The following is a 72,089-nucleotide window of genomic DNA, read 5'->3' on the forward strand; positions in this document are numbered from 1 at the left end:
AAAAACTAGTGGTTTTAGGGAAATGTGTCATTCCTTAAAATGGATTTCATGTTGCAATATCCTTTTAACGGTCTGATCGCAGGTGCGACTAGTCTGGAAAATCCTTTTTCGTGGCTAGTCTTATATAATATAAAGATACGTGTATTTCGCCCCCACCAGAGAGAATTATATGGTGCTATACGGAACATCAACCCAAATTGTTTAATTCGGTATTAGATGATACACCCACAGTTGAATTTCACGAAGGATTATTAGACGTTAAAATTTTAGACCCAAATGTCAAGAATTTTGTTATTCTTGATGATTTACTTTGCGAAATATCAAATGACAAGGATGTGACGAATTTGTTTATAAGAGGTTCTCATCATAAAAACACGTCGGTTTTTGTACTTATGCAAAATTTGTATTATCCTGGGAAGGAAATTAGAACATTAAAATTAAACGCGCACTATCTGATAATTTTCAAGACACCACGCGACAAATCGGCGATATTTCATTTAGCTAGACAGATTTCTCCAACTAACAGTAAATTCGCCATCGACGCCTTTCATCAAGCAATTGCTAGAGACTTTGGGTATTTATGGGTGGATTTGAAACCAACTACGTCAGAAGATCACAGACTACGAACCGGACTTATAACCAGGAGAAGAAGCTGCTGTTTTTATACCAAAATGAAGAGAATTCATAATCATAAGGAGTTTTTAAAATACCTGTCTAAGTGTAATTCGTGCCAAAGAAATGCCGCCATCAAATATGCTAATAACGACGCGATTAAAGCTATTGTGGAATGTTGTATAAATGTTCCGCGTGGTAATGTAAAACTGCCAGATGATCATAAGAAGCGATTGAAACGACATTTTCAAATTTTGCGGAAGATATCAAAACCGAATACAATCGCAAAACGAAAAAAGATTCTAATACAGAAGGGCGGGTTTTTACCGTTACTCTTAGCACCTCTTCTTTCAATTGTGAGAAGGGTAGCTGGTGCGGCTATAAGTAGAGCTTTTAAACATGGCTAGAAAGATGATTCTAGTTCCCGAGGAAATTGTATAACAACGTTTTGCAACGAAACAAAAGGACTAAGAAGGCGAAACTCGTTGAAGAACCGAAAAGAAAGGAAGACTGGTATTCGGAAATAGCAATCGCGATACCAGATTCTCATCTTAAACCCGTCATTGCTTTGTACAAGTGGATTGAAAGAAACAGTAAAATTGAATGGTCTTCTAGCGGCGAACTTATTTATAAAGGATGTCCTATAGTTAGATCGAATATCATGGACATTTTACACAAATCTGTTAAAGGACATAGAACCAAACCATAATACAACGCTATTGGGAAAGATGAGTTTTACGAATTGCTTAAAAATGAAAATGTACCCAAAACTCTTGTTAAAAATAAATTTCCATTTTCCATCTCCATTGGTAATGGTGTCCCTACTGATAAACTAAATGAATCGGGAAGGGTTCCCCAAACTGAGAAACCGAATGACTCGGAAGGCGAATATTATTTTGATTTACCGCAAAGTCCCGAGTCTATGGATGGAAACGGGTTATTGAATTGGATAAAATTGAAATAAAGAATATAAACTTATATTGCGTATCATTTTATTTCACTTACGTTTTCGACTTCAACATGGAAGGAAGCATGGACCCCACTCCTGTTAGAGAGTGATATAAACTTATGGCGATAATGTTTCCAAGCGGGATTCTATTAGCTAATCACGTGTCTCTTTGTTTCTAGTTCTAGAAAAATATCTGTATCAGTCGACTTTTGTACGTCATCATAATAAACCGTATTATTTTATTTAGCTCTGTATTTTCGATTTATTCCGTAAAAATCTAACAGGTTATGGGTCCACAAACGCTACGAAGTGCGCGGATGTAATCACCGATTTGATTTGAAGAAGACATTTACGTGAGTTATCGAACAATAAGCTTATTAGAAAGAAAATATTCGGCTTGCATGCAGAGGCCTATGAAGAAGCCTAAGCCTTGTTTAGAAGAAAACAAAACAAAAACACCGTTTCGAAAGCAAAGGTACACGGGAATACGAGACGTTCAAATTTCACTCTTTCGCCCGAGAAGCCGGAGTGAAATAGGAGACAGCTATAGAAGAGAGGACTGTTTTTACTAATAAAGCAAAAATATTGACATGGCTACGCAAAGTGATGAGTTTAAAATTACAAGACTGTCAGCTGAAAATGCGAACTACCACTCATGGTCTATTCGTACAAAAGCCGCGCTAATAAGCAAAGGTATATGGGAAGCCATAGACCCTGGATTCGCTCCCGTAATGACTGCTCCAGAGAGAACAAGTTGGCCCAGGCCGTAATATTAGTTCCACATCAGTGTATTCGAGTGGGCAAACCCATACACCCTTAGTAGACACAGGTAGAGTGGGTGCCGCCCACCCTCAGGATACCCGGGTGGGCAAACCAATTTAAAATCTGTTGAGGCCATGTGATTTCCTATCGTTTGATATATAATTTACTACCCTATGTTAAAGAGTGGCCACCACCCACCCTCAGGATACTCGGATGGGCAAACCAATACCAAAGCTGTTGAGGCCATATGATTTCCTAGCGTTTGATATATAATTTACCATCCTATGTTAAAGAGTGGCCACCGCCCACCCTCAGGATACCCGGATGGGCAAACCAATACAAAAGCTGTTCAGGCCATGTGATTTTATATTATCTCGGTGATTAAATTAGTATTTTCGTAGAGCAGATATTTAATATGGATTATTAACAACTGCATAAATCATATTATTGCAAGAATGTATTTATGTAGTACTAAGAATATGGCAAGACGGAGATTCTGTTCCCATGGTCGCATACTTTTCAGCTTAAGGGCCTATGGCCAAAGCCCTAGCCAAAGTGCTAGCCCATTGAATTTAACATGTTTGGTTCTAGCAAAGCAGACTTTTGCAACACGCCCTAAGTTCGACTGCTTTGGATTTTTTGGTCTCACTCTTTCAAGTAGACGCTAGCGTAGACGATTCCAATCTTTTACTTTTATTGTTCTATGAGACCAAATTGTTTTTTTCGATAACTCTCCCTTTAAGGGGGTTGGTCGGAGGGGGCGGAAATTAACGGCACTGCGTGCGCGTCAAAGCTATCGAATGAGACCAACTTGTTTTTTTCGTTCACTTTCCCTTTAAGGGGGTTGGTCGGAGGGGGCGGAAATTAACGGCACTGCGTGCGCGTCAAAGAGGTCTATCGAATGAGACCAACTTGTTTTTTTCGATCACTTTCCCTTCAAGGGGGTTGTTCGGAGGGGGCGGAGATGATCGGCACTGCGTGCGCGTCAAAGAGTTCTATCGAATGAGACCAAATCTCTGGACCAACTATACAAACTATACAAGTTTGCCAAGAAGGCGATAATATTATTTTGTGCCACACATAAACGACTTCGATAAGAAAGTGCCACACTTATTGATTACTTCTGTCCATACACGGTTTCGATAAGAAAGTGCCACACTTATTTATTTCTTCTGACCATACACGGTTTCGATAAGAAAGTGCCACACTCATTTATTACTTCTGACCATACACGGTTTCGATAAGAAAGTGCCACACTTATTTATTACTTCTGACCATACACGGTTTCGATAAGAAAGTGCCACACTTATTTAATATTTCTGACCATACACGGTTTCGATAAGGGGGTTGAAATTGGGGCGGGGGGAGGCGAAGTTTGAGGTTAACTTGACCAGAAAACGCTGTAAATATACGAAAAATAACGCGGATAAACGAACGGGAATTGCGACAACTTAACTTGACAAATCCCCACTCGTTGCAAAGAAAGATTAGAAGTTCCGAAAAAATTTGTACAGAGCGGTGTGGCTCGGTTGGTAGAGGCGTCAGTTTTTGGAGATTACGCGGCCCGCAGCTATCTGTGTTCGAGTCCCGGCGCCGGCGTTAATATAAGTTATATTAATAAATTATTTTTCGCAGATCCATCTACCGTGTCGTCGCTTTTCCACGCCAAACAACATACAACACTTAACGACAATCCGTCCAGAGCGAAAGTCCCACTTCGATATATATATCTCGATGTGGAACTAAAAACGAATGAGAAGGCATTATCGTTTTTATTTCTCGTAGTTGAAGACAACTTTCTTGATGATATTGGATCTCACCAGAGAGCGAAAGAAGCGTGGCAAACATTGAGCGATATGCACACGAAATATGGCCTGCTTCACATTTTACAACTATTAAGAGATTTATTTAATGTCAACAAGAGAAGAGACGAGAAGATGCAGACTTATTTGGGAAGAATAATAGATCTTCACAGGAAGCTCGACGCGTGTGGTTACGGGTTCCAAGACAGAGAGTTGGCACTGATCATGTTGATGGGATTGCCGAAAGCTTACGAGCATATCATATTAAATCTCGAGCAAGATATTCACGCATTAACTACCCAACAAGTAAAAGCACGACTATCAGTAGAAGAAAAACGACCAGATCGTAGAGAACAAGAAGAAGACGGTAAAGATTTTGGTCTAGGCAAGGCATTAGCTATACGAAATAGGGGTAACGACGAAACGAAGAATCATTCTAAAAGAAGAAAGCCTAAGGTTGATTCGAAGCATGACCAAAAGGGCAAATATGACGTAAAGAGTACCCTATCGAATATACACCACGTTAAATGTTTTTGCTGTGGGAATTTCGGGCATATTCCAATTGACTGTCCAGAAAAGGAGGACGCTCTGAAATTTCAGGACAAATCAAAGAAGAGTACCGCGAAGAGAACGCTCTGAAATTTCAGGACAAATCAAAGAAGAGTACCGCGAAGAGAACGCTCTGAAATTTCAGGACAAATCAAAGAAGAGTACCGCGAAGAGAACGCTCTGAAATTTCAGGACAAATCAAAGAAGAGTACCGCGAAGAGAACGCTCTGAAATTTCAGGACAAATCAAAGAAGAGTACCGCGAAGAGAACGCTCTGAAATTTCAGGACAAATCAAAGAAGAGTACCGCGAAGAGAACGCTCTGAAATTTCAGGACAAATCAAAGAAGAGTACCGCGAAGAGAACGCTCTGAAATTTCAGGACAAATCAAAGAAGAGTACCGCGAAGAGAACGCTCTGAAATTTCAGGACAAATCAAAGAAGAGTACCGCGAAGAGAACGCTCTGAAATTTCAGGACAAATCAAAGAAGAGTACCGCGAAGAGAACGCTCTGAAATTTCAGGACAAATCAAAGAAGAGTACCGCGAAGAGAACGCTCTGAAATTTCAGGACAAATCAAAGAAGAGTACCGCGAAGAGAACGCTCTGAAATTTCAGGACAAATCAAAGAAGAGTACCGCGAAGAGAACGCTCTGAAATTTCAGGACAAATCAAAGAAGAGTACCGCGAAGAGAACGCTCTGAAATTTCAGGACAAATCAAAGAAGAGTACCGCGAAGAGAACGCTCTGAAATTTCAGGACAAATCAAAGAAGAGTACCGCGAAGAGAACGCTCTGAAATTTCAGGACAAATCAAAGAAGAGTACCGCGAAGAGAACGCTCTGAAATTTCAGGACAAATCAAAGAAGAGTACCGCGAAGAGAACGCTCTGAAATTTCAGGACAAATCAAAGAAGAGTACCGCGAAGAGAACGCTCTGAAATTTCAGGACAAATCAAAGAAGAGTACCGCGAAGAGAACGCTCTGAAATTTCAGGACAAATCAAAGAAGAGTACCGCGAAGAGAACGCTCTGAAATTTCAGGACAAATCAAAGAAGAGTACCGCGAAGAGAACGCTCTGAAATTTCAGGACAAATCAAAGAAGAGTACCGCGAAGAGAACGCTCTGAAATTTCAGGACAAATCAAAGAAGAGTACCGCGAAGAGAACGCTCTGAAATTTCAGGACAAATCAAAGAAGAGTACCGCGAAGAGAACGCTCTGAAATTTCAGGACAAATCAAAGAAGAGTACCGCGAAGAGAACGCTCTGAAATTTCAGGACAAATCAAAGAAGAGTACCGCGAAGAGAACGCTCTGAAATTTCAGGACAAATCAAAGAAGAGTACCGCGAAGAGAACGCTCTGAAATTTCAGGACAAATCAAAGAAGAGTACTGCGAAGAGAACGCTCTGAAATTTCAGGACAAATCAAAGAAGAGTACTGCGAAGAGAACGCTCTGAAATTTCAGGACAAATCAAAGAAGAGTACCGCGAAAAAAGCTCAATTATGCGAAGAAGAAGACGTCTCCCACAAAGCCCTTTATTTAGGCATAAAGAAGAAAGCCGGACGAAGCAACGTTCCTGAGCCAATTTAACGAGCGCCCAACTAAGGAACACTGGCGTTGTGTCAAACACGTACTCCGATATATAAAACAGACGAAAGATTATAAATTGACCTACAGAAAGAATTCTGGTGACGTATCAGCTTTCTCGGACGCCGATTGGGCAAGAGACCACGTGGATCGAAAATCTTACAGCGGTTACGTATTCCTAATGGGAAATACAGCGATATCATGGAGTAGTAAGAAGCAGAGAACAACAGCACTATCAACGGTAGAAGCCGAATACTTAGCAATGTGTGCTGCAGCTAAAGAAGCGATGTGACTTCGAAATCTGTTGACAGAAATTGGAGAGAAGACTCAAATAGTGTTAAATCTCGATTGTATAGAATGGTTTTTGATTTTAATTAATTAATTAAATGTAAACTTATAATTTTAATGTATATAGGTAAATTAGTGTATTGTTATGTTGAATTTAATTTTGTAATATTTATAATTTCGGTAGTGTATTGTATGTATTTTTGTCATTTAGTTATCGGTATTTCCCCACGTATTTTGTAGGCGCCATTTGGGCCAATACCTTTTGTCAAGGAAGTAGCTAATAGCCCCCCTATGAAGGGAAGCGAAAAAAGTGAAGTTTGGAAATTCCCCAAGTAGCTCGAGGAAGTTGTTTCCTCATGTTGAGAAATAAAAGGGAATGTAGACAAAGTGTCGACCATCCGCGGGATGGCCACGGGTTGGAAAAACCCCAAAAAAGAGAGATTACTGGCCGTTAGGGCCAGTCTTTAAAAAGAAAAAGGTTTTCGAAAGAAAACCGTTAGAAAGCAGAAGAGTTTTAGACTTAGTCCATAAAGGAGCAACTGCGGCCGTCTCCTAGTTAAGCGCCCCTTGTGTCAGGGCATTTAGTAAAATAATTTTGTTATATCAGTTTAAATAAAGTAGTTGTTTTGTTTTAAAGAAGTTTGGTTTAAATTCATTTAATTCTCACGTAACCCATCGCGTCAGGTCATGAAGTCAGCGATTGGAGTGTTTCAGTCCGCTTTAATCGCCAGTTAATTTAAGCTCTCCCTATAAGTGCGTTTTGGTTTTAGTTTTCAACAAATAGGACAATTCTTGATAAACGTGGATAATCAAGGGGCAATGTGCTTAGGCAAAAATCAAATGACTTCTGATCGCAGCAAGCATATTGACTTAAGGTATTACTTTCTACGTGAAATGGTTGACGAGGGGAAGATTTCTTTTCAGTATGTGCGTTCCGACAAGAACCTGGCAGATATGTTGACCAAGCCTATAGGCGCGCAACACATTAAAGGACATTGTAAGCAGATAGGACTTAAGAGAGAAAGTTACGAGTCGACAAGGGTGTGACACTTTTTAAAATAAATGGGAAGTTATTATTAAATTGAAGTTACGATACGTTGTCTAGGGGAATTAATAATGATATTATGATTATAGTTAAGTGTCAGCATTAGATAAATATAAATAATAATGAAATAGTGCGAGAGTTAAATTAAGTTACGGAGTTATTTAATAAATGAGAACTACTCTAATATTTAAGGTTTACTTAATATAAAAACAAAACACATATGGCTGGTCAGGCCACAAACTACACATATTTAAATAACAATTAAAGTTTGTTAACAAAAGTTCTAGTCAGGTATAAATATAATTGTTAAATAGTTACAACGGTTTCCATCTGGAAAAGCACTCGGTCCGATATCGTCTGGCAACTACACGAAGGGCATTTTGCCCATCCCAACAGGGCGCGCACAAATCACATCTTGTCCGTATCACCGTGAACTCAATTCTTGTCCAAAGTCTCGCGCGCGAAAAGGTTTTAACCCTGTCGGGCACAATGGGTCACCACGTGACCATTTAGCGCGCGAAAGTGTCCGCTCTCTATTTTTCTATTGCAACACTGGTAGCAACTCGATGGAAAGTTTTAGCAGCGTCACTGGTAATACCCTACATATTGACCATTGTTAGAAGCAAACGAAGTATTTTTAAATATTGGGGAGCGAACATAAAGAATATGTACCAAATACGTTACAAGGGGAAGTGTTAGAGAGTGATATAAACTTAAGCCGAACTCGAAACCTAGATGGCAATAATGTATCCAAGCGGGATTCTATTAGCTAATCACGTGTCTCTTTGTTTCTAGTTCTAGAAAAATCTCTGTGTCAGTCGACTTTTGTACGTCATCATAATAAACCGTATTATTTTATTTAGCTCTGTATTTTCGATTTATTCTGTAAAAATCTAACAAACATCAGCTTGGAAGACACCGTTCCAGCCTATTTTGTTGCGTATCCTCGAGCAAGCGTCAGAGGTGCAAGCGACGATCTCGGATTATCGACGAATTACGTGTGGACCACTCTTCACAATCATAACTTCCATCCGTATCGAATGACCGTCCACCAAGCTGTGCACGAAGGAGATAAGCATGTCTGATGAGATCCCAAATTTCATCACTCAAATTCTGGTGACCGACGGGTGTTCCTTTGGGAGAGATGGGCCTTTCAACTATCAAAACACCCACATGTGGTGTGATGAAAATCCTCACCAGGGTTTTCCTCACCATCATCATCATCAGCAACAACTCCGACTGAATGTTTGGGCGGGTTTGCTAGGGGATCGAGTTATTGGCCCATTTTTCCTCCCAGCTCGTCTTAATGGACAACGCTACTTGGCGGTTTTGCAGAACGAAATAGCAGACACATCAGAAGATTATCCGCTGGAAGCTTACAGACAGATATGGTACCAACATGACGGCGCACCACCCCACGTGCCTAGATGTGTAGTGGAGCATCTCAAAAACGAGTTCTCTCAGCATTGGGTTGGTAGGAACGTTCAGACAGACTTTTTCTTGTGGGGGTTCATCAAGGCACTAGTTTACGTGACGCCCGTCGAGAACGCCGAAGATTTGCGTCACCGTATCATTGCAGCCTTTGAACTTGTCACTCTTGATATGATCAGACGCTCGTTTCAAAACATGCTTCATCGTGCATTTCTTTTCTTCCCCTCAAAACAAAAACCCTAAAACTTTCCATAGCTTTGTAACCGAAAAGGTGAAAGAGAGCCCCGAGAAAATATTATCCAGGCATCTCACTTGCAATTTTAGCGCGGGACCCAAAAGGTCCAAACTTCCTCACCTCTCCAGAAAAAGAGAAAAATCAAAATTCAAGTCGCGGTCGCTCCATAAGAGCAAGTTGTTAAATTTATAACTGTAATTTAAAAATATTAAATTGCGTTTAAATGTTAATTACCTTATCGTCTCCACTTAATACCTAGAACTAATACTTGGAAATTTTTCAGTCGGTTTTTAAGTAAATTTAGGCTCTCCCAACCAAAAGTTTTCTACAACCGGCGAAAAATAATTTTTACAAATTATTTACGATTTTTCTGAAACTTAGGATTTAAAGCTATCCCTTACTAGAAATAATACTCTGAAAATTTCGCAACTCTATCTCTTGCAGTTTCTCAAAAAATGCCCGGTCAGAGCAATTCAAAACACCTTATATTATATTACATTACATTTTACGTTTAACGTTTTACGTTTAACTCATCAAGCAGCTAACGGTTGTTGAATTATTGTACATTTGGCTTTTCCTACATAAATTTACATTTAATTATAAAGGTTTGAAAAATTATTAAATACATTTCAGTCTTACACGATATGATTTAGGATCGAAAATACTGCTGGCTAAAAATTCGTGGAACAAATGTGTTTTATATTTTTTTTAGCTTTCTTTTTCCATCTCTATAAAAGTACGAAGTCGTGTTTTGAACTGATTTTCAATTTACTCAGAATGATCGTCTGTACATTCTTTCATTTTCTTATTGTAAGAGAAATCTATAGAAAGCTTTCTTATAGCAAGAATAAATTTTGTAACATTGATTTTTAACATTGTATAACCCGTTTTCCATATTTGTAAAATTAAAATTATCATTATATACTTTGGTTAAAAACATTTTAGAAATTCATAAACGGAAAAAATAGCTGGAGGGGCGGCTGCCTTTTTAACGGGCGTTTTGTGGGCCGGAGAAGTAGTTTTGTGGGCCGGAGAAGTATTGAAATCAGCGGCTGCCTTTTTGACGGGTGTTTTGTGGGCCGGAGAAGTATTGAAATCAGCGGCTGCCTTTTTGACGGGTGTTTTGTGGGCCGGAGAAGTATTGAAATCAGCGGCTGCCTTTTTGACGGGTGTTTTGTGGGCCGGAGAAGTATTGAAATCAGCGGCTGCCTTTTTGACGGGTGGTTTGTGGGCCGGAGAAGTATGGAAATCAGCGGCTGCCTTTTTGGCGGGTGGTTTGTGGGCCGGAGAAGTATGGAAATCAGCGGCTGCCTTTTTGGCGGGTGGTTTGTGGGCCGGAGAAGTATTGAAATCAGCGGCTGCCTTTTTGACGGGTGTTTTGCGGGCCGGAGAAGTATTGAAATCAGCGGCTGCCTTTTTGACGGGTGGTTTGTGGGCCGGAGAAGTATTGAAATCAGCGGCTGCCTTTTTGGCAGGTGGTTTGTGGGCCGGAGAAGTATTGAAATCAGCGGCTGCCTTTTTGACGGGTGGTTTGTGGGCCGGAGAAGTATTGAAATCAGCGGCTGCCTTTTTGACGGGTGGTTTGTGGGCCGGAGAAGTATTGAAATCAGCGGCTGCCTTTTTGGCAGGTGGTTTGTGGGCCGGAGAAGTATTGAAATCAGCGGCTGCCTTGTTGACGGGTGGTTTGTGGGCCGGAGAAGTATTGAAATCAGCGGCTGCCTTTTTGACGGGTGTTTTGCGGGCCGGAGAAGTATCGAAATCAGCGGCTGCCTTTTTGACGGGTGTTTTGCGGGCCGGAGAAGTATCGAAATCAGCGGCTGCCTTTTTGACGGGTGTTTTGTGGGCCGGAGAAGTATCGAAATAAGCGGCTGCCTTTTTGGCGGGTGGTTTGTGGGCCGGAGAAGTATTGAAATCAGCGGCTGCCTTTTTGACGGGTGGTTTGTGGGCCGGAGAAGTATTGAAATCAGCGGCTGCCTTTTTGACGGGTGGTTTGTGGGCCGGAGAAGTATTGAAATCAGCGGCTGCCTTTTTGACGGGTGTTTTGTGGGCCGGAGAAGTATTGAAATCAGCGGCTGCCTTGTTGACGGGTGTTTTGTGGTCCGGAGAAGTATTGTAATCAGCGGCTGCCTTGTTGACGGGTGGTTTGTGGGCCGGAGAAATATTGAAATCAGCGGCTGCCTTGTTGACGGGTGGTTTGTGGGCCGGAGAAGTATTGAAATCTGCGGCTGCCTTTTTGACGGGTGGTTTGTGGGCCGGAGAAGTATTGAAATCAGCGGCTGCCTTTTTGACGGGTGGTTTGTGGGCCGGAGAAGTATTGAAATCAGCGGCTGCCTTTTTGACGGGTGGTTTGTGGGCCGGAGAAGTATTGATATCAGCGGCTGCCTTTTTGACGGGTGGTTTGTGGGCCGGAGAAGTATTGAAATCAGCGGCTGCCTTTTTGACGGGTGGTTTGTGGGCCGGAGAAGTATTGAAATCAGCGGCTGCCTTTTTGACGGGTGGTTTGTGGGCCGGAGAAGTATTGAAATCAGCGGCTGCCTTTTTGACGGGTGGTTTGTGGGCCGGAGAAGTATTAAAATCAGCGGCTGCCTTTTTGACGGGTGGTTTGTGGGCCGGAGAAGTATTGAAATCAGCGGCTGCCTTTTTGACGGGTGGTTTGTGGGCCGGAGAAGTATTGATATCAGCGGCTGCCTTTTTGACGGGTGGTTTGTGGGCCGGAGAAGTATTGAAATCAGCGGCTGCCTTTTTGACGGGTGGTTTTTGGGCCGGAGAAGTATTGAAATCAGCGGCTGCCTTTTTGACGGGTGTTTTGTGGGCCGGAGAAGTATTGAAATCAGCGGCTGCCTTTTTGACGGGTGTTTTGCGGGCCGGAGAAGTATCGAAATCAGCGGCTGCCTTTTTGACGGGTGTTTTGTGGGCCGGAGAAGTATTGAAATCAGCGGCTGCCTTTTTGGCGGGTGGTTTGTGGGCCGGAGAAGTATTGAAATCAGCGGCTGCCTTTTTGACGGGTGGTTTGTGGGCCGGAGAAGTATTGAAATCAGCAGCTGCCTTTTTGGCGGGTGTGGGCCGGAGAAGTATTGAAATCAGCGGCTGCCTTTTTGAGGGGTGGTTTGTGGGCCGGAGAAGTATTAAAATCAGCGGCTGCCTTTTTGACGGGTGGTTTGTGGGCCGGAGAAGTATTGAAATCAGCGGCTGCCTTTTTGACGGGTGGTTTGTGGGCCGGAGAAGTATTGATATCAGCGGCTGCCTTTTTGACGGGTGGTTTGTGGGCCGGAGAAGTATTGATATCAGCGGCTGCCTTTTTGACGGGTGGTTTGTGGGCCGGAGAAGTATTGAAATCAGCGGCTGCCTTTTTGACGGGTGGTTTGTGGGCCGGAGAAGTATTAAAATCAGCGGCTGCCTTTTTGACGGGTGGTTTGTGGGCCGGAGAAGTATTGATATCAGCGGCTGCCTTTTTGACGGGTGGTTTGTGGGCCGGAGAAGTATTGAAATCAGCGGCTGCCTTTTTGACGGGTGGTTTTTGGGCCGGAGAAGTATTGAAATCAGCGGCTGCCTTTTTGACGGGTGGTTTTTGGGCCGGAGAAGTATTGAAATCAGCGGCTGCCTTTTTGACGGGTGTTTTGTGGGCCGGAGAAGTATTGAAATCAGCGGCTGCCTTTTTGACGGGTGTTTTGCGGGCCGGAGAAGTATCGAAATCAGCGGCTGCCTTTTTGACGGGTGTTTTGTGGGCCGGAGAAGTATTGAAATCAGCGGCTGCCTTTTTGGCGGGTGGTTTGTGGGCCGGAGAAGTATTGAAATCAGCGGCTGCCTTTTTGACGGGTGGTTTGTGGGCCGGAGAAGTATTGAAATCAGCGGCTGCCTTTTTGACGGGTGTTTTGCGGGCCGGAGAAGTATCGAAATCAGCGGCTGCCTTTTTGACGGGTGTTTTGTGGGCCGGAGAAGTATTGAAATCAGCGGCTGCCTTTTTGACGGGTGTTTTGTGGGCCGGAGAAGTATTGAAATCAGCGGCTGCCTTTTTGACGGGTGGTTTGTGGGCCGGAGAAGTATGGAAATCAGCGGCTGCCTTTTTGGCGGGTGGTTTGTGGGCCGGAGAAGTATTGAAATCAGCGGCTGCCTTTTTGACGGGTGTTTTGCGGGCCGGAGAAGTATTGAAATCAGCGGCTGCCTTTTTGACGGGTGGTTTGTGGGCCGGAGAAGTATTGAAATCAGCGGCTGCCTTTTTGGCAGGTGGTTTGTGGGCCGGAGAAGTATTGAAATCAGCGGCTGCCTTTTTGACGGGTGGTTTGTGGGCCGGAGAAGTATTGAAATCAGCGGCTGCCTTTTTGACGGGTGGTTTGTGGGCCGGAGAAGTATTGAAATCAGCGGCTGCCTTTTTGGCAGGTGGTTTGTGGGCCGGAGAAGTATTGAAATCAGCGGCTGCCTTGTTGACGGGTGGTTTGTGGGCCGGAGAAGTATTGAAATCAGCGGCTGCCTTTTTGACGGGTGTTTTGCGGGCCGGAGAAGTATCGAAATCAGCGGCTGCCTTTTTGACGGGTGTTTTGCGGGCCGGAGAAGTATCGAAATCAGCGGCTGCCTTTTTGACGGGTGTTTTGTGGGCCGGAGAAGTATCGAAATAAGCGGCTGCCTTTTTGGCGGGTGGTTTGTGGGCCGGAGAAGTATTGAAATCAGCGGCTGCCTTTTTGACGGGTGGTTTGTGGGCCGGAGAAGTATTGAAATCAGCGGCTGCCTTTTTGACGGGTGGTTTGTGGGCCGGAGAAGTATTGAAATCAGCGGCTGCCTTTTTGACGGGTGTTTTGTGGGCCGGAGAAGTATTGAAATCAGCGGCTGCCTTGTTGACGGGTGTTTTGTGGTCCGGAGAAGTATTGTAATCAGCGGCTGCCTTGTTGACGGGTGGTTTGTGGGCCGGAGAAATATTGAAATCAGCGGCTGCCTTGTTGACGGGTGGTTTGTGGGCCGGAGAAGTATTGAAATCTGCGGCTGCCTTTTTGACGGGTGGTTTGTGGGCCGGAGAAGTATTGAAATCAGCGGCTGCCTTTTTGACGGGTGGTTTGTGGGCCGGAGAAGTATTGAAATCAGCGGCTGCCTTTTTGACGGGTGGTTTGTGGGCCGGAGAAGTATTGATATCAGCGGCTGCCTTTTTGACGGGTGGTTTGTGGGCCGGAGAAGTATTGAAATCAGCGGCTGCCTTTTTGACGGGTGGTTTGTGGGCCGGAGAAGTATTGAAATCAGCGGCTGCCTTTTTGACGGGTGGTTTGTGGGCCGGAGAAGTATTGAAATCAGCGGCTGCCTTTTTGACGGGTGGTTTGTGGGCCGGAGAAGTATTAAAATCAGCGGCTGCCTTTTTGACGGGTGGTTTGTGGGCCGGAGAAGTATTGAAATCAGCGGCTGCCTTTTTGACGGGTGGTTTGTGGGCCGGAGAAGTATTGATATCAGCGGCTGCCTTTTTGACGGGTGGTTTGTGGGCCGGAGAAGTATTGAAATCAGCGGCTGCCTTTTTGACGGGTGGTTTTTGGGCCGGAGAAGTATTGAAATCAGCGGCTGCCTTTTTGACGGGTGTTTTGTGGGCCGGAGAAGTATTGAAATCAGCGGCTGCCTTTTTGACGGGTGTTTTGCGGGCCGGAGAAGTATCGAAATCAGCGGCTGCCTTTTTGACGGGTGTTTTGTGGGCCGGAGAAGTATTGAAATCAGCGGCTGCCTTTTTGGCGGGTGGTTTGTGGGCCGGAGAAGTATTGAAATCAGCGGCTGCCTTTTTGACGGGTGGTTTGTGGGCCGGAGAAGTATTGAAATCAGCAGCTGCCTTTTTGGCGGGTGTGGGCCGGAGAAGTATTGAAATCAGCGGCTGCCTTTTTGAGGGGTGGTTTGTGGGCCGGAGAAGTATTAAAATCAGCGGCTGCCTTTTTGACGGGTGGTTTGTGGGCCGGAGAAGTATTGAAATCAGCGGCTGCCTTTTTGACGGGTGGTTTGTGGGCCGGAGAAGTATTGATATCAGCGGCTGCCTTTTTGACGGGTGGTTTGTGGGCCGGAGAAGTATTGATATCAGCGGCTGCCTTTTTGACGGGTGGTTTGTGGGCCGGAGAAGTATTGAAATCAGCGGCTGCCTTTTTGACGGGTGGTTTGTGGGCCGGAGAAGTATTAAAATCAGCGGCTGCCTTTTTGACGGGTGGTTTGTGGGCCGGAGAAGTATTGAAATCAGCGGCTGCCTTTTTGACGGGTGGTTTGTGGGCCGGAGAAGTATTGATATCAGCGGCTGCCTTTTTGACGGGTGGTTTGTGGGCCGGAGAAGTATTGAAATCAGCGGCTGCCTTTTTGACCGGTGGTTTTTGGGCCGGAGAAGTATTGAAATCAGCGGCTGCCTTTTTGACGGGTGGTTTTTGGGCCGGAGAAGTATTGAAATCAGCGGCTGCCTTTTTGACGGGTGTTTTGTGGGCCGGAGAAGTATTGAAATCAGCGGCTGCCTTTTTGACGGGTGTTTTGCGGGCCGGAGAAGTATCGAAATCAGCGGCTGCCTTTTTGACGGGTGTTTTGTGGGCCGGAGAAGTATTGAAATCAGCGGCTGCCTTTTTGGCGGGTGGTTTGTGGGCCGGAGAAGTATTGAAATCAGCGGCTGCCTTTTTGACGGGTGGTTTGTGGGCCGGAGAAGTATTGAAATCAGCGGCTGCCTTTTTGACGGGTGTTTTGCGGGCCGGAGAAGTATCGAAATCAGCGGCTGCCTTTTTGACGGGTGTTTTGTGGGCCGGAGAAGTATTGAAATCAGCGGCTGCCTTTTTGGCGGGTGGTTTGTGGGCCGGAGAAGTATTGAAATCAGCGGCTGCCTTTTTGACGGGTGGTTTGTGGGCCGGAGAAGTATTGAAATCAGCGGCTGCCTTTTTGACGGGTGGTTTGTGGGCCGGAGAAGTATTGAAATCAGCGGCTGCCTTTTTGACGGGTGTTTTGTGGGCAGGATAAGTATTGAAATCAGCGGCTGCCTTTTTGACGGGTGTTTTGCGGGCCGGAGAAGTATCGAAATCAGCGGCTGCCTTTTTGACGGGTGTTTTGCGGGCCGGAGAAGTATCGAAATCAGCGGCTGCCTTTTTGACGGGTGTTTTGTGGGCCGGAGAAGTATTGAAATCAGCGGCTGCCTTTTTGGCGGGTGGTTTGTGGGCCGGAGAAGTATTGAAATCAGCGGCTGCCTTTTTGACGGGTGGTTTGTGGGCCGGAGAAGTATTGAAATCAGCGGCTGCCTTTTTGACGGGTGGTTTGTGGGCCGGAGAAGTATTGAAATCAGCGGCTGCCTTTTTGACGGGTGGTTTGTGGGCCGGAGAAGTATTGAAATCAGCGGCTGCCTTTTTGACGGGTGTTTTGTGGGCCGGAGAAGTATTGAAATCAGCGGCTGCCTTGTTGACGGGTGGTTTGTGGGCCGGAGAAGTATTGAAATCAGCGGCTGCCTTGTTGACGGGTGGTTTGTGGGCCGGAGAAGTATTGAAATCAGCGGCTGCCTTGTTGACGGGTGGTTTGTGGGCCGGAGAAGTATTGAAATCAGCGGCTGCCTTGTTGACGGGTGGTTTGTGGGCCGGAGAAGTATTGAAATCAGCGGCTGCCTTTTTGACGGGTGGTTTGTGGGCCGGAGAAGTATTGAAATCAGCGGCTGCCTTTTTGACGGGTGGTTTGTGGGCCGGAGAAGTATTGAAATCAGCGGCTGCCTTTTTGACGGGTGGTTTATGGGCCGGAGAAGTATTGAAATCAGCGGCTGCCTTTTTGACGGGTGGTTTGTGGGCCGGAGAAGTATTGAAATCAGCGGCTGCCTTTTTGACGGGTGGTTTGTGGGCCGGAGAAGTATTGATATCAGCGGCTGCCTTTTTGACGGGTAGTTTGTGGGCCGGAGAAGTATTGAAATCAGCGGCTGCCTTTTTGACGGGTGTTTTGTGGGCCGGAGAAGTATTGAAATCAGCGGCTGCCTTGTTGACGGGTGGTTTGTGGGCCGGAGAAGTATTGAAATCTGCGGCTGCCTTGTTGACGGGTGGTTTGTGGGCCGGAGAAGTATTGAAATCTGCGGCTGCCTTGTTGACGGGTGGTTTGTGGGCCGGAGAAGTATTGAAATCAGCGGCTGCCTTTTTGACGGGTGGTTTGTGGGCCGGAGAAGTATTGAAATCAGCGGCTGCCTTTTTGACGGGTGGTTTGTGGGCCGGAGAAGTATTGAAATCAGCGGCTGCCTTTTTGACGGGTGGTTTGTGGGCCGGAGAAGTATTGATATCAGCGGCTGCCTTTTTGACGGGTGGTTTGTGGGCCGGAGAAGTATTGATATCAGCGGCTGCCTTTTTGACGGGTGGTTTGTGGGCCGGAGAAGTATTAAAATCAGCGGCTGCCTTTTTGACGGGTGGTTTGTGGGCCGGAGAAATATTGAAATCAGCGGCTGCCTTTTTGACGGGTGGTTTGTGGGCCGGAGAAGTATCGATATCAGCGGCTGCCTTTTTGACGGGTGGTTTGTGGGCCGGAGAAGTATTGAAATCAGCGGCTGCCTTTTTGACGGGTGGTTTTTGGGCCGGAGAAGTATTGAAATCAGCGGCTGCCTTTTTGACGGGTGGTTTTTGGGCCGGAGAAGTATTGAAATCAGCGGCTGCCTTTTTGACGGGTGTTTTGTGGGCCGGAGAAGTATTGAAATCAGCGGCTGCCTTTTTGACGGGTGTTTTGCGGGCCGGAGAAGTATCGAAATCAGCGGCTGCCTTTTTGACGGGTGTTTTGTGGGCCGGAGAAGTATTGAAATCAGCGGCTGCCTTTTTGGCGAGTGGTTTGTGGGCTGGAGAAGTATTGAAATCAGCGGCTGCCTTTTTGACGGGTGGTTTGTGGGCCGGAGAAGTATTGAAATCTGCGGCTGCCTTGTTGACGGGTGGTTTGTGGGCCGGAGAAGTATTGAAATCAGCAGCTGCCTTTTTGACGGGTGGTTTGTGGGCCGGATAAGTATTGAAATCAGCGGCTGCCTTTTTGACGGGTGGTTTGTGGGCCGGAGAAGTATTGAAATCAGCGGCTGCCTTTTTGACGGGTGGTTTGTGGGCCGGAGAAGTATTGAAATCAGCGGCTGCCTTTTTGACGGGTGTTTTGTGGGCAGGATAAGTATTGAAATCAGCGGCTGCCTTTTTGACGGGTGTTTTGCGGGCCGGAGAAGTATCGAAATCAGCGGCTGCCTTTTTGACGGGTGTTTTGCGGGCCGGAGAAGTATCGAAATCAGCGGCTGCCTTTTTGACGGGTGTTTTGTGGGCCGGAGAAGTATTGAAATCAGCGGGTGGTTTGTGGGCCGGAGAAGTATTGAAATCAGCGGCTGCCTTTTTGACGGGTGGTTTGTGGGCCGGAGAAGTATTGAAATCAGCGGCTGCCTTTTTGACGGGTGGTTTGTGGGCCGGAGAAGTATTGAAATCAGCGGCTGCCTTTTTGACGGGTGTTTTGGGGGCCGGAGAAGTATTGAAATCAGCGGCTGCCTTGTTGACGGGTGTTTTGTTGTCCGGAGAAGTATTGAAATCAGCGGCTGCCTTGTTGACGGGTGGTTTGTGGGCCGGAGAAGTATGGAAATCAGCGGCTGCCTTGTTGACGGGTGGTTTGTGGGCCGGAGAAGTATTGAAATCAGCGGCTGCTTTGTTGACGGGTGGTTTGTGGGCCGGAGAAGTATTGAAATCTGCGGCTGCCTTGTTGACGGGTGGTTTGTGGGCCGGAGAAGTATTGAAATCAGCGGCTGCCTTTTTGACGGGTGGTTTGTGGGCCGGAGAAGTATTGAAATCAGCGGCTGCCTTTTTGACGGGTGGTTTGTGGGCCGGAGAAGTATTGAAATCAGCGGCTGCCTTTTTGACGGGTAGTTTGTGGGCCGGAGAAGTATTGAAATCAGCGGCTGCCTTTTTGACGGGTGTTTTGTGGGCCGGAGAAGTATTGAAATCAGCGGCTGCCTTGTTGACGGGTGGTTTGTGGGCCGGAGAAGTATTGAAATCTGCGGCTGCCTTGTTGACGGGTGGTTTGTGGGCCGGAGAAGTATTGAAATCTGCGGATGCCTTGTTGACGGATGGTTTGTGGGCCGGAGAAGTATTGAAATCAGCGGCTGCCTTTTTGACGGGTGGTTTGTGGGCCGGAGAAGTATTGAAATCAGCGGCTGCCTTTTTGACGGGTGGTTTGTGGGCCGGAGAAGTATTGAAATCAGCGGCTGCCTTTTTGACGGGTGGTTTGTGGGCCGGAGAAGTATTGAAATCAGCGGCTGCCTTTTTGACGGGTGGATTGTGGGCCGGAGAAGTATTGAAATCAGCGGCTGCCTTTTTGACGGGTGGTTTGTGGGCCGGAGAAGTATTGAAATCAGCGGCTGCCTTTTTGACAGGTGGTTTGTGGACCGGAGAAGTATTGAAATCAGCGGCTGCCTTTTTGACGGGTGGTTTGTGGGCCGGAGAAGTATTGAAATCAGCGGCTGCCTTTTTGACGGGTTGTTTGTGGGCCGGAGAAGTATTGAAATCAGTGGCTGCCTTTTTGACGGGTGGTTTGTGGGCCGGAGAAGTATTGAAATCAGCGGCTGCCTTTTTGACAGGTGGTTTGTGGACCGGAGAAGTATTGAAATCAGCGGCTGCCTTTTTGACGGGTGGTTTGTGGGCCGGAGAAGTATTGAAATCAGCGGCTGCCTTTTTGACGGGTGGATTGTGGGCCGGAGAAGTATTGAAATCAGTGGCTGCCTTTTTGACGGGTGGTTTGTGGGCCGGAGAAGTATTAAAATCAGCGGCTGCCTTTTTGACGTGTGGTTTGTGGGCCGGAGAAGTATTGAAATCAGCGGCTGCCTTTTTGACGGGTGTTTTGTGGGCCGGAGAAGTATTGAAATCAGCGGCTGCCTTTTTGACGGGTGTTTTGTGGGCCGGAGAACTATTGAAATCAGCGGCTGCCTTTTTGACGGGTGTTTTGTAGGCCGGAGAAGTATTGAAATCAGCGGCTGCCTTTTTGACGGGTGTTTGGCAAGCCGTCTACGGAGTAGGGAGCAGTTTGATTTGGTAGTTGTAAGTGGTCGCGCACCAGAATTGCAACGGGAACGTCTAATAATATATTAGAAAAGGAAGGCAGACGTAATTTTATAATTTAAGTTAGAAGAAACCACTTATGGACTGTGAGAAGGGTGAAAATACGAGAAAAAGTAGATTAGTCCATAATTAAAAGGGATAATATAGCTCAATCCTAAACAAATTTGAAGAAATTAAAAAACTTACTAATAACTCGTACCAATAGGTCTTCGAGCACAAAACGCGAAACTCGGATCAAATAGATCTTCGAGTAATAAAATAGCCAGAAATTCCAACGGTAGACCGGTTTCGTTCTGTTTGGAACTCATCAGTACCGTGCGGGAAATAATAATTTTATAATGGCAAACGGAAATTTTATAATGGAAATAATGAAAATATATTGTGCAATTACCTTTCGCCCTCCAAATTTTGGTATTCATTTTCCTTCACGTGATAACTCTTTATGGTTTTCCTCAAGTCGACACTCGAATCCCAGCTTTCATACGCCGCTTTGATTGCCGCGCGACTTTGCTGGCGCCCGTAAATTTTTAGAGTGTTGTAGGTAAGATATATTGGAACTTCATTGACGTAACAAAACGCGGCAATTTCCAAAATTAGGATTTGAGACTATTTTTGTTTTGAAAATAACGCGATTAACTCTTTAGGATAATTAGAATTGGCAATTACACCCACCAAGTTTTGGAACTCCTTCCATGTTTATGCAAGGATGATTCCAAATATAAGGGTAGGATGGTCGAAGGCGATGTAAAACAGAAACGTTTGTATTGCTGAGAATTCGCAGAAATTTCGCAATATCTCGAAAACACTACCGGTTATATTCCTGGGGGGTGGGGAGAGGAAACCCTCCAAGGCGTCTTTTTGCAGCTCTAGAGGTGTAACAGAGAGGTAGAGCGAAAGAAAGAACCAATCGACAGTTTAAACCTGCTGAGGGGAATCCCTTCGAGGGTTTTTTTTTTTAAATTGGCGGGTGCAGTGTTTAAATAAATGTATTCTAATTAATATTCTTGCCCGTTTAAATGCGCGCTCAGGTCCACGATGCCTTCTATGTTTTCTTTCATGCGGTGTTCGAACATGGCTTTGAAATAAGGCGACCTGAGCTTCACGTCGGGCAAATAATTTCCTCGTAGGCCGCTTTCAGAATTTTGGTATCTAAAAGAACGGGGTGACTTCGCTAGTTCCCGATTTCATCGTCACGGTTTGAAGCGGATGCACTAACTGGAAATAGGCCTCCACGTGACATTCGATTGTCAAATCTTGGTTGGGTAGTTGTCTTTCCACCTCTTTTCTGGCGATGAAACGAGGCCAGCCCCAACCATCGTGCGCCCAAATTTATATCTCCTTACATTGTTCACCTCAGCGCCCGTACAAAAATGTTCTATAGATACTCTAAAGAATCCTTTAGAGCTCTATAGAGGATTTATGGGGCTCTATAGCCTCTAGAGCACTCTAAAGACATTTAATATATATTAAGTTTTAAAGAAAATTATTTGAAATGATTTTAAAGGATTTCTAAAAGTTATTTCAAAGTGGTTCCTAAAGAAACGTTTTAGAATTATTTTAAAGATGTATCAAAGCCAATTCTAAAGGCATTCTATAGAAATATCTAAAAGTACTTCTAAATAAAATGAACAGATCGATTCTAAAGACATTTCTAAAGGTAATACCTAGGTTAATTCTAGAAGACAATTAAAAAAACTATAAAGGTTGTCTTTAGGATATACCTTAGTATATTTTTAAGAAAATCAGCAACAATTCTGAAGAGTTTTTATTTTTTTAAAGGATATCTAAAGATACTTAATAAAAATTTCCTAAAAAATAATATAATTATTCTAAAGATATGTTTAAGATTATAATAAAGGTTTTCTTAAGGAAAAACCTGTTAGTTAACTTCTAAAGGAATTCGAAAGAATAGTCACAGAAAGATTCTAAAGAGTTTAGAAAAAAGAAAATCAGCCTTTTTGCTAATATAGTCAATAGCTACTTAAAACTAAATTAAAAACCACTAACGGTAACGAAACTATAGTCGTGTTTAAATTGTAAATATTTTTAAATGAAATATTGCAAAAAGTTTTAACTATGCGATAGTGGTTTTTAATTTGGTTTTAAGTATTTTAACGCATGAATACAAATAAAAGTCAAATATAATATCTAAGTTTATTCTTATAGATGAAAAACTGAGATTCTAAAAAAATGTCTACAAAAATAATTTTACATTAATTTAAACATTCTCACAGCTTATTAAATTATTAAAAAAATATTATTAAAAAATTAATAACAATGAAATATTACTTAAATTGAGCTTATTTTAAAGAGCAAAATTTCACATTAATAATTAAAACTTCAAAACAAGATTCTAATTTTATTTAAATTAACATTGAATAAAGAATAATAGTAAGCGAAATATATAATTAATTAATATAATTAATATAACTTCTTTTTACGACTGCCAACCTACATCAGGCTCTTTCCTAGTCTGTGTGTTTAAAACTGGTCGTGGTCAACCCGTCAGAGTCAAAAATCAAAATTTACCGGATTTTGCAGACTAGTGCTACAAGAGTAACAAGACTTAAGACTAGTAGTTTAACAACTATTTAAACTTAATCATAATGAAGAGATTATAATTGAATCTAAATCAAGTTCTGGTATATTATAAGGTACGTAAAATTTCAACTATAATATTTTATAACCTTGTTGTTTTGGACTATAATGTAGAATAGAGGGTGTATAGAGCTGCATGCCCTACAACTAAGGTTTAAAAGTGGTGGTGGAATACTGTATAATATATCTGATTAGACTGATTATCAGGGCCGTCACCAGCCCAAAAAAATAGGTGTCGCCATGGTAGAGCACATTTTGAGGTCTATAGTAACCGAGCTCGCTTCGCTCGCTCCGCGGCTACACAGAGTAAAGACGACTTTTATTAGTATGCACAATAACTGAATTAATATGTCGTGTATTTCCTCTATAAAAAAACGCAAATTAGCAATGACACTTTAAATTACAATATTTTAATTTTCCTATATGTACAATCAGTTTTCGAGATAGATAGATCAATCGTTTTATTAGTTGAATTATAAACCAACGACTACCGGGCTACCTTTCACGAGCCGCACTTACTCCGAACCCTGGAACTAGGCTATGCCTGAATTTCTCTAATTCTCCGGTAGAAGTCGGAGCTCTGCTGATATATTACTAAATATGCCTAGGCGGATATACGGGACTGATTCTCGGATCGTACTTTAGATTGTATTTTATGTCGGGATCGTATTATAGACGTACGATCCCACCTTCCGATCGTATATCGTACCGACCGCCTAACAATCGTACAAATACGATCCAGATTGTACATCTGGCAACTCTGGAAGAGGGAATGGGGGTTATATGCGTCACAGTGTTCAGCGCGATATCTAGATACACGATATTTAGATACGGATTTAGCTACGTTTTTAGGTACAAGATACTATTGTGGGTAAAAGATACTAACTTTTTTCAGGCGAACACAGATATTTAAAAATCTCTTACACATACCTTTTTTTCCGTATCTGTTTGCAAAGAATGTATCTTATGTATCTAAATTATTGCCCTTTGGTATCTATCTTTTTTGAGGGGCTATATCTGCGACGTTCCTTATCTGTATCTTTCTTGTTTTGGTAGTTATATTTTAATACATACGAATGTAATTATGTTTTTAGTTTGAATAGGCATTATCTGGGTTTCTATCAGGCATCTCTTCGGGAGGAATGTCTACCTCCCGGGCGTTAAGAGCTTGCCAATGGACACACACGTTTGTCTGGTAAAAACCACCCTGAGCCTAGTTACCTTCCCCCGAGGAAACGTTTCTGAGAGAAACACTGAGCAATATTAACGTTTGTAGCGCAAGAGTCAGACTCAGTGGTGGAAAGGCCTGAGGGGGGAAGTTGGACTTCACTTCACGCAAATTATCACCCACTGGCTTTCTGAATCTACCTATCGGTCGATTTAACGTCTTGAGTTAGCTTTGTTGATATTCGGTCTATGCCTGCTCTTCTTTGAAATGTTCTGTTAAATTTCGTGTCGCTACTCACAGGGCCAGACTACACTATAGTGAGACTAGCTCTCAGTACAACTTACCCGGATAAGATTCGTTATAAACTTATAATACCTACATGGAGCCTTGTGAGCGTTGACGAAAAAAAAGCCTTCTAAACCAAACCAAACCGCAAATCAATCCTGGTAGGGGGAAGATTTTCACCGTGAAAACTACGCGAATAATAAAGCTGCCAACGTAGCATTTCGTGGATCTCAGCCTGCTTCTTCGGGCTGTTCAGTGAGCATACATATTTCAAAAGATTGTCCTCGATTGCTTGGTTCGGTAGCGTTGCCGGCTCTCCCAAAGAAGAAAAGGCATTCAAGATGGAATCATTGCTGTTCAGAAATACTTTGGAATATCCAAAAAAGTAAATGCACGGTAACCAAGTATTGCCCGTGCCCGATCTTCTCCTAAGGCGCTGTACGTGGAAGCGACATTTAGTTTGGTGTCACCCTTTTTTCAGAAAAATGTGGTCTTATATAGGTTATAACGTGAAAAAAATATATAAGTAGAAGCAAAACATCGGTGTCCGGAAATTCGACAAAGAGATTGGCTGTTTTCTTAACATTGAAAGCGTGTAATATTAGGAGAGTGTCGGCTTCTTCGTGCGAGTGTTCTTCGTTATGTGGGTCGACAGGGACATTGGCCTTGGTAACAGAGCCATACGTAACAAAAAACCTTTTTTATTTATTCGACTGACTGCGACTGTGTGCTAATATATATTCTCCCAAGTATCTTGTTAGCTCTGCTTTCGTTTTAATTGAAGACAACAACTCTTTGAGAGGAACGTGAGCGTTATTAGTCCGGCCGTTGATGTGATAATAGGTCGAGCTCTTATTTGCGCGTTTATTTCTTGTTTGTGTTTTGAGGGACCCATTCTTGTAGGTATCAAAAACCAAGAAATGGCCATCTTCTGAATTGTGAGAGTAAATATGTTTCCTAATTCTTCGCAGGTTTTAATTTGTTCATTTTTTTCATTGACTGCACTACTGCCATACCTCAAGGGGTCGGAGTGTGCAATAACTGGTGGCTTTACCGGGGAGTTGGGGTCCGGCTCTTGTAACCCGTAAGGGCGGTGGCGCACTGGGAGATGTTAGCTCCGTCCAAAGGGTCCTATCTCCAACCTCCGACTTCGGTCAGGTGTGGGCTGGATACTGGGCTTCGGCCCAGGCTAATGGAGAGGGGCCGGGCAAACTGGCCGCCTCGGCGGATTGGGTAGCCTGCTATGGGGTGGTGGGCCTCCATATGCGGGCACGGCGGCCCTGTGTCCCGGCCTTTTGGAGTCCACCGGGATCTCCGGTGCCAGCTGTGCTGGGTTACTTGGGCTGCTGTGTGCTCGTCATTCCCCTTTAGGAGCTCTTTCCAAAGGGTTTGGCTCTCTACCTTCCTAGGTAGGGTGCCGGCTGGCGGTGGCGAGCTGGTCGAACCATTGCTGCACCTTCTGCTGGGTTGAGCGACTTGCGTTGAGGGTGCGACCATCAGTAGTAGGGTTCTACTACCCATGCTGGTTTTGTCACCTGTCCGGGCTTGTGGACGCCGGCGTAGGGCATTCTGATGATTGACCTCCGGTGGTGTGGTTTAAATCTTACCGGTACACCGGGCTATAAATCTGACCCATGCCATACCATCAATAAGCAGTACGTTAAGCGACCCTATCTCGGAATCGTTCATCTCAGAGTTTCCGTATAGCTTCCTTTTTGCAAGTGAATTATTTACCTCCGCAGTGCAAGCAACGTTTAGGGTTATTGAGTCATTTTCAAGCTTGAAATGGTTATAGTTTCTCAAGATGAGGCACAATTTTGGCTTTGTCAGTTGGTAAGATTAAAAATCCATCTCCGGAGAAAAGCCCTTTTGAATAATCTTTTGAAATATGTATGCTCACTGAACAGTTCGAAGAAGCAGGCTGAGATCCACGAAATGCTACGTTGGCAGCTTTATTCTTCGCGTAGTTTTCACGGTGAAAATCTTCCCCCTACCAGGATTGATTTGCGGTTTGGTTTGGTTTAGAAGGCTTTTTTTTCGTCAACGCTCACCGTCGCGACAGTTTTAACTTAGTTTGATTGGATATTTCGTTATTGTAATGTTTATGTGTAGGTTGTGAATGTTGAGTTCGTGTTACGACGGCTGTGGGTAATGAGTTTGTTGTGTTTGTGTTGAGTCTGCATTTGTTTGTACGGCCGTTATCTCTTTAACTTCTTCTTATTGACTTTTGGGACGGACCGAGTGCTGAGTGTTATGCAACCTCTCAGCGTCCAATGGCAGGGTTTCCACCAATTGTACACGGTATTTGTCTTAATATCATTATTTATTGGCGCCGGCCGGGAATCGAACCCGGGTTTGCCACGTGCAAGAGATTTACTCTAACCACTCAGCCACCAACGCTTGTTAAGTTACGGTGTTTTTCTAAAAATCAGCTTTGGCGAATGTCCTTTACAAAGTTATAACGTTAGGTACTATAATTTATTCTACATCATTTTAAATATTAATAAATTATATGAACCTTATATTTAATTAAATTTTAATAAATTATATTAATCTTATATTTAATTAAATATTAATAAATTATAAATATTTAATTAAATATAAGATGAATATAATTTATAAATATTTTATTAAATATAAGATGAATATAATTTATAAATATTTTATTAAATATAAGATTAATATAATTTATAAATATTTTATTAAATATAAGATTAATATAATTTATAAATATTTTATTAAATATAAGATTAATATAAATTATATTAATCTTATATTTAATTAATATTGATAAATTATATTAATCTTATATTTAATTAAATAATTATAAATTATATTCATCTTATATTTAATTAAATAATTATAAATTATATTCATCTTATATTTAATTAAATATTTTAATGTAAAATTTGATCGTGATCAGGAATTGAACTCGGGTCGCATTGTTACCATGCGGATAGTTCACCGCCGAGCCATTGACTTCCTTAGGGAACATATTAAAGTAAAGGAACCGTTATGATAAGGCGGGTTTTGTTACTAAACGGATGAATACAATATATGTGGATATTTTTTATTGTACTTTGTTTTTTAATTTTTGTGAACTTGTTTTTATTTCGTCTGGAATTGAACCGGGAGTGCGGTTTTAGGACTTTGATTCGTTGCCGCTGTGTTATTGATTCCTTTTACGTTGTGTTTTAAATCTGTAATATATTATTCAATGACGATGTTAAACTGTTTAATCGTCAGTAGGTTTAGTTTTTTCGGATACTCTTTTTTTTAATATAATATGTATCTGGGTTTTAGGCTAAGGAAGGGTCGTATGTTATTTTTACTGATCGAGATAATGTTGTTTTTTGTCTATTCTTTGATCTTATATTTTAATCTTTTGTTTTTTGAGATTATTTTTTTTCCACGAAAACGTACAGTTTTGGAGGAGACTTTATAATGTGTACAGTCTGTTACAAAAGTCTTTGACAAAGGGAGTTTTTGCATTCATCTTAAATTTTCTCGAAACGTGTAAACGATAGAAAAATGAAACCATAAACAATTTTTAAATTTTTTTGTTTCCATTCACGTGGAGTTGTCGGTTTTTTCAGAGTGACAATAGTTTCGGCGATAACGCCAGATGTCGTTTTTAACAACTGTTTTAATAATGCAGTTACGCCCCTGAAACCGGCATTTTCGGATTCAGGGTGGTCGATTCATATCAAGAAAGTGTCACTGTCATTGCTCTACCACCAACGGTTGAGGAGCTATAGCCGGTTGCAATTTTCGATTCCATTTGGGAAAAACTAAAAGACGTCAAATATCACTTGTAGCATTCACCCGATAACGTATAGCGTTTCAACAACATTTAATATTGTATAGGAAAAGAGACGATAATGGAAGCAATGAAAGTATAAAATAGGTGTAGAAAACTGTAATCACTGGTGTAGCCAAAGATTTCCGCCTTTTAACCCCTCAACCAAGGGCGTATCCAGGATTTTATTTCAGGGGGGGTTTTGAGGGAAAATTTCAAGGGGGGGGGTGCTGACTGAAGTTTCACTGATTTTTATTAGGCACCCCTCCCCCCCAGTCATCAGCATTTCGGGGGGGGGGGGTTTGAACCCCCAAAACCCCCCTTCAATACGCCCTTGCTCTCAACCGATTCTGCCAAATTCGTTTTTACCACAAGTAACATAATCTCTATTAGTATGACACGTGCCATTGTTTCAATGTTAAAACTTCTAGTCACTGTGTCTATCAAAACATTGTAAAAAAAGCCATTCACTCGAGGAAAGGATGCTAAACCAGTAATTACATTTTTCTACACCTATTTTCTACTTTCATTGCTTCCATTATCGTATCTTTTCCTATACAATATTAATTGTTGTTGAAACGCTCTGGGTTATCGGGGGAATGCTACAAGTGATATTTGACGTCTTTTAGTTTTTCCCAAATGGAATCGAAAATTGCAATCGGCTATAGCTCCTCAACCGTTGGTTGTAGAGCAATGACAGTGACACTTTCTAAATATGAATCGACCACCCTGAATCCGAAAATGCCAGTTTCATGGGCGTAACTGCATTATTAAAAATGTTGTTAAAAACGACATCTGGCGTTACCGCCGAAACTATTGTCGCTCTGAAAAAACCGACAACTCCACGTGAAAGGAAACAAAAAAAAATATTAAAAATTGTTTATGGTGTCATTTTTCTATCGTTTACACGTTTCGAGAAAATTTAAGAAAAATGCAAAAACTCCCTTTGTCGAAGACTTTTGTAACAGACTGTACGTCGTGTTGTTTAGCTTATCCGGTTTCATGATTATAACGTCGAAAATTTCTGTTTGTTAATGGTAAGGTGTCGCACTAACTATTCCGTCTACGGTCATTTATTGATATACGAGCTGTCGTTTAGTCAAGTGGCTTTCTGTGCTTTGTGATGGTAAGTTTTTCGCTTCTTGTTAATACATTTTGTATTGGTGTAGATATTTGGACATCTACGATTCCTAATGCAGTCATTGATTTCCTGGATGTGCGAGTCACTATATGATATTGTAAATTGGATGGTATTGGTCTTTTTCATGCGGCATGTGCCACAACGTCAACAGGAAGTCTACGAGTCGTCCACTACCAGATGTCGAATATAGCTATTCTAAGGGCGAGTGTTGAAATAACATAAGCGTTAAAGATGCGGCCAGTATTTTGTAAGGGAGAAAAATACAAATACCCTCTGTAGATATTTATTTCAATAAAATTTGCTTCGTAATATATTTAACTGATAAACTTGTTCTGTAAATAGGGTTAAATTCAATTGTGCATTGTTTTAGTACGTCTAACTCGCTGTTGTAACTACTTAATTTATATTATTCTGAATAAATTAAACTCGGTTGTTTCGTCTCAATTATTTTAATTAAAATTAAAATTTTATACCGGGCGGGATTGAACCGGGATTAAGTTTTTAGTAAATAACTCTGAATTGCGGAGATATCTTTAAGGGTCATCTCGAGAAATTAATACCACTAGGGACAATTCTTCCGAGGAGAGGTATATTTTGGCTTGGCAACTTGTTTTATTAAAGCTGCAAATCTGATTAATTGCATTTCATTCAAAACGTAAACAAACTAGTCGACAAATAAACACGTGAGAAAAAGCTTTCTTCCGGCTGATAGAGGGCTCCGGCGTCAACGAAAAAAACAGGGGTCGCAGCGATGTATACGGAGTTTCATATCTCTATATTGTCAGTATCTCTGCTGTTACTTTAATCTTCCAATCCTCTCTATAATTTAGTGAATACAAGGTTATATCTAGTTAATGAGAAAAAAAATGGATTGAAGGTGTGGAATAAGTAAATGTTATCTGAAACACTTAACTTGGAAGAAAATCAAATTAGGTTGATATTATTTCTACCCTCCGAACACATTTTATGCTTTATATGCGCAGATCCCCCGAAAAATCTAGAACAGTTTATGAACAGATTCAGTTCGTGTAAAACGTTCGTGTTTGTCTCCTTTGAATATATTCCAAATGGTTCGGAACAAATATATTCAATGTCCAAGTTGCGCGGAACAAATATATTCAATGTCCAAGTTGCGCGAAACAAATACGTAGCTATAGATTAAAAACCCATAAATGTAAACGTACATCGTGTACAACGTGTAATAAATCGTTTAAATCACAGCTGAGTTAACATATTAGACGTTGCAGTCTAAACTAATAGTAAATTAGGAAGTTTAATTAGTAAATTTCAACATGCGCTAAATGTTGGTAAATAAAGTTATAGAAACGTTTAATAACCTATTAAAACAATGAAAATCTCGGTTCCGGTTATCATTTTCTTACAAATATCGGTTCCGATTCCGGATACGGTTATCAAATTTTTATATTATCGGTTCCGGTTTCGGTTCCGGCTCGTAGAATTTACTCGGTTCTTCTCGGTTCCGGTTATCCGTTGCATCCCTAGTACCAAACTCTCGAGAAAAATACTTTCCTAGGAACTCTGGTAGAGTGACTCTCTTTAAGAACAAAGAGGCCTTCTCTATGTAAATTTGCCAAAATCCCTTATCTGGATAAATCCTTTCCATGTGGAAATCTACTGTAGTCCAAACGCAAAAATCAGCAAAAAGAGCTGCTGTTACAAATATTTGTGTTTGCACCTGATAATAATATGGGTGATTTTTTTTAACTTATAGGCTCCGTCTGTTATTTGTAGACATGAATTTGGGTTTGGACAAAGATTGTAAAGGTTTGGTTACTAATTTTTGTAGCGATGCGTTGTGTTCAATTAAAAGTCGTTTTGTTTTCAAATCCGTTCCCACTAATTTCGCGATATTAAAAGTCACCGTAGTCCCGCACCAGTTTAACCTTAAGGTATTTTTCAGTCGGTACCCAAACCTAATAGCTCTCCCAAGTTCAGCTTTAACTACTTCAATTTATTCCAGCACATATTGGTGCCGAAGCCCGGGAAGAACTGCGGAAATAGCCTTTAATTTTCGTGAAATTCGTACGTCTAAATTTACGATCGCGAACGGAATCGATTTGAACAATGGCGGACAAAAAGACGTTGATTAATTGACGCCGTGTAGTGCGCGTCTCCGTCACTTCGATTTCAAACTCTGTTTATAAGCACCAAACATTAAAGTTCTCCAAGACGCAATTGGCCAGTTACCTCAAAAATTGCGTGAATTGGAGAAGTTCGATGATTTAATTGCTACACATGTAGAAGAAGCCGATCAAGAAAGCGAATACGCAAAAATAATGGAATACCAAGAAAAATGTACGCTTGGTATCTCCCGCGCTAAATTCAAACTGGATGAAACAAAAGAAAATGACAGTGTTCCTCGATCTCGGAGAAATTCTGCATCTACTATAGAATGCCACGCTCCAATCGTCAACCTGCCCGAGTTGTAAATTGCCAAGTTTGACGGAAGCATCTCTAATTGGCTGAACTTCTGGAGTCAATTTGAAACCGCTATACACTTCAACGACGACTTAAAAAGTAAGCTAGATACGTTTTGCTACCTAAGATCGTACCTAACTGGGCCCGCGGAACGCGCCATAGCCGGCTTCGAGCGTACGGAAAATAATTATGACGCCGCGATTAATATTCTAACAGAAAGATTCGGTCGTAAAGATTTAATTATCATCTCGCATTTGAACAATTTCTTAAATTTACAAGGAGTTAAAAAATCAAACGAAGTAAATTCTTGCGCAAATTCTACGATGGGTTAGAAGTGGAAATAAGAAGTCTGCAATATTTAGGGGTAGTTACCCAAAACTACGGAATCTTATTATGCCTAATAGTAATAAAGCTGATTCCCCCAAGATATTTCCCTCGGATTTAATAGAGAGAGAGAGAGAGAGATAATATCACAGACTGGGACGTAAACAAGCTCCTTTACTACTTGCATAAAGAACTCTCTAGCCGAGAACTAACGATTTCGGTGCAAGGAGGAGAACAGGATCCAAAGCGCCCCTCCACCAAAGCCGATCGTCAGGCGCTCGTAATGATAGCCGCAGTTCGAGAAACGTGCCGACTGCAGCGACGCTGAATGCCGGAGCGTTGAATGTAAACAAAGAAAGTACATTTTTTTTGTACAATGAACGAGCCGGGCCGGTTGTAAACAACACGAATATGAATTTTAAAAAACGTTAGCTATTACGGTATAGCCGTAATAAATTATACAAGATATCGTAGGCTTACTAGTGCTTCGCGAAAATAACGCGCACTATTTCAACCTTCATCTTGTAAGGGCCCTTTCGAACGGTCATCTGCGCGCGCAGATTTGAACTTGCTGCATTTCGTATATTTATAATAGTATCCTATCAATGTTTGTGATTAAATGTATGTACGTTTTGTAGGTATTTTCGCGATCTACACCACTGTTATTTTATTATTATTTATGGAATACTTTATTTAATTTCGCTAGATAAGCCGTTTATCTGTTTTTAGTTAGCTTATTTAAATTTTTCTTTTCGAAACCCCACCCTTCCACCCCTTGTTCCAAACTAACCGTTTGTTGGACGATCGCCAACCTAACTCGCATCCTCTCGAAAGGGGTCAGCGATATTTTATTTAACATTAATTCGCGAACTTCCAACTGATTAAAGGCAAGCGTGTGTTCGATTTGTAGATATTTCCGAGATCTATCCGAATATTAAGTGTGTATAACCGTTACTGTACTTACTTACAGTTTAATTATTTTTAAACAGATTTATTTAACCTATTGTTTACCAAACACTTTTGTATTTGAAAATTTAAGCACTATCGGTGATTTACCGAAAAAAACCACTCTCCACCCGTCTATCAGTGTATTTAGGGTTATTTTAATTGTTCTGACTTACAACAACAATTTCCCATTAGAGGTACACGTGGTAGTATTTGTGCGGATTGCTCAATACACCCCGTAGCACCGACCGACCCTATAAATAGTTCGACCATGGGCCATGAGGTTACCATATCGTGAAATGTCTCCGCTAAACCAACATTACAGATGGACACCCAATTCGCCTGTTTCCAGAGGGGAACCTTAGAATCCAAGAAGTCTACGGTGGACCCCCTCGCCCATCCATGCCCCTACAACAGAGTTGGTGGATCTCACACCCGTCCTGTTTTGAGTTTATGCGGCAGGCAACGGCCCTCCAGCTTTCATCGCCGGACCCGCTGTTGTAAGTATTACATTTTCTATATAAACTAAATCGCCTGAAGACTTGGTCCTCTAATGTATAAGATATTTCATGTTTAATAAACCCTTTTTGAATTGATTTTTACTACTTTTTTAGATCAATATTATTTTAATTTCATAGCAGAGTTTATAAAGCAATAATGTTGCTTCTTTCCAAAGGCAAACTCTAATGCATATATAATTCCTCTCTTACACCTATCTTAAAATAATTGTGTTTAGCATATTACTGGGATTTTACTGTATATATATGTTTTAAATAATATAATTTATATAGGACAATAATGTATTTATATTTAGGGAGAATTAGTCCGTGAGCCAGGTACCGAAAATGGCACATTTGATTACCACCTCGGCGGACCAACTGAAACCTATAGTTTCGGATAAAGGGTCTTAAAATATCATATGATGGCGCCCAGCTATCCAAAATGGCGGATCCGTCTGATCTTTAACACTCAATATCTCGGCTTCTATTCATCCGATCATCGTGGGGTTTATACCATTGGACGGCATTTTATACTATCTAAAATTAATGTTTTAAATCTGTTTTCGCTATATAGCGCCACCTGCTGGTAAATCGATAAATTATATTTTTTAAAGTTTGATTTGGGCTAAATTGGTCGTTTTCTTCAAACGGAACTTTTATAAAATCATAATTGTGTATAACTTAGCATTTACGAGTACAATACCTTTAATTAAAAACCGATTGGAGCTCCTTAGTGTAAATAAAGGAAAACAAATAAGGGGGGCGTTTTTACTTGTTTTTAAAAGTTAAAGAAAGCGCACCGTGCGCATTTCGTAAAGAGATGGCGCCAACTTACTAAGGGCAATGGTTTTCTATCGCGATTGCACGTGAATAGAACAGTTTTAGTTTCGGAATTAAAGGCTTGGCAAAAGATAAACAGCGATGGCGGAAAGCCGAGTTAGAGGAAGTCATAAAGAACTTATAAAGTGTATATTATGTGAAGAAAAGACAGATAAAAGGGAACTGACTAATCCCAAGGATGATAATTCTTAGAGTTCGCTTTTGGAAGCGGCAAAGCTTCGTAAATTTGAACCGTTACTTGAACTGGACCAAGAAGGTATGCAAGTGCCAACTTTAAGTGAAATTTTTGACCATAGAAACTTTAGAGCTAAATTTACAAGTACGAAAGTTTTAAATTTAATTAAAAATAAAAGTGCGCTACTACATGAAGAAACTGAAACTGTAACCAGAAGATCTGGTCTGCAAAGTCCTTCCAAATCAACAGTCATGGAAAAGGTCTGTATATTTTGTCAGAAACATAAGTATATGAAAGGAAGTAACACACGCGAAACGATAATACAAGCATTAGCTATTACTTCTAGAGATATAGTTGCAGCTGAAACGCACTATCACAAAACGTGTTACAGGGACTATACTAGAAAAACCAAAATATCCGATTTTGGGTGAAGAAGTCAACGCGTATGAGAAAGCAGAGACGGAGTCATTGAAGCAATTATATAAAAGCCGGCGTGGTGAGATTTTCGTAAACCAACCAGTCTGCTCCATGGTAGTTCTTACTTCTAAATTAATGTCATTTATGGAAAATAATGGAATTCCTCTTCACGAAGTTCACGATGCGACTAAAACGCACTTGCGAAGGAAAATTGAAATAGAATTCGGTAACTCTCTGAACTTTTTCGTTGTAAATAGACGGGTTTATGTAAGACAGGACTCTCTTTCCATGGATTCCCTTTTAGAAGAATTCGTTAAATTGAAAACCCAACTTGAAGAGTACGATGAATTAGAAAAATCAAAATCATTAATTCGCGAGACGGCCATTTCGCTGCGCAAGGAAATTAAATGTAGCAATTTTGAGCAACACTGGCCACCTATGCCACAAGAGCTGAGTTCGAACTATATCACGATACCATCTTCCTTGTCAGACTTTTTAACGTACTTGTTAGGCGGAACAAATTGCACCGAACGAATAAAAAAGGTGTCTTGGTCTATAACCCAAGATATTCTTTACGAAGTAACAAGGGGAAAAGTAATGACTCCGAAGCACATTTTATTTCCTTGGGTGATCAAAACTTTAACAGGAAATGTAGAATTGATAAAAATTGCCAATCGCCTCGGACATACATGTTCATATTCTACATTAGAGGGAATAGACACGGCACTATGCGTAGAGAAGCTAGAGCAAGTGGATGCTACAGGCGTACCCCTTCCAATTAAAACACGCGAAAACGTACCAACTGTATTAGCATTTGACAAGTGCTTTTGGCCTGATAAAATTCCGACGGCTCAAATAACCAAGTTGGTAAAAGAATTAAAACCACATCAAAAAGGATGGAAAAAACATACAATAAAACTGCTTTTCAAAACTAGTAATTTTTTGTTATACATATTTCATAATATTTTTAGTGTTGAAAAATATGACTGAATTAACATTTTAATAATTTAATTGTAGTGAATTACTCAAAAGCAAGAGATGCGTGCAGAAAGGCACAATTTACTTCAGATCTAGGGACTGAATCAGTAGTGCTCCGCATGGCTCCGGCTCCAGCTCCGACTTAAACCCTATCGGCTCCAGTCGGCTCCGGCTTTAGTTCCGGTGAAAGCCGGAGCCGGATCTGGATCAATAATTTTAGTCCAATCTTTGACCGTAGTAACTCGACCTCGCTGCACTGAGCCAACTCCGTAAGTCCGATCCAAATACTCCACTCTTCTGCACCAACGAGTTCGTTGACCCTTTTCTTTAATATAACGGAGACGACCCAAATACGCAAGTTTACTTCGAGCCTCTCTCTCCAGAAAGGACGACCAAGGAAAACCAAGGGGTGAGGGGGGTCGAAAAATCACCAAAATTGCCTCCCGTAATTACATCGTTCGCGTATGTTAGGCTCGGGACAGCAACAGATTTCCAAAGGGTTCGAGTGACCGAGTACGCGTTATAAGAGTGAAAACAAAGGGGGGAGGGGGTCGAAAAATCACCAAAATCGCCTCCCGTAATTACATCGTTCGCGTATGTTAGGCTCGGGACAGCAACAGATTTCCAAAGGGTTCGAGTGACCGAGTACGCGTTATAAGAGTGAAAACAAAGGGGTGAGGGGGGTCGAAAAATCACCAAAATTGCCTCCCGTAATTACATCGTTCGCGTATGTTAGGCTCGGGACAGCAACAGATTTCCAAAGGGTTCGAGTGACCGAGTACGCGTTATAAGAGTGAAAACAAAGGGGGGAGGGGGTCGAAAAATCACCAAAATCGCCTCCCGTAATTACATCGTTCGCGTATGTTAGGCTCGGGACAGCAACAGATTTCCAAAGGGTTCGAGTGACCGAGTACGCGTTATAAGAGTGAAAACCAAGGGGGGAGGGGGGTCGAAAAATCACCAAAATCGCCTCCCGTAATTACATCGTTCGCGTATGTTAGGCTCGGGACAGCAACAGATTTCCAAAGGGTTCGAGTGACCGAGTACGCGTTATAAGAGTGAAAACCAAGGGGGGGAGGGGGGTCGAAAAATCACCAAAATTGCCTCCCGTAATTACATCGTTCGCGTATGTTAGGCTCGGGACAGCAACAGATTTCCAAAGGGTTCGAGTGACCGAGTACGCGTTATAAGAGTGAAAACCAAGGGGGGAGGGGGGTCGAAAAATCACCAAAATTGCCTCCCGTAATTACATCGTTCGCGTATGTTAGGCTCGGGACAGCAACAGATTTCCAAAGGGTTCGAGTGACCGAGTACGCGTTATAAGAGTGAAAACCAAGGGGGGAGGGGGGTCGAAAAATCACCAAAATCGCCTCCCGTAATTACATCGTTCGCGTATGTTAGGCTCGGGACAGCAACAGATTTCCAAAGGGTTCGAGTGACCGAGTACGCGTTATAAGAGTGAAAACCAAGGGGGGAGGGGGGTCGAAAAATCACCAAAATCGCCTCCCGTAATTACATCGTTCGCGTATGTTAGGCTCGGGACAGCAACAGATTTCCAAAGGGTTCGAGTGACCGAGTACGCCTTATAAGAGTGAAAACCAAGGGGGGAGGGGGGTCGAAAAATCCCCAAAATTGCCTCCCGTAATTACATCGTTCGCGTATGTTAGGCTCGGAACAGCCACAGATTTCCAAAGGGTTCGAGTGACCGAGTACGCGTTATAAGAGTGAAAACCAAGGGGGGAGGGGGGTCGAAAAATCACCAAAATCGCCTCCCGTAATTACATCGTTCGCGTATGTTAGGCTCGGGACAGCAACAGATTTCCAAAGGGTTCGAGTGACCGAGTACGCGTTATAAGAGTGAAAACTAAGGGGGGAGGGGGGTCGAAAAATCACCAAAATCGCCTCCCGTAATTACATCGTTCGCGTATGTTAGGCTCGGGACAGCAACAGATTTCCAAAGGGTTCGAGTGACCGAGTACGCGTTATAAGAGTGAAAACAAAGGGGGGAGGGGTCGAAAAATCACCAAAATCGCCTCCCGTAATTACATCGTTCGCGTATGTTAGGCTCGGGACAGCAACAGATTTCCAAAGGGTTCGAGTGACCGAGTACGCGTTATAAGAGTGAAAACCAAGGGGGGAGGGGGGTCGAAAAATCACCAAAATCGCCTCCCGTAATTACATCGTTCGCGTATGTTAGGCTCGGGACAGCAACAGATTTCCAAAGGGTTCGAGTGACCGAGTACGCGTTATAAGAGTGAAAACCAAGGGGGGAGGGGGGTCGAAAAATCACCAAAATCGCCTCCCGTAATTACATCGTTCGCGTATGTTAGGCTCGGGACAGCAACAGATTTCCAAAAGGTTCGAGTGACCGAGTACGCGTTATAAGAGTGAAAACCAAGGGGGGAGGGGGGTCGAAAAATCATCAAAATCGCCTCCCGTAATTACATCGTTCGCGTATGTTAGGCTCGGGACAGCAACAGATTTCCAAAGGGTTCGAGTGACCGAGTACGCGTTATAAGAGTGAAAACAAAGGGGGGAGGGGGGTCGAAAAATCACCAAAATCGCCTCCCGTAATTACATCGTTCGCGTATGTTAGGCTCGGGACAGCAACAGATTTCCAAAGGGTTCGAGTGACCGAGTACGCGTTATAAGAGTGAAAACCAAGGGGGGAGGGGGGTCGAAAAATCACCAAAATTGCCTCCCGTAATTACATCGTTCGCGTATGTTAGGCTCGGGACAGCAACAGATTTCCAAAGGGTTCGAGTGACCGAGTACGCGTTATAAGAGTGAAAACCAAGGGGGGAGGGGGGTCGAAAAATCACCAAAATCGCCTCCCGTAATTACATCGTTCGCGTATGTTAGGCTCGGGACAGCAACAGATTTCCAAAGGGTTCGAGTGACCGAGTACGCGTTATAAGAGTGAAAACAAAGGGGGGAGGGGGGTCGAAAAATCACCAATATCGCCTCCCGTAATTACATCGTTCGCGTATGTTAGGCTCGGGACAGCAACAGATTTCCAAAGGGTTCGAGTGACCGAGTACGCGTTATAAGGTGAAAACCAAGGGGTGAGTGGGGTCGAAAAATCACCAAAATTGCCTCCCGTAATTACATCGTTCGCGTATGTTAGGCTCGGGACAGCAACAGATTTCCAAAGGGTTCGAGTGACCGAGTACGCGTTATAAAAGTGAAAACAAAGGGGGGAGGGGGTCGAAAAATCACCAAAATCGCCTCCCGTAATTACATCGTTCGCGTATGTTAGGCTCGGGACAGCAACAGATTTCCAAAGGGTTCGAATGACCGAGTACGCGTTATAAGAGTGAAAACCAAGGGGGGAGGGGGGTCGAAAAATCACCAAAATAGCCTCCCGTAATTACATCGTTCGCGTATGTTAGGCTCGGGACAGCAACAGATTTCCAAAGGGTTCGAGTGACCGAGTACGCGTTATAAGAGTGAAAACCAAGGGGGGAGGGGGGTCGAAAAATCACCAAAATCGCCTCCCGTAATTACATCGTTCGCGTATGTTAGGCTCGGGACAGCAACAGATTTCCAAAGGGTTCGAGTGACCGAGTACGCGTTATAAGAGTGAAAACCAAGGGGGGAGGGGGGTCGAAAAATCACCAAAATCGCCTCCCGTAATAACATCGTTCGCGTAAGTTAGGATCGGGACAGCAACAGATTTCCAAAGGGTTCGAGTGACCGAGTACGCGTTATAAGAGTGAAAACAAAGGGGGGAGGTGGTGGAAAAATCACCAAAATCGCCTCCCGTAATTACATCGTTCGCGTATGTTAGGCTCGGGACAGCAACAGATTTCCAAAGGGTTCGAGTGACCGAGTACGCGTTATAAAAGTGAAAACCAAGGGGGGAGGGGGTCGAAAAATCACCAAAATCGCCTCCCGTAATTACATCGTTCGCGTATGTTAGGCTCGGGACAGCAACAGATTTCCAAAGGGTTCGAGTGACCGAGTACGCGTTATAAGAGTGAAAACCAAGGGGGGAGGGGGGTCGAAAAATCACCAAAATCGCCTCCCGTAATTACATCGTTCGCGTATGTTAGGCTCGGGACATTAACAGATTTCCAAAGGGTTCGAGTGACCGAGTACGCGTTATAAGAGTGAAAACCAAGGGGGGAGGGGGGTCGAAAAATCACCAAAATCGCCTCCCGTAATTACATCGTTCGCGTATGTTAGGCTCGGGACAGCAACAGATTTCCAAAGGGTTCGAGTGACCGAGTACGCGTTATAAGAGTGAAAACCAAGGGGGGAGGGGGGTCGAAAAATCACCAAAATCGCCTCCCGTAATTACATCGTTCGCGTATGTTAGGCTCCGGACAGCAACAGATTTCCAAAGGGTTCGAGTGACCGAGTACGCGTTATAAGAATGAAAACCAAGGGGGGAGGGGGGTCGAAAAATCACCAAAATCGCCTCCCGTAATTACATCGTTCGCGTATGTTAGGCTCGGGACAGCAACAGATTTCCAAAGGGTTCGAGTGACCGAGTACGCGTTATAAGAGTGAAAACCAAGGGGGGAGGGGGGTCGAAAAATCACCAAAATCGCCTCCCGTAATTACATCGTTCGCGTAAGTTAGGATCGGGACAGCAACAGATTTCCAAAGGGTTCGAGTGACCGAGTACGCGTTATAAGAGTGAAAACAAAGGGGGGAGGGGGTGGAAAAATCACCAAAATCGCCTCCCGTAATTACATCGTTCGCGTATGTTAGGCTCGGGACAGCAACAGATTTCCAAAGGGTTCGAGTGACCGAGTACGCGTTATAAGAGTGAAAACCAAGGGGGGAGGGGGGTCGAAAAATCACCAAAATCGCCTCCCGTAATTACATCGTTCGCGTAAGTTAGGATCGGGACAGCAACAGATTTCCAAAGAGTTCGAGTGACCGAGTACGCGTTATAAGAGTGAAAACAAAGGGGGGAGGGGGTGGAAAAATCACCAAAATCGCCTCCCGTAATTACATCGTTCGCGTATGTTAGGCTCGGGACAGCAACAGATTTCCAAAGGGTTCGAGTGACCGAGTACGCGTTATAAAAGTGAAAACCAAGGGGGGAGGGGGTCGAAAAATCACCAAAATCGCATGCCGTAATTACATCGTTCGCGTATGTTAGGCTCGGGACAGCAACAGGTTTCCAAAGGGTTCGAGTGACCGAGTACGCGTTATAAGAGTGAAAACAAAGGGGGGAGGGGGTCGAAAAATCACCAAAATCGCCTCCCGTAATTACATCGTTCGCGTATGTTAGGCTCGGGACAGCAACAGATTTCCAAAGGGTTCGAATGACCGAGTACGCGTTATAAGAGTGAAAACCAAGGGGGGAGGGGGGTCGAAAAATCACCAAAATCGCCTCCCGTAATTACATCGTTCGCGTATGTTAGGCTCGGGACAGCAACAGATTTCCAAAGGGTTCGAGTGACCGAGTACGCGTTATAAGAGTGAAAACCAAGGGGGGAGGGGGGTCGAAAAATCACCAAAATCGCCTCCCGTAATTACATCGTTCGCGTATGTTAGGCTCCGGACAGCAACAGATTTCCAAAGGGTTCGAGTGACCGAGTACGCGTTATAAGAGTGAAAACCAAGGGGGGAGGGGGGTCGAAAAATCACCAAAATCGCCTCCCGTAATTACATCGTTCGCGTATGTTAGGCTCGGGACAGCAACAGATTTCCAAAGGGTTCGAGTGACCGAGTACGCGTTATAAGAGTGAAAACCAAGGGGGGAGGGGATCGAAAAATCACCAAAATCGCCTCCCGTAATTACATCGTTCGCGTAAGTTAGGATCGGGACAGCAACAGATTTCCAAAGGGTTCGAGTGACCGAGTACGCGTTATAAGAGTGAAAACAAAGGGGGGAGGGAGTGGAAAAATCACCAAAATCGCCTCCCGTAATTACATCGTTCGCGTATGTTAGGCTCGGGACAGCAACAGATTTCCAAAGGGTTCGAGTGACCGAGTACGCGTTATAAAAGTGAAAACCAAGGGGGGAGGGGGTTGAAAAATCACCAAAATCGCATGCCGTAATTACATCGTTCGCGTATGTTAGGCTCGGGACAGCAACAGATTTCCAAAGGGTTCGAGTGACCGAGTACGCGTTATAAGAGTGAAAACCAAGGGGGGAGGGGGGTCGAAAAATCACCAAAATCGCCTCCCGTAATTACATGATTCGCGTATGTTAGGCTCGGGACAGCAACAGATTTCCAAAGGGTTCGAGTGACCGAGTACGCGTTATAAGAGTGAAAACCAAGGGGGGAGGGGGTCGAAAAATCACCAAATTCGCCTCCCGTAATTACATCGTTCGCGTATGTTAGGCTCGGGACAGCAACAGATTTCCAAAGGGTTTGAGTGACCGAGTACGCGTTATAAAAATGAAAACCAAGGGGGGAGGGGGGTCGAAAAATCACCAAAATCGCCTGCCGTAATTACATCGTTCGCGTATGTTAGGCTCGGGACAGCAACAGATTTCCAAAGGGTTCGAGTGACCGAGTACGCCTTATAAGAGTGAAAACCAAGGGGGGACGGGGGTCGAAAAATCCCCAAAATTGCCTCCCGTAAATACATCGTTCGCGTATGTTAGGCTCGGAACAGCCACAGATTTCCAAAGGGTTCGAGTGACCGAGTACGCGTTATAAGAGTGAAAACCAAGGGGGGATGGGGGTCGAAAAATCACAAAAAATACCTCCCGTAATTACATCGTTCGCGTATGTTAGGCTCGGGACAGCAACAGATTTCCAAAGGGTTCAAGTGACCGAGTACGCGTTATAAGAGTGAAAACCAAGGGGGGAGGGGGGTCGAAAAATCACCAAAATTGCCTCCCGTAATTACATCGTTCGCGTATGTTAGGCTCGGGACAGCAACAGATTTCCAAAGGGTTCGAGTGACCGAGTACGCGTTATAAGAGTGAAAACCAAGGGGGGAGGGGGGTCGAAAAATCACCAAAATCGCCTCCCGTAAATACATCGTTCGCGTATGTTAAGCTCGTGACAGCAAAAGATTTCCAAAGGGTTCGAGTGACCGAGTACGCGTTATAAGAGTGAAAACCAAGGGGGGAGGGGGGTCGAAAAATCACCAAAATCGCCTCCCGTAAATACATCGTTCGCGTATGTTAAGCTCGGGACAGCAAAAGATTTCCAAAGGGTTCGAGTGACCGAGTACGCGTTATAAGAGTGAAAACCAAGGGGGGAGGGTGTCGAAAAATCACCATAATCGCCTCCCGTAATTACATCGTTCGCGTATGTTAGGCTCGGGACAGCAACAGATTTCCAAAGGGTTCGAGTGACCGAGTACGCGTTATAAGAGTGAAAACCGAGGGGGGAGGGGGTCGAAAAATCACCAAAATCGCCTCCCGTAATTACATCGTTCGCGTATGTTAGGCTCGGGACAGCAACAGATTTCCAAAGGGTTCGAGTGACCGAGTACGCGTTATAAGAGTGAAAACCAAGGGGGGAGGGGGGTCGAAAAATCACCAAAATCGCCTCCCGTAATTACATCGTTCGCGTATGTTAGGCTCGGGACAGCAACAGATTTCCAAAGGGTTCGAGTGACCGAGTACGCGTTATAAGAGTGAAAACCAAGGGGGGAGGGGGGTCGAAAAATCACCAAAATCGCCTCCCGTAATTACATCGTTCGCGTATGTTAGGCACCGGACAGCAACCGATTTCCAAAGGGTTCGAGTGACCGAGTACGCGTTATAAGAGTGAAAACCAAGGGGGGAGGGGGGTCGAAAAATCACCAAAATCGCCTCCCGTAATTACATCGTTCGCGTATGTTAGGCTCGGGACAGCAACAGATTTCCAAAGGGTTCGAGTGACCGAGTACGCGTTTTAAGAGTGAAAACCAAGGGGGGAGGGGGGTCGAAAAATCACCAAAATTGCCTCCCGTAATTACATCGTTCGCGTAAGTTAGGATCGGGACAGCAACAGATTTCCAAAGGGTTCGAGTGACCGAGTACGCGTTATAAGAGTGAAAACCAAGGGGGGAGGGGGGTCGAAAAATCACCAAAATCGCCTCCCGTAATTACATGATTCGCGTATGTTAGGCTCGGGACAGCAACAGATTTCCAAAGGGTTTGAGTGACCGAGTACGCGTTATAAAAATGAAAACCAAGGGGGGAGGGGGGTCGAAAAATCACCAAAATCGCCTGCCGTAATTACATCGTTCGCGTATGTTAGGCTCGGGACAGCAACAGATTTCCAAAGGGTTCGAGTGACCGAGTACGCCTTATAAGAGTGAAAACCAAGGGGGGACGGGGGTCGAAAAATCCCCAAAATTGCCTCCCGTAATTACATCGTTCGCGTATGTTAGGCTCGGAACAGCCACAGATTTCCAAAGGGTTCGAGTGACCGAGTACGCGTTATAAGAGTGAAAACCAAGGGGGGAGGGGGGTCAAAAAATCACAAAAAATACCTCCCGTAATTACATCGTTCGCGTATGTTAGGCTCGGGACAGCAACAGATTTCCAAAGGGTTCAAGTGACCGAGTACGCGTTATAAGAGTGAAAACCAAGGGGGGAGGGGGGTCGAAAAATCACCAAAATTGCCTCCCGTAATTACATCGTTCGCGTATGTTAGGCTCGGGACAGCAACAGATTTCCAAAGGGTTCGAGTGACCGAGTACGCGTTATAAGAGTGAAAACCAAGGGGGGAGGGGGGTCGAAAAATCACCAAAATCGCCTCCCGTAGATACATCGTTCGCGTATGTTAAGCTCGTGACAGCAAAAGATTTCCAAAGGGTTCGAGTGACCGAGTACGCGTTATAAGAGTGAAAACCAAGGGGGGAGGGGGGTCGAAAAATCACCAAAATCGCCTCCCGTAAATACATCGTTCGCGTATGTTAAGCTCGGGACAGCAAATGATTTCCAAAGGGTTCGAGTGACCGAGTACTCGTTATAAGAGTGAAAACCAAGGGGGGAGGGTGTCGAAAAATCACCATAATCACCTCCCGTAATTACATCGTTCGCGTATGTTAGGCTCGGGACAGCAACAGATTTCCAAAGGGTTCGAGTGACCGAGTACGCGTTATAAGAGTGAAAACAAAGGGGGGAGGGGGTCGAAAAATCACCAAAATCGCCTAACGTAATTACATCGTTCGCGTATGTTAGGCTCGGGACAGCAACAGATTTCCAAAGGGTTCGAGTGACCGAGTACGCGTTATAAGAGTGAAAACAAAGGGGTGAGGGGGGTCGAAAAATCACCAAAATTGCCTCCCGTAATTACATCGTTCGCGTATGTTAGGCTCGGGACAGCAACAGATTTCCAAAGGGTTCGAGTGACCGAGTACGCGTTATAAGAGTGAAAACAAAGGGGGGAGGGGGTCGAAAAATCACCAAAATCGCCTCCCGTAATTACATCGTTCGCGTATGTTAGGCTCGGGACAGCAACAGATTTCCAAAGGGTTCGAGTGACCGAGTACGCGTTATAAGAGTGAAAACCAAGGGGGGAGGGGGGTCGAAAAATCACCAAAATCGCCTCCCGTAATTACATCGTTCGCGTATGTTAGGCTCGGGACAGCAACAGATTTCCAAAGGGTTCGAGTGACCGAGTACGCGTTATAAGAGTGAAAACCAAGGGGGGGAGGGGGGTCGAAAAATCACCAAAATTGCCTCCCGTAATTACATCGTTCGCGTATGTTAGGCTCGGGACAGCAACAGATTTCCAAAGGGTTCGAGTGACCGAGTACGCGTTATAAGAGTGAAAACCAAGGGGGGAGGGGGGTCGAAAAATCACCAAAATTGCCTCCCGTAATTACATCGTTCGCGTATGTTAGGCTCGGGACAGCAACAGATTTCCAAAGGGTTCGAGTGACCGAGTACGCGTTATAAGAGTGAAAACCAAGGGGGGAGGGGGGTCGAAAAATCACCAAAATCGCCTCCCGTAATTACATCGTTCGCGTATGTTAGGCTCGGGACAGCAACAGATTTCCAAAGGGTTCGAGTGACCGAGTACGCGTTATAAGAGTGAAAACCAAGGGGGGAGGGGGGTTGAAAAATCACCAAAATCGCCTCCCGTAATTACATCGTTCGCGTATGTTAGGCTCGGGACAGCAACAGATTTCCAAAGGGTTCGAGTGACCGAGTACGCGTTATAAAAGTGAAAACCAAGGGGGGAGGGGGGTCGAAAAATCACCAAAATCGCCTGCCGTAATTACATCGTTCGCGTATGTTAGGCTCGGGACAGCAACAGATTTCCAAAGGGTTCGAGTGACCGAGTACGCCTTATAAGAGTGAAAACCAAGGGGGGAGGGGGGTCGAAAAATCCCCAAAATTGCCTCCCGTAATTACATCGTTCGCGTATGTTAGGCTCGGAACAGCCACAGATTTCCAAAGGGTTCGAGTGACCGAGTACGCGTTATAAGAGTGAAAACCAAGGGGGGAGGGGGGTCGAAAAATCACCAAAATCGCCTCCCGTAATTACATCGTTCGCGTATGTTAGGCTCGGGACAGCAACAGATTTCCAAAGGGTTCGAGTGACCGAGTACGCGTTATAAGAGTGAAAACTAAGGGGGGAGGGGGGTCGAAAAATCACCAAAATCGCCTCCCGTAATTACATCGTTCGCGTATGTTAGGCTCGGGACAGCAACAGATTTCCAAAGGGTTCGAGTGACCGAGTACGCGTTATAAGAGTGAAAACAAAGGGGGGAGGGGTCGAAAAATCACCAAAATCGCCTCCCGTAATTACATCGTTCGCGTATGTTAGGCTCGGGACAGCAACAGATTTCCAAAGGGTTCGAGTGACCGAGTACGCGTTATAAGAGTGAAAACCAAGGGGGGAGGGGGGTCGAAAAATCACCAAAATCGCCTCCCGTAATTACATCGTTCGCGTATGTTAGGCTCGGGACAGCAACAGATTTCCAAAGGGTTCGAGTGACCGAGTACGCGTTATAAGAGTGAAAACCAAGGGGGGAGGGGGGTCGAAAAATCACCAAAATCGCCTCCCGTAATTACATCGTTCGCGTATGTTAGGCTCGGGACAGCAACAGATTTCCAAAAGGTTCGAGTGACCGAGTACGCGTTATAAGAGTGAAAACCAAGGGGGGAGGGGGGTCGAAAAATCACCAAAATCGCCTCCCGTAATTACATCGTTCGCGTATGTTAGGCTCGGGACAGCAACAGATTTCCAAAGGGTTCGAGTGACCGAGTACGCGTTATAAGAGTGAAAACAAAGGGGGGAGGGGGGTCGAAAAATCACCAAAATCGCCTCCCGTAATTACATCGTTCGCGTATGTTAGGCTCGGGACAGCAACAGATTTCCAAAGGGTTCGAGTGACCGAGTACGCGTTATAAGAGTGAAAACCAAGGGGGGAGGGGGGTCGAAAAATCACCAAAATTGCCTCCCGTAATTACATCGTTCGCGTATGTTAGGCTCGGGACAGCAACAGATTTCCAAAGGGTTCGAGTGACCGAGTACGCGTTATAAGAGTGAAAACCAAGGGGGGAGGGGGGTCGAAAAATCACCAAAATCGCCTCCCGTAATTACATCGTTCGCGTATGTTAGGCTCGGGACAGCAACAGATTTCCAAAGGGTTCGAGTGACCGAGTACGCGTTATAAGAGTGAAAACAAAGGGGGGAGGGGGGTCGAAAAATCACCAATATCGCCTCCCGTAATTACATCGTTCGCGTATGTTAGGCTCGGGACAGCAACAGATTTCCAAAGGGTTCGAGTGACTGAGTACGCGTTATAAAAGTGAAAACCAAGGGGGGAGGGGGGTCGAAAAATCACAAAAATCGCCTGCCGTAATTACATCGTTCGCGTATGTTAGGCTCGGGACAGCAACAGATTTCCAAAGGGTTCGAGTGACCGAGTACGCGTTATAAGAGTGAAAACCAAGGGGGGAGGGGGGTCGAAAAATCACCAAAATCGCCTCCCGTAATTACATCGTTCGCGTATGTTAGGCTCGGGACAGCAACAGATTTCCAAAGGGTTCGAGTGACCGAGTACGCGTTATAAGAGTGAAAACCAAGGGGTGAGTGGGGTCGAAAAATCACCAATATTGCCTCCCGTAATTACATCGTTCGCGTATGTTAGGCTCGGGACAGCAACAGATTTCCAAAGGGTTCGAGTGACCGAGTACGCGTTATAAAAGTGAAAACAAAGGGGGGAGGGGGTCGAAAAATCACCAAAATCGCCTCCCGTAATTACATCGTTCGCGTATGTTAGGCTCGGGACAGCAACAGATTTCCAAAGGGTTCGAATGACCGAGTACGCGTTATAAGAGTGAAAACCAAGGGGAGAGGGGGGTCGAAAAATCACCAAAATAGCCTCCCGTAATTACATCGTTCGCGTATGTTAGGCTCGGGACAGCAACAGATTTCCAAAGGGTTCGAGTGACCGAGTACGCGTTATAAGAGTGAAAACCAAGGGGGGAGGGGGGTCGAAAAATCACCAAAATCGCCTCCCGTAATTACATCGTTCGCGTATGTTAGGCTCGGGACAGCAACAGATTTCCAAAGGGTTCGAGTGACCGAGTACGCGTTATAAGAGTGAAAACCAAGGGGGGAGGGGGGTCGAAAAATCACCAAAATCGCCTCCCGTAATTACATTGTTCGCGTATGTTAGGCTCGGGACAGCAACAGATTTCCAAAGGGTTCGAGTGACCGAGTACGCGTTATAAGAGTGAAAACCAAGGGGGGAGGGGGGTCGAAAAATCACCAAAATCGCCTCCCGTAATTACATTGTTCGCGTATGTTAGGCTCGGGACAGCAACAGATTTCCAAAGGGTTCGAGTGACCGAGTACGCGTTATAAGAGTGAAAACCAAGGGGGGAGGGGGGTCGAAAAATCACCAAAATCGCCTCCCGTAATTACATCGTTCGCGTATGTTAGGCTCGGGACAGCAACAGATTTCCAAAGGGTTCGAGTGACCGAGTACGCGTTATAAGAGTGAAAACCAAGGGGGGAGGGGGGTCGAAAAATCACCAAAATCGCCTCCCGTAATAACATCGTTCGCGTAAGTTAGGATCGGGACAGCAACAGATTTCCAAAGGGTTCGAGTGACCGAGTACGCGTTATAAGAGTGAAAACAAAGGGGGGAGGGGGTGGAAAAATCACCAAAATCGCCTCCCGTAATTACATCGTTCGCGTATGTTAGGCTCGGGACAGCAACAGATTTCCAAAGGGTTCGAGTGACCGAGTACGCGTTATAAAAGTGAAAACCAAGGGGGGAGGGGGGTCGAAAAATCACCAAAATCGCCTCCCGTAATTACATCGTTCGCGTATGTTAGGCTCGGGACAGCAACAGATTTCCAAAGGGTTCGAGTGACCGAGTACGCGTTATAAGAGTGAAAACCAAGTGGGGGAGGGGGGTCGAAAAATCACCAAAATTGCCTCCCGTAATTACATCGTTCGCGTATGTTAGGCTCGGTACAGCAACAGATTTCCAAAGGGTTCGAGTGACCGAGTACGCGTTATAAGAGTGAAAACCAAGGGGGGAGGGGGGTCGAAAAATCACCAAAATCGCCTCCCGTAATTACATCGTTCGCGTATGTTAGGCTCGGGACAGCAACAGATTTCCAAAGGGTTCGAGTGACCGAGTACGCGTTATAAGAGTGAAAACCAAGGGGGGAGGGGGTTGAAAAATCACCAAAATCGCCTCCCGTAATTACATTGTTCGCGTATGTTAGGCTCGGGACAGCAACAGATTTCCAAAGGGTTCGAGTGACCGAGTACGCGTTATAAGAGTGAAAACCAAGGGGGGAGGGGGGTCGAAAAATCACCAAAATCGCCTCCCGTAATTACATCGTTCGCGTATGTTAGGCTCGGGACAGCAACAGATTTCCAAAGGGTTCGAGTGACCGAGTACGCGTTATAAGAGTGAAAACCAAGGGGGGAGGGGGGTCGAAAAATCACCAAAATCGCCTCCCGTAATAACATCGTTCGCGTAAGTTAGGATCGGGACAGCAACAGATTTCCAAAGGGTTCGAGTGACCGAGTACGCGTTATAAGAGTGAAAACAAAGGGGGGAGGGGGTGGAAAAATCACCAAAATCGCCTCCCGTAATTACATCGTTCGCGTATGTTAGGCTCGGGACAGCAACAGATTTCCAAAGGGTTCGAGTGACCGAGTACGCGTTATAAAAGTGAAAACCAAGGGGGGAGGGGGTCGAAAAATCACCAAAATCGCCTCCCGTAATTACATCGTTCGCGTATGTTAGGCTCGGGACAGCAACAGATTTCCAAAGGGTTCGAGTGACCGAGTACGCGTTATAAGAGTGAAAACCAAGGGGGGAGGGGGGTCGAAAAATCACCAAAATCGCCTCCCGTAATTACATCGTTCGCGTATGTTAGGCTCGGGACATTAACAGATTTCCAAAGGGTTCGAGTGACCGAGTACGCGTTATAAGAGTGAAAACCAAGGGGGGAGGGGGGTCGAAAAATCACCAAAATCGCCTCCCGTAATTACATCGTTCGCGTATGTTAGGCTCGGGACAGCAACAGATTTCCAAAGGGTTCGAGTGACCGAGTACGCGTTATAAAAGTGAAAACAAAGGGGGGAGGGGGTCGAAAAATCACCAAAATCGCCTCCCGTAATTACATCGTTCGCGTATGTTAGGCTCGGGACAGCAACAGATTTCCAAAGGGTTCGAATGACCGAGTACGCGTTATAAGAGTGAAAACCAAGGGGGGAGGGGGGTCGAAAAATCACCAAAATAGCCTCCCGTAATTACATCGTTCGCGTATGTTAGGCTCGGGACAGCAACAGATTTCCAAAGGGTTCGAGTGACCGAGTACGCGTTATAAGAGTGAAAACCAAGGGGGGAGGGGGGTCGAAAAATCACCAAAATCGCCTCCCGTAATTACATCGTTCGCGTATGTTAGGCTCGGGACAGCAACAGATTTCCAAAGGGTTCGAGTGACCGAGTACGCGTTATAAGAGTGAAAACCAAGGGGGGAGGGGGGTCGAAAAATCACCAAAATCGCCTCCCGTAATTACATTGTTCGCGTATGTTAGGCTCGGGACAGCAACAGATTTCCAAAGGGTTCGAGTGACCGAGTACGCGTTATAAGAGTGAAAACCAAGGGGAGAGGGGGGTCGAAAAATCACCAAAATCGCCTCCCGTAATTACATTGTTCGCGTATGTTAGGCTCGGGACAGCAACAGATTTCCAAAGGGTTCGAGTGACCGAGTACGCGTTATAAGAGTGAAAACCAAGGGGGGAGGGGGGTCGAAAAATCACCAAAATCGCCTCCCGTAATTACATCGTTCGCGTATGTTAGGCTCGGGACAGCAACAGATTTCCAAAGGGTTCGAGTGACCGAGTACGCGTTATAAGAGTGAAAACCAAGGGGGGAGGGGGGTCGAAAAATCACCAAAATCGCCTCCCGTAATAACATCGTTCGCGTAAGTTAGGATCGGGACAGCAACAGATTTCCAAAGGGTTCGAGTGACCGAGTACGCGTTATAAGAGTGAAAACAAAGGGGGGAGGGGGTCGAAAAATCACCAAAATCGCCTCCCGTAATTACATCGTTCGCGTATGTTAGGCTCGGGACAGCAACAGATTTCCAAAGGGTTCGAGTGACCGAGTACGCGTTATAAGAGTGAAAACCAAGGGGGGAGGGGGGTCGAAAAATCACCAAAATCGCCTCCCGTAATTACATCGTTCGCGTATGTTAGGCTCGGGACATTAACAGATTTCCAAAGGGTTCGAGTGACCGAGTACGCGTTATAAGAGTGAAAACCAAGGGGGGAGGGGGGTCGAAAAATCACCAAAATCGCCTCCCGTAATTACATCGTTCGCGTATGTTAGGCTCCGGACAGCAACAGATTTCCAAAGGGTTCGAGTGACCGAGTACGCGTTATAAGAGTGAAAACCAAGGGGGGAGGGGGGTCGAAAAATCACCAAAATCGCCTCCCGTAATTACATCGTTCGCGTATGTTAGGCTCGGGACAGCAACAGATTTCCAAAGGGTTCGAGTGACCGAGTACGCGTTATAAGAGTGAAAACCAAGGGGGGAGGGGGGTCGAAAAATCACCAAAATCGCCTCCCGTAATTACATTGTTCGCGTATGTTAGGCTCGGGACAGCAACAGATTTCCAAAGGGTTCGAGTGACCGAGTACGCGTTATAAGAGTGAAAACCAAGGGGAGAGGGGGGTGGAAAAATCACCAAAATCGCCTCCCGTAATTACATCGTTCGCGTATGTTAGGCTCGGGACAGCAACAGATTTCCAAAGGGTTCGAGTGACCGAGTACGCGTTATAAGAGTGAAAACCAAGGGGGGAGGGGGGTCGAAAAATCACCAAAATCGCCTCCCGTAATTACATCGTTCGCGTATGTTAGGCTCGGGACAGCAACAGATTTCCAAAGGGTTCGAGTGACCGAGTACGCGTTATAAGAGTGAAAACCAAGGGGGGAGGGGGGTCGAAAAATCACCAAAATCGCCTCCCGTAATAACATCGTTCGCGTAAGTTAGGATCGGGACAGCAACAGATTTCCAAAGGGTTCGAGTGACCGAGTACGCGTTATAAGAGTGAAAACAAAGGGGGGAGGGGGTGGAAAAATCACCAAAATCGCCTCCCGTAATTACATCGTTCGCGTATGTTAGGCTCGGGACAGCAACAGATTTCCAAAGGGTTCGAGTGACCGAGTACGCGTTATAAAAGTGAAAACCAAGGGGGGAGGGGGTCGAAAAATCACCAAAATCGCCTCCCGTAATTACATCGTTCGCGTATGTTAGGCTCGGGACAGCAACAGATTTCCAAAGGGTTCGAGTGACCGAGTACGCGTTATAAGAGTGAAAACCAAGGGGGGAGGGGGGTCGAAAAATCACCAAAATCGCCTCCCGTAATTACATCGTTCGCGTATGTTAGGCTCGGGACATTAACAGATTTCCAAAGGGTTCGAGTGACCGAGTACGCGTTATAAGAGTGAAAACCAAGGGGGGAGGGGGGTCGAAAAATCACCAAAATCGCCTCCCGTAATTACATCGTTCGCGTATGTTAGGCTCGGGACAGCAACAGATTTCCAAAGGGTTCGAGTGACCGAGTACGCGTTATAAGAGTGAAAACCAAGGGGGGAGGGGGGTCGAAAAATCACCAAAATCGCCTCCCGTAATTACATCGTTCGCGTATGTTAGGCTCCGGACAGCAACAGATTTCCAAAGGGTTCGAGTGACCGAGTACGCGTTATAAGAGTGAAAACCAAGGGGGGAGGGGGGTCGAAAAATCACCAAAATCGCCTCCCGTAATTACATCGTTCGCGTATGTTAGGCTCGGGACAGCAACAGATTTCCAAAGGGTTCGAGTGACCGAGTACGCGTTATAAGAGTGAAAACCAAGGGGGGAGGGGGGTCGAAAAATCACCAAAATCGCCTCCCGTAATAACATCGTTTGCGTAAGTTAGGATCGGGACAGCAACAGATTTCCAAAGGGTTCGAGTGACCGAGTACGCGTTATAAGAGTGAAAACAAAGGGGGGAGGGGGTGGAAAAATCACCAAAATCGCCTCCCGTAATTACATCGTTCGCGTATGTTAGGCTCGGGACAGCAACAGATTTCCAAAGGGTTCGAGTGACCGAGTACGCGTTATAAGAGTGAAAACCAAGGGGGGGGGGGGGGTCGAAAAATCACCAAAATCGCCTCCCGTAATTACATCGTTCGCGTAAGTTAGGATCGGGACAGCAACAGATTTCCAAAGAGTTCGAGTGACCGAGTACGCGTTATAAGAGTGAAAACAAAGGGGGGAGGGGGTGGAAAATCACCAAAATCGCCTCCCGTAATTACATCGTTCGCGTATGTTAGGCTCGGGACAGCAACAGATTTCCAAAGGGTTCGAGTGACCGAGTACGCGTTATAAAAGTGAAAACCAAGGGGGGAGGGGGTCGAAAAATCACCAAAATCGCATGCCGTAATTACATCGTTCGCGTATGTTAGGCTCGGGACAGCAACAGGTTTCCAAAGGGTTCGAGTGACCGAGTACGCGTTATAAGAGTGAAAACAAAGGGGGGAGGGGGTCGAAAAATCAGCAAAATCGCCTCCCGTAATTACATCGTTCGCGTATGTTAGGCTCGGGACAGCAACAGATTTCCAAAGGGTTCGAATGACCGAGTACGCGTTATAAGAGTGAAAACCAAGGGGGGAGGGGGGTCGAAAAATCACCAAAATCGCCTCCCGTAATTACATCGTTCGCGTATGTTAGGCTCGGGACAGCAACAGATTTCCAAAGGGTTCGAGTGACCGAGTACGCGTTATAAGAGTGAAAACCAAGGGGGGAGGGGGGTCGAAAAATCACCAAAATCGCCTCCCGTAATTACATCGTTCGCGTATGTTAGGCTCGGGACAGCAACAGATTTCCAAAGGGTTCGAGTGACCGAGTACGCGTTATAAGAGTGAAAACCAAGGGGGGGGGGGGGGTCGAAAAATCACCAAAATCGCCTCCCGTAATTACATCGTTCGCGTAAGTTAGGATCGGGACAGCAACAGATTTCCAAAGAGTTCGAGTGACCGAGTACGCGTTATAAGAGTGAAAACAAAGGGGGGAGGGGGTGGAAAATCACCAAAATCGCCTCCCGTAATTACATCGTTCGCGTATGTTAGGCTCGGGACAGCAACAGATTTCCAAAGGGTTCGAGTGACCGAGTACGCGTTATAAAAGTGAAAACCAAGGGGGGAGGGGGTCGAAAAATCACCAAAATCGCATGCCGTAATTACATCGTTCGCGTATGTTAGGCTCGGGACAGCAACAGGTTTCCAAAGGGTTCGAGTGACCGAGTACGCGTTATAAGAGTGAAAACAAAGGGGGGAGGGGGTCGAAAAATCAGCAAAATCGCCTCCCGTAATTACATCGTTCGCGTATGTTAGGCTCGGGACAGCAACAGATTTCCAAAGGGTTCGAATGACCGAGTACGCGTTATAAGAGTGAAAACAAAGGGGGGAGGGGGTGGAAAATCACCAAAATCGCCTCCCGTAATTACATCGTTCGCGTATGTTAGGCTCGGGACAGCAACAGATTTCCAAAGGGTTCGAGTGACCGAGTACGCGTTATAAAAGTGAAAACCAAGGGGGGAGGGGGTCGAAAAATCACCAAAATCGCATGCCGTAATTACATCGTTCGCGTATGTTAGGCTCGGGACAGCAACAGGTTTCCAAAGGGTTCGAGTGACCGAGTACGCGTTATAAGAGTGAAAACAAAGGGGGGAGGGGGTCGAAAAATCAGCAAAATCGCCTCCCGTAATTACATCGTTCGCGTATGTTAGGCTCGGGACAGCAACAGATTTCCAAAGGGTTCGAATGACCGAGTACGCGTTATAAGAGTGAAAACCAAGGGGGGAGGGGGGTCGAAAAATCACCAAAATCGCCTCCCGTAATTACATCGTTCGCGTATGTTAGGCTCGGGACAGCAACAGATTTCCAAAGGGTTCGAGTGACCGAGTACGCGTTATAAGAGTGAAAACCAAGGGGGGAGGGGGGTCGAAAAATCACCAAAATCGCCTCCCGTAATTACATCGTTCGCGTATGTTAGGCTCGGGACAGCAACAGATTTCCAAAGGGTTCGAGTGACCGAGTACGCGTTATAAGAGTGAAAACCAAGGGGGGAGGGGGGTCGAAAAATCACCAAAATCGCCTCCCGTAATAACATCGTTCGCGTAAGTTAGGATCGGGACAGCAACAGATTTCCAAAGGGTTCGAGTGACCGAGTACGCGTTATAAGAGTGAAAACAAAGGGGGGAGGGGGTGGAAAAATCACCAAAATCGCCTCCCGTAATTACATCGTTCGCGTATGTTAGGCTCGGGACAGCAACAGATTTCCAAAGGGTTCGAGTGACCGAGTACGCGTTATAAAAGTGAAAACCAAGGGGGGAGGGGGTCGAAAAATCACCAAAATCGCCTCCCGTAATTACATCGTTCGCGTATGTTAGGCTCGGGACAGCAACAGATTTCCAAAGGGTTCGAGTGACCGAGTACGCGTTATAAGAGTGAAAACCAAGGGGGGAGGGGGGTCGAAAAATCACCAAAATCGCCTCCCGTAATTACATCGTTCGCGTATGTTAGGCTCGGGACATTAACAGATTTCCAAAGGGTTCGAGTGACCGAGTACGCGTTATAAGAGTGAAAACCAAGGGGGGAGGGGGGTCGAAAAATCACCAAAATCGCCTCCCGTAATTACATCGTTCGCGTATGTTAGGCTCGGGACAGCAACAGATTTCCAAAGGGTTCGAGTGACCGAGTACGCGTTATAAGAGTGAAAACCAAGGGGGGAGGGGGGTCGAAAAATCACCAAAATCGCCTCCCGTAATTACATCGTTCGCGTATGTTAGGCTCCGGACAGCAACAGATTTCCAAAGGGTTCGAGTGACCGAGTACGCGTTATAAGAGTGAAAACCAAGGGGGGAGGGGGGTCGAAAAATCACCAAAATCGCCTCCCGTAATTACATCGTTCGCGTATGTTAGGCTCGGGACAGCAACAGATTTCCAAAGGGTTCGAGTGACCGAGTACGCGTTATAAGAGTGAAAACCAAGGGGGGAGGGGGGTCGAAAAATCACCAAAATCGCCTCCCGTAATTACATCGTTCGCGTAAGTTAGGATCGGGACAGCAACAGATTTCCAAAGGGTTCGAGTGACCGAGTACGCGTTATAAGAGTGAAAACAAAGGGGGGAGGGGGTGGAAAAATCACCAAAATCGCCTCCCGTAATTACATCGTTCGCGTATGTTAGGCTCGGGACAGCAACAGATTTCCAAAGGGTTCGAGTGACCGAGTACGCGTTATAAGAGTGAAAACCAAGGGGGGAGGGGGTCGAAAAATCACCAAAATCGCCTCCCGTAATTACATCGTTCGCGTAAGTTAGGATCGGGACAGCAACAGATTTCCAAAGAGTTCGAGTGACCGAGTACGCGTTATAAGAGTGAAAACAAAGGGGGGAGGGGGTGGAAAAATCACCAAAATCGCCTCCCGTAATTACATCGTTCGCGTATGTTAGGCTCGGGACAGCAACAGATTTCCAAAGGGTTCGAGTGACCGAGTACGCGTTATAAAAGTGAAAACCAAGGGGGGAGGGGGTCGAAAAATCACCAAAATCGCATGCCGTAATTACATCGTTCGCGTATGTTAGGCTCGGGACAGCAACAGGTTTCCAAAGGGTTCGAGTGACCGAGTACGCGTTATAAGAGTGAAAACAAAGGGGGGAGGGGGTCGAAAAATCACCAAAATCGCCTCCCGTAATTACATCGTTCGCGTATGTTAGGCTCGGGACAGCAACAGATTTCCAAAGGGTTCGAATGACCGAGTACGCGTTATAAGAGTGAAAACCAAGGGGGGAGGGGGGTCGAAAAATCACCAAAATCGCCTCCCGTAATTACATCATTCGCGTATGTTAGGCTCGGGACAGCAACAGATTTCCAAAGGGTTCGAGTGACCGAGTACGCGTTATAAGAGTGAAAACCAAGGGGGGAGGGGGGTCGAAAAATCACCAAAATCGCCTCCCGTAATTACATCGTTCGCGTATGTTAGGCTCCGGACAGCAACAGATTTCCAAAGGGTTCGAGTGACCGAGTACGCGTTATAAGAGTGAAAACCAAGGGGGGAGGGGGGTCGAAAAATCACCAAAATCGCCTCCCGTAATTACATCGTTCGCGTATGTTAGGCTCGGGACAGCAACAGATTTCCAAAGGGTTCGAGTGACCGAGTACGCGTTATAAGAGTGAAAACCAAGGGGGGAGGGGGGTCGAAAAATCACCAAAATCGCCTCCCGTAATTACATCGTTCGCGTAAGTTAGGATCGGGACAGCAACAGATTTCCAAAGGGTTCGAGTGACCGAGTACGCGTTATAAGAGTGAAAACAAAGGGGGGAGGGAGTGGAAAAATCACCAAAATCGCCTCCCGTAATTACATCGTTCGCGTATGTTAGGCTCGGGACAGCAACAGATTTCCAAAGGGTTCGAGTGACCGAGTACGCGTTATAAAAGTGAAAACCAAGGGGGGAGGGGGTCGAAAAATCACCAAAATCGCATGCCGTAATTACATCGTTCGCGTATGTTAGGCTCGGGACAGCAACAGATTTCCAAAGGGTTCGAGTGACCGAGTACGCGTTATAAGAGTGAAAACCAAGGGGGAGGGGGGTCGAAAAATCACCAAAATCGCCTCCCGTAATTACATGATTCGCGTATGTTAGGCTCGGGACAGCAACAGATTTCCAAAGGGTTCGAGTGACCGAGTACGCGTTATAAGAGTGAAAACCAAGGGGGGAGGGGGTCGAAAAATCACCAAATTCGCCTCCCGTAATTACATCGTTCGCGTATGTTAGGCTCGGGACAGCAACAGATTTCCAAAGGGTTTGAGTGACCGAGTACGCGTTATAAAAATGAAAACCAAGGGGGGAGGGGGGTCGAAAAATCACCAAAATCGCCTGCCGTAATTACATCGTTCGCGTATGTTAGGCTCGGGACAGCAACAGATTTCCAAAGGGTTCGAGTGACCGAGTACGCCTTATAAGAGTGAAAACCAAGGGGGGACGGGGGTCGAAAAATCCCCAAAATTGCCTCCCGTAAATACATCGTTCGCGTATGTTAGGCTCGGAACAGCCACAGATTTCCAAAGGGTTCGAGTGACCGAGTACGCGTTATAAGAGTGAAAACCAAGGGGGGAGGGGGGTCGAAAAATCACAAAAAATACCTCCCGTAATTACATCGTTCGCGTATGTTAGGCTCGGGACAGCAACAGATTTCCAAAGGGTTCAAGTGACCGAGTACGCGTTATAAGAGTGAAAACCAAGGGGGGAGGGGGGTCGAAAATTCACCAAAATTGCCTCCCGTAATTACATCGTTCGCGTATGTTAGGCTCGGGACAGCAACAGATTTCCAAAGGGTTCGAGTGACCGAGTACGCGTTATAAGAGTGAAAACCAAGGGGGGAGGGGGGTCGAAAAATCACCAAAATCGCCTCCCGTAAATACATCGTTCGCGTATGTTAAGCTCGTGACAGCAAAAGATTTCCAAAGGGTTCGAGTGACCGAGTACGCGTTATAAGAGTGAAAACCAAGGGGGGAGGGGGGTCGAAAAATCACCAAAATCGCCTCCCGTAAATACATCGTTCGCGTATGTTAAGCTCGGGACAGCAAAAGATTTCCAAAGGGTTCGAGTGACCGAGTACGCGTTATAAGAGTGAAAACCAAGGGGGGAATGTGTCGAAAAATCACCATAATCGCCTCCCGTAATTACATCGTTCGCGTATGTTAGGCTCGGGACAGCAACAGATTTCCAAAGGGTTCGAGTGACCGAGTACGCGTTATAAGAGTGAAAACCGAGGGGGGAGGGGGTCGAAAAATCACCAAAATCGCCTCCCGTAATTACATCGTTCGCGTATGTTAGGCTCGGGACAGCAACAGATTTCCAAAGGGTTCGAGTGACCGAGTACGCGTTATAAGAGTGAAAACCAAGGGGGGAGGGGGGTCGAAAAATCACCAAAATCGCCTCCCGTAATTACATCGTTCGCGTATGTTAGGCTCGGGACAGCAACAGATTTCCAAAGGGTTCGAGTGACCGAGTACGCGTTATAAGAGTGAAAACCAAGGGGGGAGGGGGGTCGAAAAATCACCAAAATCGCCTCCCGTAATTACATCGTTCGCGTATGTTAGGCACCGGACAGCAACAGATTTCCAAAGGGTTCGAGTGACCGAGTACGCGTTATAAGAGTGAAAACCAAGGGGGGAGGGGGGTCGAAAAATCACCAAAATCGCCTCCCGTAATTACATCGTTCGCGTATGTTAGGCTCGGGACAGCAACAGATTTCCAAAGGGTTCGAGTGACCGAGTACGCGTTATAAGAGTGAAAACCAAGGGGGGAGGGGGGTCGAAAAATCACCAAAATTGCCTCCCGTAATTACATCGTTCGCGTAAGTTAGGATCGGGACAGCAACAGATTTCCAAAGGGTTCGAGTGACCGAGTACGCGTTATAAGAGTGAAAACCAAGGGGGGAGGGGGGTCGAAAAATCACCAAAATCGCCTCCCGTAATTACATGATTCGCGTATGTTAGGCTCGGGACAGCAACAGATTTCCAAAGGGTTTGAGTGACCGAGTACGCGTTATAAAAATGAAAACCAAGGGGGGAGGGGGGTCGAAAAATCACCAAAATCGCCTGCCGTAATTACATAGTTCGCGTATGTTAGGCTCGGGACAGCAACAGATTTCCAAAGGGTTCGAGTGACCGAGTACGCCTTATAAGAGTGAAAACCAAGGGGGGACGGGGGTCGAAAAATCCCCAAAATTGCCTCCCGTAATTACATCGTTCGCGTATGTTAGGCTCGGAACAGCCACAGATTTCCAAAGGGTTCGAGTGACCGAGTACGCGTTATAAGAGTGAAAACCAAGGGGGGAGGGGGGTCGAAAAATCACAAAAAATACCTCCCGTAATTACATCGTTCGCGTATGTTAGGCTCGGGACAGCAACAGATTTCCAAAGGGTTCAAGTGACCGAGTACGCGTTATAAGAGTGAAAACCAAGGGGGGAGGGGGGTCGAAAAATCACCAAAATTGCCTCCCGTAATTACATCGTTCGCGTATGTTAGGCTCGGGACAGCAACAGATTTCCAAAGGGTTCGAGTGACCGAGTACGCGTTATAAGAGTGAAAACCAAGGGGGGAGGGGGGTCGAAAAATCACCAAAATCGCCTCCCGTAAATACATCGTTCCCGTATGTTAAGCTCGTGACAGCAAAAGATTTCCAAAGGGTTCGAGTGACCGAGTACGCGTTATAAGAGTGAAAACCAAGGGGGGAGGGGGTCGAAAAATCACCAAAATCGCCTCCCGTAAATACATCGTTCGCGTATGTTAAGCTCGGGACAGCAAAAGATTTCCAAAGGGTTCGAGTGACCGAGTACGCGTTATAAGAGTGAAAACCAAGGGGGGAGGGTGTCGAAAAATCACCATAATCACCTCCCGTAATTACATCGTTCGCGTATGTTAGGCTCGGGACAGCAACAGATTTCCAAAGGGTTCGAGTGACCGAGTACGCGTTATAAGAGTGAAAACCGAGGGGGGAGGGGGTCGAAAAATCACCAAAATCGCCTCCCGTAATTACATCGTTCGCGTATGTTAGGCTCGGGACAGCAACAGATTTCCAAAGGGTTCGAGTGACCGAGTACGCGTTATAAGAGTGAAAACCAAGGGGGGAGGGGAGTCGAAAAATCACCAAAATCGCCTCCCGTAATTACATCGTTCGCGTATGTTAGGCTCGGGACAGCAACAGATTTCCAAAGGGTTCGAGTGACCGAGTACGCGTTATAAGAGTGAAAACTAAGGGGGGAGGGGGGTCGAAAAATCACCAAAATCGCCTCCCGTAATTACATCGTTCGCGTATGTTAGGCTCCGGACAGCAACAGATTTCCAAAGGGTTCGAGTGACCGAGTACGCGTTATAAGAGTGAAAACCAAGGGGGGAGGGGGGTCGAAAAATCACCAAAATCGCCTCCCGTAATTACATCGTTCGCGTATGTTAGGCTCGGGACAGCAACAGATTTCCAAAGGGTTCGAGTGACCGAGTACGCGTTATAAGAGTGAAAACCAAGGGGGGAGGGGGGTCGAAAAATCACCAAAATCGCCTCCCGTAATTACATCGTTCGCGTAAGTTAGGATCGGGACAGCAACAGATTTCCAAAGGGTTCGAGTGACCGAGTACGCGTTATAAGAGTGAAAACCAAGGGGGGAGGGGGGTCGAAAAATCACCAAAATCGCCTCCCGTAATTACATGATTCGCGTATGTTAGGCTCGGGACAGCAACAGATTTCCAAAGGGTTCGAGTGACCGAGTACGCGTTATAAGAGTGAAAACCAAGGGGGGAGGGGGTCGAAAAATCACCAAATTCGCATCCCGTAATTACATCGTTCGCGTATGTTAGGCTCGGGACAGCAACAGATTTCCAAAGGGTTCAAGTGACCGAGTACGCGTTATAAGAGTGAAAACCAAGGGGGGAGGGGGGTCGAAAAATCACCAAAATTGCCTCCCGTAATTACATCGTTCGCGTATGTTAGGCTCGGGACAGCAAAAGATTTCCAAAGGGTTCGAGTGACCGAGTACGCGTTATAAGAGTGAAAACCAAGGGGGGAGGGTGTCGAAAAATCACCATAATCACCTCCCGTAATTACATCGTTCGCGTATGTTAGGCTCGGGACAGCAACAGATTTCCAAAGGGTTCGAGTGACCGAGTACGCGTTATAAGAGTGAAAACCGAGGGGGGAGGGGGTCGAAAAATCACCAAAATCGCCTCCCGTAATTACATCGTTCGCGTATGTTAGGCTCGGGACAGCAACAGATTTCCAAAGGGTTCGAGTGACCGAGTACGCGTTATAAGAGTGAAAACCAAGGGGGGAGGGGAGTCGAAAAATCACCAAAATCGCCTCCCGTAATTACATCGTTCGCGTATGTTAGGCTCGGGACAGCAACAGATTTCCAAAGGGTTCGAGTGACCGAGTACGCGTTATAAGAGTGAAAACTAAGGGGGGAGGGGGGTCGAAAAATCACCAAAATCGCCTCCCGTAATTACATCGTTCGCGTATGTTAGGCTCCGGACAGCAACAGATTTCCAAAGGGTTCGAGTGACCGAGTACGCGTTATAAGAGTGAAAACCAAGGGGGGAGGGGGGTCGAAAAATCACCAAAATCGCCTCCCGTAATTACATCGTTCGCGTATGTTAGGCTCGGGACAGCAACAGATTTCCAAAGGGTTCGAGTGACCGAGTACGCGTTATAAGAGTGAAAACCAAGGGGGGAGGGGGGTCGAAAAATCACCAAAATCGCCTCCCGTAATTACATCGTTCGCGTAAGTTAGGATCGGGACAGCAACAGATTTCCAAAGGGTTCGAGTGACCGAGTACGCGTTATAAGAGTGAAAACCAAGGGGGGAGGGGGGTCGAAAAATCACCAAAATCGCCTCCCGTAATTACATGATTCGCGTATGTTAGGCTCGGGACAGCAACAGATTTCCAAAGGGTTCGAGTGACCGAGTACGCGTTATAAGAGTGAAAACCAAGGGGGGAGGGGGTCGAAAAATCACCAAATTCGCATCCCGTAATTACATCGTTCGCGTATGTTAGGCTCGGGACAGCAACAGATTTCCAAAGGGTTTGAGTGACCGAGTACGCGTTATAAAAGTGAAAACCAAGGGGGGAGGGGGGTCGAAAAATCGCCAAAATCGCCTGCCGTAATTACATCGTTCGCGTATGTTAGGCTCGGGACAGCAACAGATATCCAAAGGGTTCGAGTGACCGAGTACGCGTTATAAGAGTGAAAACCAAGGGGGGAGGGGGGTCGAAAAATCACCAAAATCGCCTCCCGTAAATACATCGTTCGCGTATGTTAAGCTCGGGACAGCAAAAGATTTCCAAAGGGTTCGAGTGACCGAGTACGCGTTATAAGAGTGAAAACCAAGGGGGGAGGGGGGTCGAAAAATCACCAAAATCGCCTCCCGTAAATACATCGTTCGCGTATGTTAAGCTCGGGACAGCAAAAGATTTCCAAAGGGTTCGAGTGACCGAGTACGCGTTATAAGAGTGAAAACCAAGGGGGGAGGGTGTCGAAAAATCACCATAATCGCCTCCCGTAATTACATCGTTCGCGTATGTTAGGCTCGGGACATCAACAGATTTCCAAAGGGTTCGAGTGACCGAGTACGCGTTATAAGAGTGAAAACTGAGGGGGGAGGGGGTCGAAAAATCACCAAAATCGCCTCCCGTAATTACATCGTTCGCGTATGTTAGGCTCGGGACAGCAACAGATTTCCAAAGGGTTCGAGTGACCGAGTACGCGTTATAAGAGTGAAAACCAAGGGGGAGGGGGGTCGAAAAATCACCAAAATCGCCTCCCGTAATTACATCGTTCGCGTATGTTAGGCTCGGGACAGCAACAGATTTCCAAAGGGTTCGAGTGACCGAGTACGCGTTATAAGAGTGAAAACCAAGGGGGGAGGGGGGTCAAAAAATCACCAAAATCGCCTCCCGTAATTACATCGTTCGCGTATGTTAGGCTCCGGACAGCAACAGATTTCCAAAGGGTTCGAGTGACCGAGTACGCGTTATAAGAGTGAAAACCAAGGGGGGAGGGGGGTCGAAAAATCACCAAAATCGCCTCCCGTAATTACATCGTTCGCGTATGTTAGGCTCGGGACAGCAACAGATTTCCAAAGGGTTCGAGTGACCGAGTACGCGTTATAAGAGTGAAAACCAAGGGGGGAGGGGGGTCGAAAAATCACCAAAATCGCCTCCCGTAATTACATCGTTCGCGTAAGTTAGGATCGGGACAGCAACAGATTTCCAAAGGGTTCGAGTGACCGAGTACGCGTTATAAGAGTGAAAACCAAGGGGGGAGGGGGGTCGAAAAATCACCAAAATCGCCTCCCGTAATTACATGATTCGCGTATGTTAGGCTCGGGACAGCAACAGATTTCCAAAGGGTTCGAGTGACCGAGTACGCGTTATAAGAGTGAAAACCAAGGGGGGAGGGGGTCGAAAAATCACCAAATTCGCATCCCGTAATTACATCGTTCGCGTATGTTAGGCTCGGGACAGCAACAGATTTCCAAAGGGTTTGAGTGACCGAGTACGCGTTATAAAAGTGAAAACCAAGGGGGGAGGGGGGTCGAAAAATCACCAAAATCGCCTGCCGTAATTACATCGTTCGCGTATGTTAGGCTCGGGACAGCAACAGATTTCCAAAGGGTTCGAGTGACCGAGTACGCGTTATAAGAGTGAAAACCAAGGGGGGAGGGGGGTCGAAAAATCACCAAAATCGCCTCCCGTAAATACATCGTTCGCGTATGTTAAGCTCGGGACAGCAAAAGATTTCCAAAGGGTTCGAGTGACCGAGTACGCGTTATAAGAGTGAAAACCAAGGGGGGAGGGGGGTCGAAAAATCACCAAAATCGCCTCCCGTAAATACATCGTTCGCGTATGTTAAGCTCGGGACAGCAAAAGATTTCCAAAGGGTTCGAGTGACCGAGTACGCGTTATAAGAGTGAAAACCAAGGGGGGGAGGGTGTCGAAAAATCACCATAATCGCCTCCCGTAATTACATCGTTCGCGTATGTTAGGCTCGGGACAGCAACAGATTTCCAAAGGGTTCGAGTGACCGAGTACGCGTTATAAGAGTGAAAACTGAGGGGGGAGGGGGTCGAAAAATCACCAAAATCGCCTCCCGTAATTACATCGTTCGCGTATGTTAGGCTCGGGACAGCAACAGATTTCCAAAGGGTTCGAGTGACCGAGTACGCGTTATAAGAGTGAAAACCAAGGGGGGAGGGGGGTCGAAAAATCACCAAAATCGCCTCCCGTAATTACATCGTTCGCGTATGTTAGGCTCGGGACAGCAACAGATTTCCAAAGGGTTCGAGTGACCGAGTACGCGTTATAAGAGTGAAAACCAAGGGGGGAGGGGGGTCGAAAAATCACCAAAATCGCCTCCCGTAATTACATCGTTCGCGTATGTTAGGCTCCGGACAGCAACAGATTTCCAAAGGGTTCGAGTGACCGAGTACGCGTTATAAGAGTGAAAACCAAGGGGGGAGGGGGGTCGAAAAATCACCAAAATTGCCTCCCGTAATTACATCGTTCGCGTATGTTAGGCTCGGGACAGCAACAGATTTCCAAAGGGTTCGAGTGACCGAGTACGCGTTATAAGAGTGAAAACCAAGGGGGGAGGGGGGTCGAAAAATCACCAAAATCGCCTCCCGTAATTACATCGTTCGCGTAAGTTAGGATCGGGACAGCAACAGATTTCCAAAGGGTTCGAGTGACCGAGTACGCGTTATAAGAGTGAAAACAAAGGGGGGAGGGGGTGGAAAAATCACCAAAATCGCCTCCCGTAATTACATCGTTCGCGTATGTTAGGCTCGGGACAGCAACAGATTTCCAAAGGGTTCGAGTGACCGAGTACGCGTTATAAAAGTGAAAACCAAGGGGGGAGGGGGTCAAAAAACCACCAAAATCGCATGCCGTAATTACATCGTTCGCGTATGTTAGGCTCGGGACAGCAACAGATTTCCAAAGGGTTCGAGTGACCGAGTACGCGTTATAAGAGTGAAAACCAAGGGGGGAGGGGGGTCGAAAAATCACCAAAATCGCCTCCCGTAATTACATGATTCGCGTATGTTAGGCTCGGGACAGCAACAGATTTCCAAAGGGTTCGAGTGACCGAGTACGCGTTATAAGAGTGAAAACCAAGGGGGGAGGGGGTCGAAAAATCACCAAATTCGCCTCCCGTAATTACATCGTTCGCGTATGTTAGGCTCGGGACAGCAACAGATTTCCAAAGGGTTCGAGTGACCGAGTACGCGTTATAAAAGTGAAAACCAAGGGGGGAGGGGGGTCGAAAAATCACCAAAATCGCCTCCCGTAATTACATCGTTCGCGTATGTTAGGCTCGGGACAGCAACAGATTTCCAAAGGGTTCGAGTGACCGAGTACGCGTTATAAGAGTGAAAACCAAGGGGGGAGGGGGGTCGAAAAATCACCAAAATCGCCTCCCGTAATTACATCGTTCGCGTAAGTTAGGATCGGGACAGCAACAGATTTCCAAAGGGTTCGAGTGACCGAGTACGCGTTATAAGAGTGAAAACAAAGGGGGGAGGGGGTGGAAAAATCACCAAAATCGCCTCCCGTAATTACATCGTTCGCGTATGTTAGGCTCGGGACAGCAACAGATTTCCAAAGGGTTCGAGTGACCGAGTACGCGTTATAAAAGTGAAAACCAAGGGGGGAGGGGGTCGAAAAATCACCAAAATCGCCTGCCGTAATTACATCGTTCGCGTATGTTAGGCTCGGGACAGCAACAGATTTCCAAAGGGTTCGAGTGACCGAGTACGCCTTATAAGAGTGAAAACCAAGGGGGGAGGGGGGTTGAAAAATCCCCAAAATTGCCTCCCGTAATTACATCGTTCGCGTATGTTAGGCTCGGAACAGCCACAGATTTCCAAAGGGTTCGAGTGACCGAGTACGCGTTATAAGAGTGAAAACCAAGGGGGGAGGGGAATCGAAAAATCACAAAAAATACCTCCCGTAATTACATCGTTCGCGTATGTTAGGCTCGGGACAGCAACAGATTTCCAAAGGGTTCAAGTGACCGAGTACGCGTTATAAGAGTGAAAACCAAGGGGGGAGGGGGGTCGAAAAATCACCAAAATTGCCTCCCGTAATTACATCGTTCGCGTATGTTAGGCTCGGGACAGCAACAGATTTCCAAAGGGTTCGAGTGACCGAGTACGCGTTATAAGAGTGAAAACCAAGGGGGGAGGGGGGTCGAAAAATCACCAAAATCGCCTCCCGTAAATACATCGTTCGCGTATGTTAAGCTCGGGACAGCAAAAGATTTCCAAAGGGTTCGAGTGACCGAGTACGCGTTATAAGAGTGAAAACCAAGGGGGGAGGGGGGTCGAAAAATCACCAAAATCGCCTCCCGTAAATACATCGTTCGCGTATGTTAAGCTCGGGACAGCAAAAGATTTCCAAAGGGTTCGAGTGACCGAGTACGCGTTATAAGAGTGAAAACCAAGGGGGGAGGGTGTCGAAAAATCACCATAATCGCCTCCCATAATTACATCGTTCGCGTATGTTAGGCTCGGGACAGCAACAGATTTCCAAAGGGTTCGAGTGACCGAGTACGCGTTATAAGAGTGAAAACCGAGGGGGGAGGGGGTCGAAAAATCACCAAAATTGCCTCCCGTAATTACATCGTTCGCGTATGTTAGGTTCGGGACAGCAACAGATTTCCAAAGGGTTCGAGTGACCGAGTACGCGTTATAAGAGTGAAAACCATGGGGGGAGGGGGGGTCGAAAAATCACCAAAATCACCTCCCGTAATTTCATCGTTCGCGTATGTTAGGCTTGGGACAGCAAAAGATTTCCAAAGGGTTCGAGTGACCGAGTACGCGTTATAAGAGTGAAAACCAAGGGGGGAGGGGGTCGAAAAATCACCAAAATCGCCTCCCGTAAGTACATCGTTCGCGTATGTTAGGCTCGGGACAGCAACAGATTTCCAAAGGGTTCGAGTGACCGAGTACGCGTTATAAGAGTGAAAACCAAGAGGGGAGGGGGGTCGAAAAATCACCAAAATCGCCTCCCGTAATTACATCGTTCGCGTATGTTAGGCTCGGTTCAGCAACAGATTTCCAAAGGGTTCGAGTGACCGAGTACGCGTTATAAGAGTGAAAACCAAGGGGGGAGGTGGGTCGAAAAATCACCAAAATCGCCTGCCGTAATTACATCGTTCGCGTACGTTAGGCTCGGGACAGCAACAGATTTCCAAAGGGTTCGTGTGACCGAGTACGCGTTACAAGAGTGAAAACCAAGGGGGGAGGTGGGTCGAAAAATCACCAAAATCGCCTGCCGTAATTACATCGTTCGCGTATGTTAGGCTCGGGACAGCAACAGATTTCCAAAGGGTTCGAGTGACCGAGTACGCGTTATAAGAGTGAAAACCAAGGGGGGAGGGGGGTCGAAAAATCATCAAAATCACCTCCCGTAATTACATCGTTCGCGTATGTTAGGCTCGGGACAGCAACAGATTTCCAAAGGGTTCGAGTGACCGAGTACGCGTTATAAGAGTGAAAACCAAGGTGGGAGGGGGGTCGAAAAATATCCAAAATCGCCTCCCGTAATTACATCGTTCGCGTATGTTAGGCTCGGGACAGCAACAGATTTCCCAAGGGTTCGAGTGACCGAGTACGCGTTATAAGAGTGAAAACCAAGGGGGGAGGGGGGTCGAAAAATCACTAAAATCGCCTCCCGTAATTACATCGTTCGCGTATGTTAGGATCGGGACAGCAACAGATTTCCAAAGGGTTCGAGTGACCGAGTACGCGTTATAAGAGTGAAAACCAAGGGGGGAGGGGGTCGAAAAATCACCAAAATCGCATGCCGTAATTACATCGTTCGCGTATGTTAGGCTCGGGACAGCAACAGGTTTCCAAAGGGTTCGAGTGACCGAGTACGCGTTATAAGAGTGAAAACAAAGGGGGGAGGGGGTCGAAAAATCACCAAAATCGCCTCCCGTAATTACATCGTTCGCGTATGTTAGGCTCGGGACAGCAACAGATTTCCAAAGGGTTCGAATGACCGAGTACGCGTTATAAGAGTGAAAACCAAGGGGGGAGGGGGGTCGAAAAATCACCAAAATCGCCTCCCGTAATTACATGATTCGCGTATGTTAGGCTCGGGACAGCAACAGATTTCCAAAGGGTTCGAGTGACCGAGTACGCGTTATAAGAGTGAAAACCAAGGGGGGAGGGGGTCGAAAAATCACCAAATTCGCCTCCCGTAATTACATCGTTCGCGTATGTTAGGCTCCGGACAGCAACAGATTTCCAAAGGGTTTGAGTGACCGAGTACGCGTTATAAAAGTGAAAACCAAGGGGGGAGGGGGGTCGAAAAATCACCAAAATCGCCTGCCGTAATTACATCGTTCGCGTATGTTAGGCTCGGGACAGCAACAGATTTCCAAAGGGTTCGAGTGACCGAGTACGCCTTATAAGAGTGAAAACCAAGGGGGGAGGGGGGTTGAAAAATCCCCAAAATTGCCTCCCGTAATTACATCGTTCGCGTATGTTAGGCTCGGAACAGCCACAGATTTCCAAAGGGTTCGAGTGACCGAGTACGCGTTATAAGAGTGAAAACCAAGGGGGGAGGGGAATCGAAAAATCACAAAAAATACCTCCCGTAATTACATCGTTCGCGTATGTTAGGCTCGGGACAGCAACAGATTTCCAAAGGGTTCAAGTGACCGAGTACGCGTTATAAGAGTGAAAACCAAGGGGGGAGGGGGGTCGAAAAATCACCAAAATCGCCTCCCGTAAATACATCGTTCGCGTATGTTAAGCTCGGGACAGCAAAAGATTTCCAAAGGGTTCGAGTGACCGAGTACGCGTTATAAGAGTGAAAACCAAGGGGGGAGGGGGGTCGAAAAATCACCAAAATCGCCTCCCGTAAATACATCGTTCGCGTATGTTAAGCTCGGGACAGCAAAAGATTTCCAAAGGGTTCGAGTGACCGAGTACGCGTTATAAGAGTGAAAACCAAGGGGGGAGGGTGTCAAAAATCACCATAATCGCCTCCCGTAATTACATCGTTCGCGTATGTTAGGCTCGGGACAGCAACAGATTTCCAAAGGGTTCGAGTGACCGAGTACGCGTTATAAGAGTGAAAACCGAGGGGGGAGGGGGTCGAAAAATCACCAAAATCGCCTCCCGTAATTACATCGTTCGCGTATGTTAGGTTCGGGACAGCAACAGATTTCCAAAGGGTTCGAGTGACCGAGTACGCGTTATAAGAGTGAAAACCAAGAGGGGAGGGGGGTCGAAAAATCACCAAAATCGCCTCCCGTAATTACATCGTTCGCGTATGTTAGGCTCGGTTCAGCAACAGATTTCCAAAGGGTTCGAGTGACCGAGTACGCGTTATAAGAGTGAAAACCAAGGGGGGAGGTGGGTCGAAAAATCACCAAAATCGCCTGCCGTAATTACATCGTTCGCGTATGTTAGGCTCGGGACAGCAACAGATTTCCAAAGGGTTCGTGTGACCGAGGACGCGTTACAAGAGTGAAAACCAAGGGGGGAGGTGGGTCGAAAAATCACCAAAATCGCCTGCCGTAATTACATCGTTCGCGTATGTTAGGCTCGGGACAGCAACAGATTTCCAAAGGGTTCGAGTGACCGAGTACGCGTTATAAGAGTGAAAACCAAGGGGGGAGGGGGGTCGAAAAATCCCCAAAATCGCCTCCCGTAATTACATCGTTCGCGTATGTTAGGCTTGGGACAGCAACAGATTTCCAAAGGGTTCGAGTGACCGAGTACGCGTTATAAGAGTGAAAACCAAGGGGGGAGGGGGGTCGAAAAATCACCAAAATCGCCTCCCGTAATTACATCGTTCGCGTATGTTAGGCTCGGGACAGCAACAGATTTCCAAAGGGTTCGAGTGACCAAGTACGCGTTATAAGAGTGAAAACCAAGGGGGGAGGGTGTCTAAAAATCACCATAATCGCCTCCCGTAATTACATCGTTCGCGTATGTTAGGCTCGGGACAGCAACAGATTTCCAAAGGGTTCGAGTGACCGAGTACGCGTTATAAGAGTGAAAACCGAGGGGGGAGGGGGTCGAAAAATCACCAAAATCGCCTCCCGTAATTACATCGTTCGCGTATGTTAGGTTCGGGACAGCAACAGATTTCCAAAGGGTTCGAGTGACCGAGTACGCGTTATAAGAGTGAAAACCAAGAGGGGAGGGGGGTCGAAAAATCACCAAAATCGCCTCCCGTAATTACATCGTTCGCGTATGTTAGGCTCGGTTCAGCAACAGATTTCCAAAGGGTTCGAGTGACCGACTACGCGTTATAAGAGTGAAAACCAAGGGGGGAGGTGGGTCGAAAAATCACCAAAATCGCCTGCCGTAATTACATCGTTCGCGTATGTTAGGCTCGGGACAGCAACAGATTTCCAAAGGGTTCGTGTGACCGAGGACGCGTTACAAGAGTGAAAACCAAGGGGGGAGGTGGGTCGAAAAATCACCAAAATCGCCTGCCGTAATTACATCGTTCGCGTATGTTAGGCTCGGGACAGCAACAGATTTCCAAAGGGTTCGAGTGACCGAGTACGCGTTATAAGAGTGAAAACCAAGGGGGGAGGGGGGTCGAAAAATCACCATAATCGCCTCCCGTAATTACATCGTTCGCGTATGTTAGGCTCGGTTCAGCAACAGATTTCCAAAGGGTTCGAGTGACCGAGTACGCGTTATAAGAGTGAAAACCAAGGGGGGAGGTGGGTCGAAAAATCACCAAAATCGCCTGCCGTAATTACATCGTTCGCGTATGTTAGGCTCGGGACAGCAACAGATTTCCAAAGGGTTCGTGTGACCGAGGACGCGTTACAAGAGTGAAAACCAAGGGGGGAGGTGGGTCGAAAAATCACCAAAATCGCCTGCCGTAATTACATCGTTCGCGTATGTTAGGCTCGGGACAGCAACAGATTTCCAAAGGGTTCGAGTGACCGAGTACGCGTTATAAGAGTGAAAACCAAGGGGGGAGGGTGTCAAAAATCACCATAATCGCCTCCCGTAATTACATCGTTCGCGTATGTTAGGCTCGGGACAGCAACAGATTTCCAAAGGGTTCGAGTGACCGAGTACGCGTTATAAGAGTGAAAACCGAGGGGGGAGGGGGTCGAAAAATCACCAAAATCGCCTCCCGTAATTACATCGTTCGCGTATGTTAGGTTCGGGACAGCAACAGATTTCCAAAGGGTTCGAGTGACCGAGTACGCGTTA

Source organism: Leiobunum rupestre, chromosome 5, assembly GCF_980474605.1.
Source record: "Leiobunum rupestre chromosome 5, qqLeiRupe1.1.hap1, whole genome shotgun sequence".
Lineage (NCBI taxonomy): Eukaryota > Metazoa > Arthropoda > Arachnida > Opiliones > Sclerosomatidae > Leiobunum > Leiobunum rupestre.